The sequence below is a fragment of the Pelecanus crispus genome, chromosome 2 (assembly GCF_030463565.1).
Source record: "Pelecanus crispus isolate bPelCri1 chromosome 2, bPelCri1.pri, whole genome shotgun sequence".
Lineage (NCBI taxonomy): Eukaryota > Metazoa > Chordata > Aves > Pelecaniformes > Pelecanidae > Pelecanus > Pelecanus crispus.
In genome coordinates, this window is record NC_134644.1 from 20,752,637 (window position 1) to 20,824,725 (window position 72,089).

Consider the following 72,089-nt stretch of genomic DNA (forward strand, 5'->3'; position numbering starts at 1 on the left):
TGAATTATATAGGGATTTTTTTGCTTATTTTCAGTCTTCTGAAGGAAAACAGGCACTACCAACGAGTTGCTGGAGAGAAGACTCTTATATATTCATAGTTCTCTTGCTGATCTATAATAAATGTATTAAGCTACTTTTCTATCTTAACTAAGTCGGCATGTTATCCAGTAAATGTCTACTGTCTCTGCACAGTCTCCATTTTGACACTCTGCGTTGCTAATGAGCTGGATTTATGGAGAAATGAATCATGTAGAAGAGGTGCAGATTCATGCAAGGAAGCTATGGATGAAACAATATGTCACCATTCAAAACCTGTACTTACTAAAAAAATACTTCTTTTGTTTGTTTGTTTTTCCCTAAAGCCAAGTTTGATGTAAAAATAACAGAATAAAAGTTCCTCTTGGATCTGAAAAGAACACCTGTTTTGCTCTAAGAGCCTTGGATTCTTCTCAGGATCCAGAGTTAATCAGCAACAGAGATTTACTGGAGGAAGAGTTCATTTCAATTTCTACTATGCAAGGAACTACACAGTTTGAGGGGGTGATGTTCTGCCATTGCTGTAGTTTAGCAGTAGGTAATCAGAAACTATTTGAAATGTGTAAATTCTATGAATTACACAGCAGTTGTTCCCTGCTAGCATAAATATAAACCAAATGTAAGTTAACCTCAGTGCTCTTACTGCTCAGGGATCAAGGGCAACAGAAGGGAAGCATGGAAGTGCTGGTACCGCTGCTGCCAGCAATCTGTACTGCCTCTGCACCTGCTTGGGGAAAAACAGAAGAATCCATTTCTGCAGCAAGGTGTTTACCAGAAGCACCCCTCAGAAACAGGTCTCAGCCAAAAACTGGTCTCAAAAGCCTGGAATTATCCACTTAGAATCCCCTCAGCGACAATGGTTCTGGCACACACAGAACAGCAAAGACAGAGAAGTATGCAGCGTCAAAGCATTAGACTCTCTCATACTAAAAGCTCTAATGCAATGTGAAATCACCTTGACAGTGCCACCAGTTTTGGTCTGCTGCTTTGCTGGCTCATGTTCATTAGAAAGTTAGAAATCATGTCTGACCTTTCATCAACACAGTCCAGTTTTGTATTTCGTGATATGCAGATGTGCTATATATTAAACATTGTGTTTTTCAATGCCAAATCAAAACCAAAATTCTTTTTTATGAAAATGAACGGCGGGGTGTGTGTGTGTGTGTGTGCATGTGTGGTGTGTCAGATCCAGATGCCTTGGAAAAGACCCTGCAGTAAGCAGCAAGCTGAGCAGGGTGCTACCTAAGTTCAGCACAGTCAGTGTGAAGCTAAGTAGTTCCAGTGAACCGGAGGAACCAAGACTATGGTGTCTTCATACTAGCTTCTCTCAGAAGCACAGGCATCACAGTAAGGATGACTTACAGGTGCCTCTTTCAAATCAGGATCTACAGTCCGCATCATTGTCCTGGGATAATCATTACTTACCCTGTCTTTCAAGAAGCTGAGCATGTCTCATTTGGTTTTCATTCTGCACAGCCGCTGGCCACGATGCCTAATTCTGTGTCATTGCCCAGTGTTTACAGCCATGGAGGAATGAACCTTGTTTCAGTTCCTGTCTTTGCTTAAAACAGCTTTTCACCTTGCAGGAGAGCACCTAACCAGCTGGGTGTTGTTCTAGGTAGGGTACAATTTCTACATTTTACAGTAGACACTCAGTAAACTATACGAACATTTCGGGCAGTGGGCACTGGAGACCCAGACTCTCTTTCCCCAAAGGAAAAACCTAATTGTTACCCCTAATACTAGGCTGAAGAGGTTGCTCAACTTTTCAGTTTCTATAGCCTATTAATCCTGTGTTCTTTTCTACACGACAGCAGAGCTCCAAAGAGGCATGAAGAGTGCTTAGTGCCTACAATATACCCTGGCAATTAGGTAGCTGCAGACTGTTTTACTTATGCTTAGGAAGGCATCAAGCCTGACTCCTTCTATGTCCCGAGTGACAGATCTGCCCACTGAACTATTAGGTAAAAGGAAATATGAAGTCCTTCCCCATCTGCTCCTGAAGAGAAGGTAAGGGGTCACTTCGCTCAGGCACGGCCCAAGCCAAATGGTGTATGCTGGACATGTCCTGGGAATATTTACCCAGCTGAGCCCTGCAGAAACTTTTGAACATTTTATTTTCTGATTCAGATTTGGAATGAATGTGAGCTGGGCTGCTCTTGTCAAGGCTGGGGGAACTCTTAACCAGGGCATGGGCACAGCTACAGGTCCCTGGGAAGCATCAAATAAAAGAAGTGTGGCATCTCTTGACTGACGTGACTGCAGTTTACTTGTCACTAACTGGGATTTAAGTGTTTATATTCTACTTAGATCTCATTTCTGACACCCAAGCACATTACAATTTTGAAGTGACAGAACTTGGCTAATACAAAGCTAAAAATTGTGAAAAACATAAAACAACCTCCATCCAACATGTCTGGATCATCAAAGTCTGCATTATACAAGGATGTGTAGTATTTTTTTCATTTATTTAGCTAATCATTTTATGTAAAGGAAGCTTGTATGTCTAGAATAGAAGTTTCCCAATTTTTATTTTGAAAAACTTACATTTTGTCTTTTTTTAAAATATTGACTTCTATTAGAAACAACAGAAATGGCTTTGTTTTTCAAGGCCTTCTCAGAGTAAGTCACACTTTAACATTATGGTTCCCATACAAAATAATGAAATTCTAATGTAGGAAAACCATACAAAATGATAGCCAGTAGGAAATTAATTCTTACTTTACTTCCATTTACTGCACTTTCAAAGTTGCAGGTTTCTACATCCAGCCATTCCTGTCAGTGACAGCGTATCACTTTTCATCAGTCTACCTGCTACATAGCAATGAAAAGAAACACAACCTCGCCTTCCACTCAGTTCTCCTGGTATATTGTGTATTTTGGTTCCAGAGTTCTTTTTCATTCTGGTGTCTAGAGTACTGCTGAACATAAGGTAAAAAAATGAACATGAGGCCATATAAGTAAATTTACAACAGACAGATAAAATGTTTCCCAAAGGGCTACCAGAAAATCATGCTGCGTGTCAGAGGAGGGAGGGGGAGTAGCGGGATCATGCTCATAAACGGTAATGAATACAAAAGATTTAAATCTCCTCAAACCAAAGCAGACTATACAAGTGACTGTGCTTATACAAACATTAAAAAAACTAAAAGAACACAGACCTCAGATTTCTTTATCACATTTTGGTGGGCAGGAAGGAAATGCCTTGTTGGCATTCTGGTCTTCTGAAATTCAGTTTTGCACAACATTGTTTGCATTGGCCTAACTTCTGGACAGGACTTTTCCTCAGTTTTCTACAATAAAGTAAACTCTTTTTAGTGGTGCTCTACTTCATTACTTCATTACATTCCTGGCAGCTTCACCTGAAAGTATTTATTTTCAAGTGTTCTAGCCAGTGTTTTACCTCTTTTAGATGCACCACCACATTTTGGCAGCACCACGTTACCAAAGGCTGCAAGAAATACAAATTCCCTGTCCAAAATTGCTCCCTTCTCAGAATCTATTTTATCTTCAAGTGAAAAATGAAGAATTTAAAGGGAGATTGCAAGCAATAACTTATCAATCAACTGTCTTCTCTGTGCCAGGACAAAGAGTATTTATGTTCTTCCAGAGTATGTTGTTATCCATAATTATTAACTCTGCCAAGTTCCAAGAAATATAAATAGGATGTTTTCTACAGAGGCTGAAAGTATACTGTTATCTTAGTTCTTCTAACTGTCAGTTCTTGGGTGGTTATTTCACACAAGAAATTGTCCAGTTCTTTTCAGGTGACTTGTTATTTGACCAGATGTCATACTGTCTTGCTTCATGGACATAAAATTCCTGTAAATGTGCATGGGAGTTGAAGAAACATAAGAAAAAAAGAATATACGGTATTTTGGAAATAATATAAACCTATTTAATAAGCATTCTAATGTTAACACATACCAAATATTCTTGATCTATCAAATTTTAAACTGTAGTTTTACAGTTTAGTCTTAAAATAGCACCAAAAATTATCAAACTCTCTAAGCACTGAAGTTGGATACCTAAAATATGTTTAATTAAATGTTTAGGACAATATACCACATATGCTTCTTTTTGATAGCTGGACATGTAACCCCTTATGTTTCATAAATATTAGCACTGCAAACATCTTTAACATAGTTACTTTGGAGAAATTTGTGGAGATTATTAAATATGTTTGTACTGATCTGCCTCTGCACTTCCCTGTTTTATCAAAAAACCTGGCTCAAACATTAGATCTACAATATACTCTTGAGGAGGAAGCAGAAGCCCAGCTATTCCTTGAGGAGAGTCATCAACCAATTTAACTTCATTCCAAGCTCTGTTATACTCGCCACGAACTAAACTGCAGCCAATGCCAATTCTGTCTGCTATCACCTAAAAAGGAAAGAAAAAGGAGTTAATCACAGTTAATACATGTAGCTTGTGCAATATACAGCAAGGCCAAGAGATGCTTAAAAAGAAAACAAATACCCGAAAGGCCAACAGCGTTCTTGAAACAGACTTTGTAAATCTCTAAAGTCTTCCAAACTGCAAATCTTTATTGTTCTGCTTAGAAAGTGTAGGCCTTCAAATGTTATTTCTACCATATTCTATGCACAACATGAAAAATACTAATTTTAACTCTTTTCAGACACTGGTACATTTGTTTATCAGCCAGTCCTTCAGATCTCAAATGAAGTGCCACACCCACAGTACCCAGCGATGTTTTTTTCTAGTTGGAAGACTTATTTCTGAATAACATTTTGAAGAACTGTCTATACAAGCAATGAGGTGCAGGTACTTTGCACACATATAGCTAGTATGAATTATTAAGTGTAAAAATGTAACATTTTTACCAGTGTAAGTTTAGGACTGCTGCTTCACTCCAAAGCACACTCCTTGCTTTTCAGCCCTGCAAATGTGGGAAGCAATGAAATGCGAGGCAAGCATCTGCTAGATGAAACACCTGCGCTATCACCGACAGACCTATAATGGTTTCCAGCTACGAAACTGCTTTCTCAGAACGCGTCTGCTGTGACGGAATGAAATCCTGAAAAATTTCTAACTTGTTACAAATGGACAGGGATATCCATTGCTTAGACTGCTTTGGCTTTCAGAGAGATGATCCGTCCCTACAAAGGTTTCTTAGGACAGTGGAGGGTAAGAGAACATCAGTGCTGCTTCAGCACATTTAATTCATGCCCTCAGACCTCCACAAAATGCATCAGGAACTTTCCTTCTCCATGGATACCATAAATTTAGGATTGTGGTCTTTCTCCTGTGTACTGTTTGCTAGGTCCTTCACACTTAATGTGCTAGCCCCTTGCTTCTCTTTGCCCTTCTGTCCAAGAAGGTGAAAAGTCCAGCTACCCAACAGCCAAGGAAAAAGGATGGGACAGATAAGCAGGCTGCACCAGGACATCTTCACATGAAGACAGAAGAAGTGAATCTTCCCAGCCTAAGAAACTAGAACATAAAAGCTGTTCTATCCTGTCATAGAATACTGGATAGATACCAACTAAAAATTGTCCCAACAAGTTTACATTTGTAGCATGGAAAAAAAAAGGAAGCTGCATAATTCAATATTTTACAGTTTACAGAAAATGTAAAATGTTTTGACTCCCAATCAAATATTTTGGCTTTTTGCCATTTATCAAGTATTCTGCTGATATCACTTAAGACAATTTAATGACAACAAGAATGTTTACAGGAAGAAGCGATGCTGGCTTTCATTCACTGGGAAATCAACTTTGCCAGTGAAAAATTACTTAAGTGTATACAAAAGATTTTACATGAATATAAATATTGTATTATCCTAATGCAAGTATACTTTAGTTTATAATATCCATTTAACATCAACGATGTTATGTTGTAAAATACATGTTAATGTACCTTGAAGAGTAAAGCCCTGTGACAGAATGTCCCTTTTTTGACCTTCCCGATAGGCACAATGTTGCATTTCAGTTCAAATTCTATTTCACTTATGTGAAGTTCCCAGCCGAAGTCATGTAGTTTGTCTCTTTCAATCGGGCCACCCATCTTGTCTGCAACAAACCTGTTCCAATGTATACCGGGATCAATTATATCTATAATTCTCCTGGTATTTATCACAAAAATATAGCAAAATGAAATGTATACAAGCGGTAAGTGAATGACATATAAGACGCTAATACTTTTGCTATGTTTGCTTTAATTATTTTATTTAGTAAATCGTATTTTAAATATGCTCACTGTTAAATACAGGCAACCATAACTCAGGTCATTCACATTTGTCACAGACCTAAAACAAGGTGCAACAGCTGTCAGCAGAGATTTCGGAGAGGTCTAGTATAGGCACAAAGTCCTCAGAGAAAATCACCAATAACAGTGTAATTACTGAGGAAGTAGTTCAGAAGCTAGTGTTCATCTTTACAGCTAACAGATTATGTGAGTTAAATATTACAATCCCTAGTCCTTCCATTTGTTTCAAACAGTAATAAAGGCATGAGAATGTATATGACAAACATAAAGCCATAGGTAATGATCCCAACAAAGGAAAGCAACTATATCCAGAAAAGATATAGTTCAACTTCTACATGTGCTTTCTTATTCAGTGTTAGGTTTATGGTTGGACTTGATGACCTTAAAGGTCTTTTCCAACCTAAATTATTCTATGATTCTATGATTATACTGAAGCCAATATTTGGGGGGCATGTATTTATCCATTGAAAAGAACGGCTCAGTCAAAGAAACAGAAGATGAGAACTCACAATCTGTGAAAATGCTGCCAAAAGCATGTCTTCGGGGTGACTGTGCACCCACAGGATCGAGTCCCTACCTCCTCATACACACACCTTCACCTCCTCTATGCATGGCCCCCGTATGTTCCTCAAAGCGTCCGCCGCCACAGGCACGAGCGTTACTGAGGGTTCTCACTCTGGACAAGGTGGGTGTTGCAGAGCTGACACGGGAATCGCAAGCCGCTGCTCCAGGCAGGGAGCTAAAACCTGCACCACCTCCTCTGCAGTAACTGTGAACAGGTTCTGTCCTCACAGTACACGCAAGGCAACCTCAAAGGCTGTATTTCTCAAAACCTAGGGCCTGAGGAGGTGCTGACTGCAACACCACGGGAACAGGGGGTTACCACCGAGCAGGCTAGACGTGGTATTTTGAAATTGGGAATTACTGGATGAGCCTGAAGAAGCGGGGGGCTCCAAGCAGTCACTAGTACTGCTTGTGCCTACAGCCAGCCCTCAGTAAAGAGAGCAAAGCTTCTTGAGCTTACACGCACACCACTCTCGCGTGCGCACAAAGATGTATTGCATTTGTTTAAAAGGAGAGAGCCAGCGCTATCGCATGTTCCCTCATCTACCCTGGCTCCCTCCCTGGTGAGCACAGCAGGAACTCTGCTCAAGCTGCCAGGCTGCCGAGGGCTGCTGCAGCTGCCTCCTCCTCCCCTTTCTATTCAACACACGCTATTCAGGCAGCCACTTAAAATGGAACATACACATAAAAATCCCCACAGAAAACATTCTACTTAAATTTCCCATGATTGTTTTGCTGGGTTGTGCGTCTGCAAGTATTTCATTGGCGTGTTTGAAGAGTGGATTTGAAAGAGCATTTTATGGATTCCACCTTGAGGAAGGCAGCATGATTTATGCACAGCTGGATAGTTAAGGATGAATATCTGTCCTGTCAAATTTTGCAATCAACAGAAAAGTCATTCCTCATATCACATTAGACCACTTCATTAAAAGTGAGAGCTAGTAGAAGAAACAAATTTTGTGAGGCTCAGCGGGATCTGATGCCAAACTCTCCAGGTTCAGGAGGTAGCCAGGAAACTGCTAAGATAGTAAAGGTTAAACTAAGGAGAAGATGAAAGCAGACACACTGCTTGGAGGTGACAGTGATTGGTGCCCAGGCTGCGTAGTCAGTGTAACTAATGAATCACACATTGATAACAACAGTCTGTACACTCACCATTGCAATATTCTGGCACTATTAAATCATCAGGATGCTAATTACAGTAGCACCTAAAAACTACACTAGAAAAATGTCTCATGCTTTTGGCTCTACAGGAGAGTTTGTGTCTCAAACCAACTAGGCAAGAGAGACTGTAAGAGAAAGAACAGACATGATACATACAAGTTGCAACAGTCTCATTATTAGGCTAGGGTTTTAGCCTGTGCATTTAGGCTCTGCAGCACCTGGGTCTCCCCTGTTCCTTGATGATTTAGACGCTATATGCAGCTGATGTGTTCGTTGGAAAGGATCAGTACAGATATATAAATGTGAAAAAACCTGAAATTGTACCCTTTTGTTGCAAGTGATATTTTATTTTTAAAAAATTAAACTAATTACAACAAAATTAGAAACAAGAAGCTTAAAATCCAGAATTATGTCAAAATTCTGGATCAAAGCTGATTGGGATTCCAATGAAGGATTGGAAAAATAACAAATCTGGAAAAGTTGTCCTTGGATGAGAAAACTATTATTTTACCAATTCAACTTTTTTGCATTATTTATGGAAATACAATTCCGTACTCACTGTGCAAGAGTCACAACCTGTTCCCGGGTAGTAGTTAGTGGTAGAATTGTTTTGGAAGCATCATTAATGTAATCCAGTAAAATGAAGTCAGGTGGTGGTAGCCAATGTGAATTTTCTAGATTTATTTCATCCTGGACTTCAGATATAATCTGAGTAACTTCTTCCTTTTTTTCCTCTTCTTTTTTCCCTTTCCCTTTTCTTACATGGAAAACAATATACACTTATTTAGAATACTGGAATCTCTAAAGTCCAAATTCTAATACAGTAGTTCTCCAACAGGATATTTTAGACAAACTGATTTTGGGGGGAAGGTAGGGGAAATCTTTTGTCTTGATAATGAATAGTCCAAAATCTACAAAGCTGTAGAGAATATTTCTGGAACATGCCCTCAGGAGATGGTTAGGAACCAAATGACGCTAGCTCCATATTAATATTCCTGTAAATTCTCATTTTATGTTTGTCTGTGGCTCTGATATGCTTTTCGCATATATGGATTATCTAGGGGAGAAGACACCTACATGCAGCTACAAAATAATAACAAGTTTTTAGAGAGTATATAGGAAATATTTTTACACAGTTACAGTTTGGTTACATATGGTCATGAATTAAAAATCATGAACTCCCACGGCTGAAATCTTAACAGGACATGCCAAGCAGTGTTCTCTGTAGTTGCAAATCCATGTACTTCAAGCATTACACAAACTACAACATGATTTGTCAGACCAAGATTTTGTAAGAGATCTGGTTTTGCTGACTTTTTTCATTGTACACACTACATTTTTCACTAATGTTCAGAATCTGAAAAAAGACTGTGATCCTGAACAGGCATCATAAGCACCAAGTGGAGGTATAAATGAAAGGCTTGTTTTGCTTAGCTAGAATACTGTACATTTTGCAAGTTATGCAGCAACTATAAAATCAGTATCTTACCAGAGATATTGTTAAGATCTATACAGTCAAACAGTTTAGGATTTTTCATTTGTGGGAGCCCATGGAAGTTGTCTTTTGTAAGCATTATGTCTTTTTTCAGCTTAGGTCCTGAATAATTCTAATGTAAAATATGACAAAATTTCTTTCCTCTGTTTAACAGTTCTGGCTTATTTTTTAAAATCCATAATACTTCTGGCATTCTTGGAAGGAAAAAAAAATAAATAAAAGACCACTACTAGAGTATATGGCTCCAGGGCACACTATCATTATTGTATGCTTTTCAAATTATACTTAAAATTTATACGATGAACAGCATTCTTAAGATGGAAGGCATTGGACAAAGCAGAAGGGCATATACCATTATCAGTAGTCTAATTCAAGCAATTTGTCTTCAGAATACTTTGCAAACTTTTCTTATTGAGATTTATCATATTCACAAAAAGCCCTTTTCATAGATTTCATAAAGCACATTTTTTTAGAAGGATAACCAATTAAGATTTAATCTTCAAATTATAGAAAATTCACCACCCTCTTAAATAAACTGTTCTGGTTATTAATTACACTTAAACTTGAAAAAACCAGACAAACAGTTTTCTTTATCTAATGTGACTCTATTATAGTCATATCTATATATATAGCCAGGGGATCTTACAATGCTAGATTAAACAGCTACCTACTTCTCCATTTATACACTTATGATTATGGTTAAGAATACCCTGTTTAAAAAAAACCCCTGAATTATTGCCACCTCTCTGGTGTCTGACTGAGCAGGTTTTCAAAACAATTTCTACAAATGGTATAATTCTTGTTCCTTGACCATTTTCTCTCTTTGTCTCCTGCTCTTCCCTTCTACTCTCCCAGGACTTTCTTTTCCCTATGAGAAGTGCACCGCTAAATTATAGCGCTATAGCAGGAGAATTTGTTCCCTTTTCCTATCTACTCAAATGATTCTTGGATCACTCTTATTCTCCTTCTTGCCAGTTCACAGGAAGAAAAGACCTGAGAAGGATGGGTTTGAACAATGGTTTGTTTGGTTTTTCGCTGCTGCTTATTCCTCTGAGGTATGAATATGTTCTGTTCCTTGGTGGAATAGCTGAAATAAGGTCGTCTTCCACCCCTGTCTCTACCCTACTCCTCAACTGTTCAGTTCACTATGTCTGTCTAATATTTATCTCATAAAGAACTGTGGAGTTGCTGCCTTACACCTCAGTGCTATAAAATAATCAGTAACCATTGCAGTAGACTTCTGCTATCCTTTTCCTATCCTCTTTTTTATCCCCGTTTTATTTACCAACGGGAATTGCGACATCAGAAAAAAAAAATCACTCCCCTTTCCCAAAGCTGTCTTACTACTCGTGAGACGTACTTGCTGCAAATGCAGAAGACCATTGCAAAGGAGAACTCATGGCAGTTAATAGTCTCCAAGCTGTTTCTGATACCTGTTGCAACTTCAGTACAAAAGTCCAATGGGTCACCAGAGAGTCAGTGCAAGGAAGAAGGCACCCAATACAATATTCTACCACCAAAATACAGCCATGACACCTATTTTCTTTCCTTTTTTGCATAGCTTAATGCATTGGCTGTCTTTAGAAAAGGAATAAATGAGCATTGGGAAGGATTTCCTTAAATGCTGTACTGGGACATAGCATGGAATAAATGCACATTTATCAGTCTACATTAAATATTATCTTTTAGCCCAGTCAATGTGTATATCAGATATGCAACTGTTTGATCAAAAACAAATATATGTCAAAACTATCAACTAGGCACTTCCTCTACATCTAACTCAAACAATTCCAGCAGACAATTACAACTGCCCTTTCTCTTAGCTTTCAACTATGGTTTATATAAAGTAGTATCACTTTTTCAAAACAATGGCTTTAAACTGTGTTCAGTAGTACTTTGCAAAATAATGATGAACAGAAACATATGATCAAAGGAAAAAAATGTGTAGGAAAAAGTCTAAGCATGTTTGAGACTTGGAGTCAGATACTGACCTTCAAGTAACTCCCATATATCTCACAAATTAATAATAATAATGATGATATATGAATTGTGGATTCAAAATGCATGACAATGGGGTTATAAATCATACAACTTGATGATGACATTCAAAAGCAATTATTTCATACTTGAAGAAAGAAGTCTTTGTATCCCTGCAAGTTTACTATGGGAAATTGAGCTGAATATTTGTTTTTTCCTAAATAAAATTTTTTGCTTTCCAAAAGTGTTATGGTTGCTAACAGAGCTGTCATTTACTGTGTAATTGACATACATTACATTAAAAAGCAACTATCCAAGGGTATCCTCATCTCACACTGTAATAAACAAACATATTATCTTGTCAGAACAGGTCTCTCAGCTCTGCACAGCTGCTTGAGACTATGTAACACGGTCTATGACTCCAGAGCACCTTCTGAGATGAAGGAATCCCCCACTGGTGCAGAGCAAACGTTACTGGGGCTCAGTATCTCCCCTTGCCTCCTGCTCCCTTTGAGTAAACTGGCATGCGCATGGTAGGTCATGACCAGAGCATGCTGGGCATTGGGAGGGCCTAGTAAATGAGCAGAAGCTAGAATAGGCCTGGTAGGACACTCAGGATGCAGTATCTACTCTTCTGCATCCTGAAACAGGAACCTTCCACAATGCAATTCATACGATCCATTTCAGGTATCTACTACAAAATGATTTAAGCTGAATTCCAGAAGTGCTTGCAGTCCAAATAACTAGTTAAATGTCTGCCTTGTAAGTCAATAACTTTTGGATAGACTTGACTCAAAATTTGGGTCCTGATTTAAGTCAGAATCTCAACCCTTCATAGCCAGTAGCTATTACCATCAACAATTTGCATGTCAGTTCTAAACAAACTGATACACATATAATTCAAAGCATAATACCTTAAGCCTTTTTCTTTAGTGCTGCTTTTGCTCAGTGAAGACTGTTGTCCAGGTAACTCCTGCTTTTCCTCCATTGGAGATACCATTGAACTATGGATCACAAAGCAGGTTCCAATTTTCTCTTAATTTCATCTCTCAAGCACACGCAGGTACATACATACACAGAAATACATAAGCAGTCTAAGAAATTAACCATTATCTCTGTCAATAAAATGCCTGTACAGACAGTAGCATATCACAGTTCGTGGACGAGCTCCAAGCTAAAAATCTGAAACATAGTACCTCAGTTCCTACAACAGACACTCCATCGCTCCCTTCTTTTCAGACCCTGAAGTGCTTAGCATTTTGTAATGCCCACCACTGACTAGAACTAACAGCCCTGAGGCATGGCCAAGGCCCCCTATACCATAAAATAAGGAAAATTAAGAAGTCAGGACTGGGACCCACAGAAACCAGCATAATAAATGGTCAGCTCACTGAGTTAGCTAACAGAAAAGCCGAGGAGAGTTGTAGGTTACATCATGTTCCTATCAAGGACTAGACACCATCCCATTGACGGCAAGGAGGCTCTACTTGGACGGGTTTTGGAATCCTGAACATGCCCCTGGAATTAGGCATGTACCCCTGCCTTCTCTGAAAGGCACTGTTGTGGTTGTGGTAGTGCTGCTCTTTTACATAAAGAGTTACCGTTTCAGCTGGGAGACCATGGTTCAGTTTTCTTCCACAGGAACAAACTAAGAGTTAAGCATTTTATATTAAAAGTCGTCAAGACAAGACTAGAACTTTGGTCTCGACTCTCTCAGATAACTGCCCTAATAGCTGAAGTAGAAAGCTCTGTTCATTATGCTTCTTCCTTAGTGAACAGCTACAACAAACCAGAATGAGACTGCTAAACCCCAAATATCATGTGATCAGCTATCTGCAGGTAGGAGGGGCAGGATCAGATCCTCTTTCTGTAAAAGAAGGAAATTAATTTCCTACAACAAGGTTAGAGATTCTGACCTGTTTGGTATAAGCAGACATGCCCACCAGATCAGTTCCACAGAAAGGACTGCAGGACTGTACCTAGTGTATGGTATGGGTCAGAGGGAGCCCTGCAAGAGCCATTTTAGGTTTGTCGCTGTCAAAATTGGGACAGTTCTGAGCACATCTTTCTCACCTTTTACTCATCTATGGAATTTCACTGGAAGACATTTAATCTAGAAATAAGGATGCATGTAGGCAGTATAGGAACTTTTTGTGGGTCTAGGTTCCAAATTGAGAAAGAACTTCTACCCTAATTTCCCTGTGTCTTGGTTGTCAAGCTGTAAAATAACAGCATTTCACAGCGTCCTAGGGATACTGAAAGGAAAACCAGCCAAATAAATGGGAGATGTTCAAATACAGCATGAGGAGGGAGGACAAATAATTATTAAAATAGACAAAGGAAGATTACTGCAATTAGGAGGTGAAAGAGAGACTGAAAACATATTTAACATTGTATTTGAGCATTTTTACTCTGTTAGGAAACTTTCTATAACTATTTTCAATCAGAATTCTACTTCTAATGTTAGAGAGCAATAACAGAACACTGACAAGTAAATCTTAAGACCATACCTTGCTTTTTCTCTACTGCCTTTTCTTGAAATAGAAGGTGACAAGATAGTCTGTTCATAAGATGAATCTTCTGCCTTTTCTTCTACTGCAAGGATACTGAAATGGAACAAGATATTTCTGCATATTATTTGCAGAGATAGTATTTGCATGTTAAGCTATGAAACCAGAGTTCTGATTTTAAAGGACAGTAAATATATTCATAGGAAGTACATAAGTGGAAGAAATAACATAACCACTAATAAACCAGATACTGATTTAGGGATCAAAAATGAAGTATGGAATACCAAATGATGGACACAAGAGTAACTGGAGAGTAAGACTGCTGCCAAGGTGAAAAGGCAAGAAGCTATATCAAAGTCAAAGAAAGCAAGTCTGATAGTTAAAGACAACTCTAGGGATCAGCAAAGAGCATGGAAGTTTAATTTGTCATAGATATTCTCAGACATCCTTATGGTATCACATACAAGCTTAAAAGGGAAGCTAATGATACTGTAAACCAAACATGTGATGTGTTGACAGAGAAGAAGGTTTTGGACTTGCAAAATATTGGTAGAGCATTCTTTGATCTGTGAGACTGTTTACAGGAAATGACTCCCAGTTAAACAAGCCCAATACCAACTTCCTGCATTCAAATCTAAGATTTGTTAGGCTGGCTTCAATTTAAACAGAGAAGAAATGGACACAGGTTCTTTATCAAGCCCGAAAGCTTGATGCTTGCTTGGCTTTGTCCTGCCTCTTGGGATGTTGTGCTTAAAATTCCATGCATTTGTCTGTACAAGAAGATCATCAAATCATAGGTTTCATTGTTGCATGTTGACATTCAGCTTAGATGACATAATTATTAAGTCAGATGACAAGCTTTGTGATAACTAATAAAACACAGGGTCTCCCACCATCAGGAAGGGTGTTAAATGAATGAGTCTTAACGGCTAAGTTAAAAAAAAGCAACTTAACTGAATAAATACTTTCTGCCTAGAGGGAAAAAAAGTTATTTTCCAAATTCTTCTTTTGTAAAATACAAATCTCTTGCCTTCTAGGAAATGAAGCACTATGCTGAGATCTCTCTATTTTATATGTGTGTGTGTGTGTGTATATATATATATATACACACACGATGTAGTTTGTACTGGAAACAGTGGAAACAATGGAAAAGATGAGCTATTGCAATAAATGTTGGTAGATCAAACATGACTCACTCTTCTTGTGGTTTAGCATTAATGAAGATTATGGCCCGACGGTCAGTAAGCTCTTGCATACTCAGTTCCTCCAAAGATAAAAATTTCACTCCAGGTTTTATCTAGAAGAAAATTAGAATAAAAGATAAGGTATTCTGTTCAGTTAAAGATAAAGAGGAAAAAAATATTTAAGAGATACCTAAAGAGTAATTTAAAATTCCTAATCTTTAACAGAAGACTTACATAAGGACTTATAAAGCCATTCAAAATATATGAAATTGATTTCTTCTTAATTTGCATTTTATTCATCAGTTTTCTTAGAATAGATCATTTATAAATAATTTCACTTGTAATTATTGTTACTACTTCATTCCAACAGTGCTAGAATAAAGAAATACTCGGGCCTCTAAAGGCTTTACAATATAGGACAGAATTTTCAAAAGCAACCAAGTGCTTTAGGAGCAAGTATTCCACTGATTTTCAGTAAGACTGGTATTTCTAATTCATCTGGGAATTTTGAAGAGTCTTTCCCTGATTTAAACTCAACACAGCACTAACAAGTGATACATAGTGGAGCCATTCTTTATATATAAACAGTGCTTTGTGAGAGAAAGGGTCATGACCAAGGTGAAAACATGAACTCTCTCCTTCTTTATGTAAAACTAAGCAAACAAAAAGTCCATAGGTCATTCAGTGTCAGGTTAGTATTAAGTATACTGCAGGGAAAGAGACCAGAAGAACTAAGGTCTGAGAAAGGATCTGGAAAGGAACTAGGAGCTGCACAGCTTACACAAGATTGGGAAGGAGATCGCAACTGGGAATTAGCATGAAGATGATGAGATTTCATCCATGAAGAAATATAATCAAAAGAAATGAGTATAAAAGCTGGGAAACTTCATGACAAGAAAACAAAGTATTTTAATGTAGCCAGATTTTGGCTTTTGCTATAGTACTCTTACTTTTTCTAAATTAAGAAGAAAATTTTACTTGTTCTGAGTAATTTATTTAAAGTAGCTTACCTGACCACAGTCATAGAATCCATCACTAATGATGTTACTTGATGATAAATATCCCATCTGGCTGTACTTTCGGGAAAGATTATTATCAAGTAGCTTTTCCAGAGCAGCTTCACTGAAGTTACTTTTGCGCCCCGTTGATAGATTAATTTCTTCTAGGATGTCTAAAGCACTGTTAAACACAATACAAAGGCTAATTCATCATTAAATACCAATTAATTGTTATTATACAATTCAGAGTTAGTTTGCAGCATTGCCAAGGCCAAGACAGATTCACTTCCAAGTACTAGACTGGTGCACCCTCGGCCAGCAAGGACCTGGCTGTGCTGCACAGAATTCTTTCTCTAGGAGAGGAAAATGCCTTGCAGTGATTAAAAGCAAAAAGTAATTCCTTTAGGCAGTTAAACAGTTACATAAAGAAATGCTGACAGGATGCCACAATCTTTTATCAGAAGGATGTTAGGTACCACAGAGAACTTGAGAAAAAGAAGGATGTAAAAGCAGAGTAAAAGGAGTAATGGTGAGAGCTGACCATATGATACAGTTCAGGGAATCTCTCTCCAACTTGCAATGCAATTTGCAGGTTCCATTACACAATGTGTGAATCCTGCTTTAGGACTGTTACTGTCTTTGAGATAGTTGGCAGAAATTTGCAAAACACAGATAAGCATGGAAATGCAAGCAGTGGTGTCAGCATCACCAGGTGCAGGATTTTTGCAGCATGAGGGTAGAAACAAATAATCAGGGGGGACGTGGGAGGACAGGAATTCATTCCTTAGCTGGTTTTGGTGCTGAAACCCACATACTGATAACTTCTGACATGAGAAACTTAGCAAAAGGTCACCAAGAAGAAAAAGGAAGCTGAATCAGGAGAACATAACATATTGCAGTTTTGGAACTGTTTAGGAATGAAAACAGGAAAAAAGAGGGCGATATATTCATATGCATGTGCTTATGTGTATATTCAAATTTATATCCGTGTGTGTCTATACGCACATGCAGACATTCTTCGCATCCTAAGGAATCAATTTTTTATATCTATATAATGAACTCCACGTTTAGACTGCCCATTTCTCTCTGTGAACTACACAGGGAGCCTCAGCTGTGGACATTTACAATGTAGACTTCTGAAGGTACATCAGATGGATTCCAGAGAACAAGTTTTTCAGGCAAGGCAAATGACAACTCTTTAGAAGAGAGCAATGGGAGAAAAGGCTATTTATCACACAGCATACTGCTACAAAGTCAAGCAACCAGCAAGTAACGCAGGGAAGAATTTTAAAGGGCAAAACGAGTAAGAAAAGCCTAATGAGTACAGCAGTGTCAAAGACAGATGACATTACAGGCACAATGGCACATTATCCTCATGTGAAGGAAACAAGCCAAAAAGGGAAGAATACGGCTGCCCCAAAAATTCTGTGAAGACCCAAAAGCCAAAAAAGGACTCATACAGAAATGGAAACACTGACACTTCCAACAGAGAAGAAAAAGTAAGGGAAAAAACCAAAAGACCCACAGGCAAAGTGAGATACAACTATTCAGGGACTGAAACAAAAATAAATGTTTCATATGCTGCAAGTCAGAGAGGAAAATGTAGGCCTATTACTCAATGTGGGAAGAAAACTCATAACAGATGGCACAGAAAAGACTGAAGTGTCTGATGTCTTTTTTGCTTCAGTTTTCATAAAAAGGTTGCAGGCAGATGCCTGGCAGTAATATTAACAAGGAGGTGGAAACAGTAGGCTTAACATGTCTAGAATAAGTTTGAAGAGACAAAGTTATCAGTGCCTGAGGAGACTTACCTCATACTACTCTATGAATTGGCAAAAGCAACCTCCGAACTATTTATAATTATATTTGAAAATTCAGGGAGGACAGGCTAGGTGCCAGGAGAGTGGAGAAGGGCAAAGATAGTATCTAGATTGGATAAAGAAAGAACAAGGAAATAATAGAGATCATTTAGCCAAATTCCAGTGTCCAAAGGACACCATATCAAATCATTAAACAATCGGTTTGCAAGCAACAAGACATAAGATGGTAAGAAATAGCCATTATGCATTTGTCAAGAATAAATCATGTAAAGCCAGTCTAATCTTTTCTGTGATAGGGTAAGTGACTTAATGTATAGGCAGAAGAAGTAGATGCGAGATACAAGTTGACTTTGAGATATGTTTTGACTTTAATAAGTCTTTTCACATATTCCTACATGAATACTCAAGTCAGGGAAATATGATCTACATGAAAATAACATGAAGTAGTTGAAAAACTATGCTTAATGTATTATTATCAATAATACGCTGTCAAACTGAGAGGACACATAAATTAGAGCACTCTTAATTGTCTACTCTGTGTCTACTCTGACACTGTCACAAAGAAGGGATTAAATAAGAGCAGTGCTATATGCAAGATATAGAAAATAATTACTAAGCTTTATTTGATGGTGGTGTGACCTCAGCTGAAGTACCTCACCCAGGCTGGGAGACAACACTTCAAAATGGCATAAATAAATGAGAGAAATTCAGAGATGGGTGACAAAATGCTACAAGATTTCAAAACAAAAAGAAGTTTAACATTTTTACTTTGTCATGAAAACGAAACTGAGAGGGACATGGAACATGAAAAAATTCAGTAAGTTAAATTCAAATTGCTATAAAAAGGTGGTTATTCAATCCCACTGAAAGTAGGACAACACGTAGTTGAACTGATTTGCTGTAAGGGATATTTAGAACTCAGAAACCCCTTTTAATTGTAAGGATACTTCAGCACTGGAACAGGTTACCTCGGAAAGTTGTGAAACCCCCTCAGAATTGAGGTATTTATACTTCACAAGCAAAAATATGTCAGTGTACCTGATTCAGTCTTACAGTGGGCAGATGGATAACATCACCTTTGAGGTCCCCTCCAGACCTAAATTTCTGAGATTCTCACTCTGCAGAATCCCCTCATAAATGGACTTTAAGTATCTGTGCAGTAATCAGAGAAGTGTCCAGCAGAGGGAGCAGGGCAATTACATATATTTTAATTTAACAACAACTAAAAGCGTCACCTCGTATAAGGAGCCCTGTGCCATAATTCTTATAACCTAAAACAGCTTTTGTAATTCAGATATTAATATATGGAACTTGGAGTTTCTAAGAAGGAATAAAATAGAGTCTCTTTTACGTGACACTTCAGCACACCTGCAGTTAACCAGAGTTTGTAAACCAAATTTAGCCTGTGTGTAACAAGTACAATTTACTGTATATTGAACTTAGCCTGAAACCCTAATTTCAGTTTCATATGTATGGGGCACTGTGGTCCCCAATTTTGACTGATATAAGCACATCTTCAATATAAAGCCTAATTCAGTCACAGAAAAAATAAACGTTTTTATAATTCCAGACAGTTCTCTCCTGAGGCTTGCATTTTTTCTTAAGGCTTCTGTAACTTAGAATCAATACCATTTCATCTGTAACATCTGTGGTGCAAAAGTAGTTTCTGCTTACCAGAAAGTATAGCTTAACTTTGTTATTCTGCTATTAATATGTAAAGATCAACTTAAGAGAGTTCTCTCATCAAAATCTTCCCTCTGCCCCTGGATACTGTTTCTGCTTACCCTAGCCTGCATAGTTGAACAGCGGTTAGTTCATCACTTGCACAGACCATAACAGCCCAACAGACATTTCTTCTGACTTCTGCGTTCTTAGAATGCAGCAATTCAACGAGTGGTCCCAGTCCACCTGCATTTCTTAACTATAAAAAAAAAAAAAAGAAGACATTGCTGCTTACATATTTCATCTGTCCCAGCAAGAACACCCTGTGAAATTCACCTTCTGAAACATTCAAGCCCTGTAGACAAGCTATGCTGGGGCTGGTAGAAATGCCATTTATGAGGATTCTCTGCTTCTGTGAGCCCTGCATAGGCTGGAGCTGAAGTGAGCTTCGGAGGGGTTCACGGCACACATCCCTTCTGGCTCTGGCTTGCTTTTCAGTTATTAGATTGCAGTGTGGAAACTGAAGAGACTATGCAACCCAACACTGCCATGGAGAGTTACACAGCTTTTTCTGTGTTCTGTTGCCTCCTAGCAACTAATTTACATCACAATATATTTGAATTTGTATTGTATTGTATGTATGACAATCTTATTAACATCTTATTCTCTTGTGTGCTACAGTATCTTTCCTATACGTGCTGGAGGAAATATTGCTCATTTGGATTTTGAAGAGAAAGACATTTTAAGGACACTGAAAGAGGTAGATTAATTATCTATCCTCCTTATTCATGTCCTAATTAACAGCCTTGACCCATGAGAAATCCCCAGCTCATGATCTGTGAATGCACATAGCATCATCCTTATTTATGAAAATAATATGACCATTGATAAACAACAAAAAGTTCAACTTGCTGGATGCCACTGATCAAGGGATTAATTATATTTTGAGTTTTATTTGAATTACATTTACTCCATGTACATCCAGTATCTTATAAATCAAGATCAGACATTGCTGTTCAGGCCTCGAAAGTGGGCAATAGAACAACACTGAAGGAGAGTAAAGTGGACAGAACTTCTCATCTTCAAAATACAGCTGACAGTTTCAGCTGAGAGAAACCTTAATCTTTAATGCTCATAAACATGAGGATTAAGATATAGCCCTGGTTAGAGCTCACTGAAGCCACTGGAAAGCTGTAAAACGTTAATTTGGTACGAGCAAACACATCAGTAAAAATACAAATTTAAGAAAACCGTTTCCAAGTTCTCATGACAAATGGAGCTAAATTCAGCTCCTATAATGAAAGTGAGAAATTAGTCACTACGTAGAAACTCCGGGACTTTTAGGACGGACATACAAAATACAAAGATCCTAGGTAAGTGTAACACCAACCTCAGGATCTAGAAATGTTACAGATAACCACAACCTGGAAGAAGAGCTTTACCTCAGTTCTTGCATCAGCATCACAGCCAAACGCAGCCACAGCTAATGCTGCTTTGCTTTGCACTTGGCTGTTGGTTGAGCGCAATGGTTCTGCAAGTGCACTCATAATACCACGACTCTGGATATTTACGCGGAATGGCTCTTGCATGGCCAGATTTGTTAGCACTGTGGCAGCGTTAGCAATGGCTCCATCTCTCTGAGCGTTCAAGGTATTTACTAATGGCTCAATTCCTTCAGCCTCAGCAACAGCACTAGCAAAATGAAGGAGAAAGAAAGAAATCTTTGTTATTTTAGGACCATTTTTTCTTCTTAGTGTGTTATATTTACCAACTACATTAGTATTACATTTCAAGAATATAAAATATTGCTTACCTGCAATAAATTGCAAGACTGATGTTTATATTCTAAATTATAGTACGAAATTGAAATTAAAAATTGAACTGTGACACCGCTCTTTCTGATGCCTTAACTATATTTGACTCACAGTGTGAAGCTCAAGAGGCACAACCTAAGCAGACAAACCAAGTCACAAACTTCTGGATTCTTTAACTTATTAGGATATGGATTCTTTCTGAGGTTTTGAACAAGTGAATGAAATCTTGCGTCTTTTCAAAAATGCAGAATTTCTGTATCTTTAGTTCCAGGCAAATGACTCTGCAGAGTTTTACCACCTCTCCCCATAATCATTCTAGCACTATTTTTAATGAGGATTATAGTGCATGGAATATCACGTTGTTGTTCTTTGTGCTGTCTCTGTAAATTAGCGCGATCAGATACTTAGGTGGCATAAACATAGTACAGCAAGCTTCTGCCGCTCTTACAGAGTAGGTGTACACGGTGCAGTTCAGCGCAATGTAGAAATTATTGTGCTGGCTTTATACAAGCTGATTGAGACAGCAGGAGTACAACAGACACATCAGCATAAAGTTCAGGGCTGGCTATGACTGTGGTTTCACATCAACTAGTCTATCAGCAGTAGATCCAGTTTAAATATTCCCTCTTCTCCCAGATAATCATTGCAGCCATGGCTAAAGGGTGCTGCCCCTCAGCAGTGCTGGGACAAATGCTGGGGTGGCCAAGTTCTGAGCTAGACCTGCAAAACAACCTGTTTGCACATAACATTGGGTAAGATTGTTGGGATTTTTTTAAAGGATCATTTCATAGATTTAGCCTAGAGAACAGCCAAGAAAAAACAGTTGAAGAAGCACTACTAAGGAAATAGTAACTTCAGGCAGGAGACAGCAGAAGGCGCAGGCAGCTGCACTATTAGAGGACACATTTGCAAATGACTTAAATCTGATGTGCTGCAAAACTAATTGTCACGCAGGCCTACATCTCAGTCACAGCAGAAGGAACTGGCCTATGAACACTTTGTCTTAACACTGGTATTCTGCTTCCGGCACTCACCGGGACAGTGCCTTTTAAAAGAAAAAAAACCAAAGGCAACTTCATGTTTAATATCTGCAATAAAGAATATATTAGAAAACAGCTGGTGACATGGCTTATAATGATAGTAAACTCCAACTACAACTGATGCAGGCCCTGGCCTGACTGAGGGGAAACTACCATGCTCTAACAAATCTGAAAAGGCATACATTTCTGGGTTACCACCTCATGATGTATTCTTTGGTTTCTTTGCCATAGGCAAAAGAGACTACTGATACAAATGTAGTTTACATCCTTCAAATGCCGTAAGATATTCCATAACTTGAGATTTTTGTTGACCTTCTTGCCAAACCTTTGCTTTCTACTGAACAACAGGAACTTATTTCTTTGTCTATATCATCTTCCGTTCGTTTCAGTGGTATTTTTTCCAATGTCATTATAAACGAGCACACTATAAAAATTGAATTGTCTTCCTTCTGAGTTTGTATATATAATTTGATCTAATGATTTGAGGCATATGTCCAATTTACTATCTGCTCTTAGTAATTTTACATTGGGCTCATCTGTTTGTTAAACAAAAGTTGGCAATATTGTTAGCAATGGAAATGCGCAGATGGCAATTTGAATGTTCATTGCAACTGCTTTTTATACCCACTTTTAGTACATTTTGTCTATATCAAAAACATAACAAACTCTCCCACCTCTATACAAGCATATCTAAGCACTTCAACAACAGAAGAGCATACATTTCTTCTAAGTTTTGTGAAATTTCTGTCAACACATTAATAAGAGAAATCTGGACGTGAAAATCTTGCTTTTACTGTAACAGCATCTTACCAAAAATCTAACTAACCTTTTGGTAACTTTCACAGTTAGAAAATAAACACAAGCTTAGAAGCAGTTATGCTATCAAAGACTGCCAAGGCATTGATAAAAACAAAAAACCTCAGGAATGCTGATGGTCACACTCCTATGCAAACAGGACAGAAAGCAGGATACATGCCAACCTGTGCTATATAATTCCATTACCTGGGCAACATGACGTAGATCTTACTTTGAACTGATCTTAGTGCAAGTGTCTCTAAGCCACATTTTCAGGGAGGGGGATGCAGATACTCCTGAGCATACCTGGAATGAATCAGCAGAGGCCAACAGGACTTGACAGTCTGATTTCTGCCTCAGCTGTAAGGTGATGGCAGCTTACAGGTAGTGCTGGAACATGGGTGTGAGGAAGGCTAGCAGGCAGGCAGTAGCCCCCAGTTTGGAAAAACATGGAAAAGGCAGCAATCCAGGGAATGAAGGTGAGTAGGGTTATTAGCTTGCGTGCAGCATAAAAGCATAGGGCCAGTTTGGTGTTGGCTGATTAATCCTCCTGGAGCACCAGTAACTTTAATGCAAGTGCTTCAGTCTTTGTTCAGAAGTGAATCCCATGTTTTCATATGTCGTGCACTGCAATCCGCAGAGTGTCTTCAATTAGCTGGATTCCCCTTATCTGGGTATCCTCCCTCCCCTTTCCTCTTTGAGGAGATGAAGAAGAGCTGAAAATGTTTTGTTTGGTTGTTGTTGGGGGTTTTTTGGGCGGAGGGGAGGGGTGGTTTGGTGGGGGTTTTTTGGGGTTTTTTTTTGGGGGGGGTGGGTTGTTTGTTTTTTTTTTTACTTAGGTAAGGCCACTGTATTTCTAGGTTCTCTAGTTAATATTGTCTTTTCTTCCCCATGAAAGTTTTAACCACATTTCCAGCTTCAGGAATGTTGTAGCTCTATCCGGGCTGCTGTATATGAAGAAAACCTGGACATGTTGATTGCACATGTAAGGATCAGCTATACACCACATGTACCACAAGTTTTCCGGAAAACATCACATTCATAGCACGTGTAACAATGACATGATGTACCTGCTGGCAAAATGTGGGAGAGACTCACCGTACATGCTTGCAGCCATGCACAGTAAGGCATGTCCATAAGCTATCAGATTTACAGCATTACACAGTATATACACACATGCCTTATCCAGGAAGAAAAACCCCAAACCCAAAATCGAACAGTTTTTCTTGTAGAATGCATACACAGAAATTCCAGGATTTATGGGACAGATCCACTGCTCATGAAATGCATCACTGCATCTCACAGGTGTAGTATATCCAATACTTCTGCAGCAAGTATAGGACTTACTATTCCTATACTACACCCAATAACACATGTATTCTCCTGTAGGAAATCCTAATAAACATATAGCCCCCAACAGACCGATTCCAGGATGATACACAGAACTGAATGATGTAGCCAATCACATTATAAGCAGATTTACTGTAATTTCCATAAAGCCAGCAAGTACGCAAGTACTTAACAAAAGAGCAAGGTGACAGCTCCTTGTGTGTTCAGAGCTGACCTCAGCGAGGTACAGAGCACAGCCAATTTTCTCAAGTGCCACTCAACTTCAAAAAGGTTGAGAACCACTGATTTAGAAGATCATACATATTTATTTCCATCCTGTGTTCTACTTCTGCGCAGATCCATTTTGAATCACAGTTTCGTGAGTACAGTTTAATCAAATAGCACAATGGATCACAAGGCAAAAAGAATTCATGTTAGAAGTAACAACAGCAGGTAATGAGAGTTGAAGGTAACCAATACCTTTGAGAATAAGATTTTAAGGGGGCACGAACACTTGAGGGCAACACTGTGTCCTGATAACAGATGTGTACAGAAGCGGTTATGACGAAAGAAGGAAGAATGAGGAATCCATAGTTCAACTCACTCCTACCCCATAGCCCTCTGGAGAATACAGAAATAGCGCTCTCACCCTGGGCCACAGAGCCCCAGCTGCTAAAGAGACAGCAGTGCCTGACCTCAGAAAGGAGCCGAAAGAGTGAATATGCTTAAGTTTCTAAGGTGCTGAAATACTACAACGTTAAGATCTAAGTATGAAGGTCCTCGTTCCCTTCCATCTTGGACAGAGATATACACTGTGTAGTTTTTTTATTACAAGGAAACAAAACTTAGAGGAAGAAGCTTTTACCAGCACTGTCTTTGCCTAATGTAGATCAGCACTAGCCTCTCTCTCTGCCTCCAGAACACACTCTGCTTCAGACACATCCTACTGAGATGGTGCACTTCATCAGTGCTCCCGCTATAGGACTACATCCTCAAGGAATAAGGAAGCCTTGGTTTAGCTGAAAAAAAGTATACACTTTTTGATGTGGAAAAGGAGTAACTAATATAAATCCACATCTCTTTTTCCTCTGTGTTGTGTAAAGATTCAAAATACATCAACTTCCCTAATCATGGAGAGAAAAGATTAGGGGAAAAAAAGGATGTTGCATTTGCAATATCGCCATGTTTTTTTGTAAAGTAGAAGCTGACTATCTGAATCACCAACAAACAAACAAGAAAAACTAGACAAGATAGGTGTAGAAATTACAGAGCTCAAATTAAAGTTCGAATAATTCAAATGTTATGATTTATAAGCCCATGGTTATGATCATTAGAGTGCCTCACCCTGTTTACCCGAACCAGAATATACACGGCTCAGGTACTGTAATGACCTTAACCATGCCCTGTAGTGAAGTAGTAAAATTCTGATTACAATTGAATTAAAATTACTGTAGTCAAGAACAGCTAAAACATTTTTCTCAAATGTCATTGGAAGGGCAAACATTAAAAGGTCAGATAATAAAGATTTAATTTAAATTATTAATTTTAAATATACTTTGTAACAGCTTACTAAGAGATTTCTTGAAAATTCTCTAAAAGATCACTCAAGACTCAAAGAATAAATGCTGGGAGCTTGAGAAAAACCAAATGTTTTCTGTACTGTTTTTACTGAAAAAAAGATTAAAAGTTGACAATAAAATAATTACTAAAAGTATCACAATACAAACTTTTTTTAAACAATTACTTTGGAGATGCATATGAATTTCACTGAACTGAATATTTAGTTGCTTTAGTTGTCTGGGGTGCAATAGGAAAGCTCAGACATTGGTAGAGTGTTGTGAAAACAATCATCAGTAAAACTGGACCAAAACTCTGTAGGGTTTTTTTGTATTTTTAGGACTGTAAACTCTCTGGGGCAAGAACCACCTCTTTGTTGGCATCACATCAAGCTTAATAGCTCTGGTCCCTGACCAAGCCTCATAGCCATGGCAAGAAAGACAACGGGTTATTTACTTCCTTAGTGCATAGGGAATGGCACAGCCAGCTTTTCCTCATGAAGAGGAGGTTCAGCAGAGTGGAGAAAGCAACTATCAATGTTTAAAGAGCTGACAGAAACCACCGAGACTGCCCTCCAAACCTCTAACCTAAGCAAGCTCCCACAGTGGGGAGGTAGAGGGGAAGAGCAGTGGTGCAGCTTCACACCACTGTTTACTCTGGGTTGTGCTTAATTTACACTAGTGAGATTGACACTTCATAAAAACAGTAAAGTATGTTCGGTTTTGCTGCTTCTACCACAATTGCAGGTAAACTGATTTATATTAAATTATGTTTTTATTCATGTCTATGCTGTTTACTTCCTCCCTTCTGACTGAGGATTTAACACAATTTTTACTCAGAAAAAATTCAGATTTTTCCTCCTCACAAAGGCCATTGGACTCCTTATGGACTTCATTTTCCAAATGTATTTGCAACTGCATGTTTAATTTCTGTGCAAAATTACTGTGATTGTGTATGAGGTGCTTAGCTAGCCATTTATGCCTGTGCATATCTCATTTTCATACGTAATTGCATGTAAATTATGCATAAGAATTATGCATCTAATTACACACACATTTTTTAAAATCAACTCTATCTGTGTTAAATCGCATGACTTCTTTTTCACACAAGGCATTTTTGATCCAGATCTATTATGTAATTTCTGATTAAGAAAGAATATCATAAACAGAAGTTTGAAAAACCTCAAGAAATATATTCCCTTTTATCCCTTAAATGTATTAGTATTCTTCATTTGCTTTGTTATGCCATCAAAATAATCACATCCAATAAATGTCTTCTGCATTTACCAAAAATTTCACTTTGTGATTTAATTATTTTCAAAAGCGATTGACTGTTGTATATAGTCACTTGTGTTTTATTTAAAGACTAATATTACTTCCGTTTTCTTCACTATACAAGGGAAATTAATGCCAGTATTTTTATTCTGAGTAATGGAATCCAGCACAAGAGACTCTGATCTACAATTTGGGGCCCCTTTATGCTACAATAAAAATACTGATGATTATCAGCAAACCATATTAATTTTTCATTTCAGGAACTGAACCCCCTATTCCTATTTTTTAATGACAAGTACCTTGTTAAAACATCAACAAACCCAAAACTCAATAACCCTCATGGTCTGGAAGCAATAAAACCTTAAACTGTCTGGGTTAGCAGAGACTAATACCTGACTCATTTAGAGATACACAGAGATTTTCTAATGTCTGTCATTGAACTCATCTGGCAGAGTTACAAAGCTCTCAGTTCTAAAACTGTAGTATACCTAATTTAAAATATTACAGGGGCATTGGTAATGAACTATCCATGATATCTGATCCTTTCGATTATAATATTATCTGCAACCTTTATAAAGAATTTCTGACACTTTCACCATTAGGGGAAAGGCTTGAAATTCAGCAACAGAAAGCCTTTTTGCCCCTTAAAGATCCCATGTAGCTTCAGCCAGGATAAGCTCATGAAAAAGACACCAAACCCCTCTCTCTTTTTCCTGATCCAAGAAGCAGTGCATGCAAAAATCAATAACTCGGCACAAATGTTGAGAGTCTGGAATCCACATTGTTACAAAAGCAAAATAAAAGGGAACATTCAGGAGTTGTCAGAGCAGCCTTCATGGAGGTGTAAGGGAAGGAAAGAAAGAGCCAAAGCAGGGTCCCCACAGCAACTCATCTGAACACAGGGACTGAGGAGACAGTGGCTCCTCTTCACCTTTGGAAGCACCAGCTGAGGAAGGACAAAAAAGCTGTGCCAAGTCAGTCTCTCTACAAACAGTACTCTGTGAAACTCGACCCCGTCCTTCACTTCTGGATAAGTCTTTTCTGGACAACTGTGAACTTATCTCAAATGGCAGCAATCTGTTCTGCCTTGCTAAAGCTTCGAGCTCTTATGATGATTCCGAGTGGAGAAACTTATACTTTTATTTTTCTCTCTTAAAATTAAATCTCTAAGAAAGTACACATACACCACTACGTTAAGATAAAATTACTGAGGTTGCAAGTCAAAAGGTTTCAAGTTACTTGTGAAAGCTTATTTTTACCCCCCTGTGTGTATGACAGTCCAATTAGACAACATGCCACAGTCAGTGCACAGGTTAAATTCACAGCAGGACAGAATTAAGTTTGTATGATCAGCCATAAACCTGCAATTCCCTTATACACACTTAAAATAACTTCACACTGTACTGAAGTTAAAACATATACTTAAATAATTTGCATTTAATTTAGAAGTATGCTCCAAAGAAAACGTGCATGTGAAAGCACCAATAGATTTGCCTGAAATTTACTCAAATGTAAAACAACCCTTGCCACTTTTAATTCATAAAAAGTATAATTCATCTCAGTGCGTATCACTGAATGTCATTGTAGGGATACACACTCAAGAGAAATCATTGTACCTGTGCCACTATATAAACCGCAGTTTTCTCTCCCAGGCTTAGGAGTCTCCACCCAGGAGGAAAAAAGTCTCATCTGATCCCACAGAAATCTACCCTGGGAGGTTACAGGTGACAACACACGTGCTCCGAGTGAAATTCAGCCTCCCACAGGTAAGATAAATAGTGATCATACCGCAAGGCTTTGAAGGTAGGAGAGTACAAACAGCCCAAGAAATTTTGTTATACTTATAAGGGGTAGAACTTGTATATAGTTACCATCATCCCAATTTAGAAGTGTTCTGTTTTTTGTCTGAAACTATTTTGGATATACTTAGGTTCTCATGCACTTTAGGATGCTGTGACATGACATTTGTGTTAGAGATGAATGCTCTATATTGGTCTCTGTCTTCAATACAGCCCCTGATAGGCAGAGTTTAAGAAAAACAACAAATAAAGAGGGAAATACACAACAAATTTTTTTGTGAAAGAAGAGCTGTACTGGGAACAAAATGCAGTTACAGTGTCTGAGCCGATAGAGGGACTTTTCCATAGCCACATCTTCACAAATCTAAGAGACAACACCTACAGCTGGCTGAGTGAAATATTTTGCACCTGCCAGTGTGGGTTGATTTAGGGTACTGTCCATGGGTTGCGTATCAGTCATCTGATGTCATGTTAAAGTCATAGCGCGAACCCATTTCTGAATGACATCCCAGCATTAGGCCTTGATTCAGCTTTTCTGCCAAGGGAGAAATTTACCATAAAACATTTTGCAGTTTTTAATGGAAGTCAACAAGTAACTTGTAAGGAAAAGCTTGTAAGGTCTTGCATAATGACCGTGTTCTCTTTTTTCTTTAAAAAGCACCCTTCACACTATGGATACACAGTAAAAGAAAGTCAAAACAGGAATCTGTTCATGGCACGAGTTAACTGTGTGTATTTGTATAGGGCTCAGCAGAATGGGTGCTAATGTAAAAAATAACAACACAAGCCATAAAACCCAACAAAATCCCTTTACCGTTGCAGCACAGTAGCTCAAAAATATAATTCTGTCACTAGGGGTCAGTATTAAAACATATTACCTTTACACAATACAGCTAGTGGCATTCTATTGTTGATTCCCTCCTTCAGAAACACAAACTTATGTTAGAAAGAATTATTATTAAACCATAAAAAAGGCAAAACCTATACAATAGATTATTACCTATTTCTGCTTTTAAATGTAGCTCTCGTGTATTAGAAACTTCTGTTCCCGTTCTCATAAATTAACACATATATTCACGCAAATTTTTATCTTACATAATACCAACCCTTCAATATTGATCCATTTATGTGAATTAGGTTCTGTCTACAGTCTTGAAAGAGAAAAGCTATGATTAAGTTTCCCATTTTCTAATGGGAAAGATTACTGCCTAGTGATATTACTACCTAATGGTAATAATCATTACTTCCTAATGATAGTAACAGAATTTGAAATGTAAGAAAACCGGACATTCTTTAAATTTATTCCTTGACAGACACACCCACCTTAAAAACAATAAAAATCTGTTGTGAATACTGAAAACCTTCACTTAAGAGGGTGACAGACTCTCACCACAGGTGAGCATTACCCACACGGAATAGACTGTGCATGTATTTTGGGTCATTAGATCAGTATATGAATTTCAGTTTGGAATAGATGCAACACCCACTGAAGTCAAGGGAACAACTCGCTTTCTCCTCACTGGGCACTGCCCGTAACCAATGAGGTCCCAAACTACCTTCCTATCCCCAGCCTGCTCCCAAATCTTGAAAATCTTGATACATATGAGAAAGCACACATTGAGATGCTGTGATAATGCCTGCAACTACCTATATGGACAGAATTTTGCTAATGTAAATAGGTCCACCAGTTCCTGTGAAGAATTCAAGAATTAGAAAATTAAATAACATCAAGCTTGCTGACGATGCAATTTTGGGGATGACATTTTACTATCTTGAATCCAGACATAATACTTAGAAATATGTAACATGACACTAATTATAAACCCCAGGAGAAATATTCTGCCAGATCCTAAGTCTGTCATGTACCACAATTTCCTGCAGCCCTTAGCACAGCTGAACAAAAAACATCCCTTTCCTTCTTCCCCCAGACCAAACTCTAACTGAATGCTATAAATTTCGTACTTAAAATAAACAATTTAAGACAAATATTATTGAGGCTGTTAATTAGTTTTCATGTCCAGTACAAAGCTCTAAATTTCAGAGCATGTGTTTTTCTTTAGTGGTAACTCCATTAGGTGCCCAGAATTCAGACATTGCCAGATTTATGAAGACAGCTATTAGAAATGGCATTTGTGCTACGACAATACTGAAGAAAAGAGCTGGTCAAATTAATGTCTGACTAACTGGACACTTGAGATCTTATTTCTAGGTCTTACTTCTAACTATCATATTTATATTTAGCACGATTAGCTCATCCTAAATACATGAAAAGTGAAAATAATTATTTATACTTTAAATGGGGAAAAATAGGCAGAGGCTGAAGTAAAGCATTCGTTCTGTAGTTACATAGCACAGAGTAATTTATTTTTCTGTCCAATAGATGGCACTGCTGTTTCTTTGTGTGTAATTTTTCAATTTGTGCATAATATACATTATTGAAGCGCCTGTACATTTCCTGATGCTTGGGCACATCAAAAATAGACAGATTTCACAGATTCTTTAAAATGGCATTCTGCTGTCCACATAACTGTACACAATTTTCAATAAAGCAAGTTAGTGTTCTGGATCAAAAAATGTGAAGTGGATGCAAATATGCAGCTGAACATAATTCTCTTCTTCCCAGCAGCAGACCCACAGAAACAAATTCTGACGCATATATCAGCGATGGCTTCAGAGCCATACACATAGTAACATCCCCAAATAATTTCTTTATCGTATGTTAGAATAAGTACGTGGAATTTTAAACTGCAGTATACTTTACAATTTTATTTTTATTTAGCTTAGTTATTAACAAGTTTACAAAGAATTTATCATCAATACACAGCAGCATTAAAAATATGTCATTACTTTATGATAAAACTCTGATAAAAGCATCATCTGGGCGTGTCAGTCTGTAAACTAATGAGGCATTTGACCACTACTTTTTTCTGTGTGCTACTGAAGCATGACACAACATCAGCTCCGCAGCAAAAGCTTAAATGCTGAAATATTTTAAAAGCTATTTATAGTAATTTTTATATGTTCTGGTAGATATCATATTGAAAATCCATGTTTTCCAGTGAACCTGAAAACTCAAACTGTTGGTATGGGACTCATGTTCTCTTCTGCTCTAGATCTTTGGTTAAAATACTACAGGAGCCAGAGTAATTAATTAATTTATTTATTTTTGCCAAATCATGGTTGCTTGGGGACTTGTGTGAAATGACAAGCTGGTCTCTGTCCCGTTCATCGTGAACAGGTGTTCTAATTACAAAACCTCCACCATATTTGACACCTTTATTAGCTGTCTCGGTTAAGAAACAAAGGATTGATTGGGTAGGGGTATAGAACTAGCCTTTCATTGCTGTGGGGAAGCACCTAAAGGTCAAGGTTAATATACATTAGTGGGGGGTAGTATTGCCCATTGCCTATGCTGTTCTTGTGTTATTAATCAATGGAAGACTTCATCCTTATGAGCTAGCTATTGCGGGAGCCTTAATTACACAATTTGTTTTGACTTGTATTTTTTTCCATATTATATGAAAAGCAGACAACATTTCTTGACCAAATATTCCTAACAAGAACAACCAATCTCCAGCAGAAATAGCAATGTCTTGTACTCTGTTTACATTCTGTAATATATACTGCACAAAATTAAAGGGCAAGGTATACATCCTTCAATCAATATAATACATGCAAAAATGCTCATGACGTGAAATATGGCAGAACACATGTATACGAGTTCAACAAGACCGAATTTTTGTCTGACCAGTAAAAAGTGAAAACATTTATAGTAAATAGTCTTCCCCTTTACTGTAGCCATTTTGTTCTTGCCACATAAGGTCTACCTGCTACTACTAGCTTTATGATTTAATATTCTTGGAGGGTTTATAACAAGAATCTAATATATAACCAATAAAAGGGCACTAGTCTCATTAGTCTCATTTGGGACCAGAATATTGCCAATATAATTACACAGCAAAGTCACATCATTATAAAAGTGTATCAGCATCTTCATTATATATACACTTATTTTCAGTGGTTTACAAGACACACACACAAAATATTCCAGAATGAAATATGATTATGGTAACTCAATCTGGAATGCATTTTCTCCAAACTATTTTTTTTTCCTGTTATGCGAATGTAAAATAAATATGGGCCAGATACTCAGTCAGTGAGCTGGAACTATACCAATTTGTATCAGCTGAGGGTTCAACTCTATATATTCATTTACAGATCCTAGTCACACTTGGACCCTTCTATGAGTTATTAATGGTTTTGATTTAGAAATGAAGTTTTGAAGTAATTATATAGTTGCATGGCATTCGTCCAATATACATATTTCATGTAAATTATTGCTTCTTGATTTTCACAGAAGACCTGTGATTCGATTATCTGGTGCTTCCATATTGTACTTGGAGCCTGACTGCAAAGAGAGAGAATTACATATAAGCCACCTTTACAACTTCCTGACTCTGCCCAGCAAGAAACAAATACAGACTCCATTATAATGCAGAGGAACAGACAGCTATTTCCCTGCCTGAGGTCTCAGAGAATTGTTCTAGCAGTTGAGCTAAACAATGTCCTGACTATCTCCTTGGCAAAAAAACTTGAATGAGTTGGCATAAGCTGCTATACCAACTCAAAACTCTCCAGAGATTCCCTTTTCACAATGTGAAACCTCAAAGGCTGTGCTACAAAAAACAGCTGTAGCAGAGCTGAAAGTTTGACCCCCAGACTCCAGTACTGTGCTCTTTTTATGTGTGTATGACTCCCACTGACACCAACTGAAGAGTCATGCACACGAGGAGAGCAGAATATCAGACAAGAAAATCTACTATGTGAATCTGAGAACAGAATATTATTCTCTTGTGTCAAATTATGGCTCCATCTGGTAACATTAAATGAATACTCGTGACTATTAGAGCTGAATCAATAAATAGAAACAAATAATTTATTTGGTGAGTTATTTTACTTTTTCACTTCAAAGAACGCCTGTGAATGGATTACAACTTCCTTGAGTATATTCCAGGAAACTTTTAAGGAATTTTATTTTATGGTTTGTTAGTTACATGTGATTGCTCATATACGTCAGACTGCTCTGTTTCTCTTCCCTGAACAGAACTTTTAATAGAGTTGGGACAACAGAACTCTGCAACTGACAGTAGAATTTAGTTGATACAATTATTTTGGAACTTATAGTCAGCTAACCATCCTTTGTTAGTTATTTTGGACACTGAAGTTACACTTTTCTTTTACAGAATGAACTATGAGCATTCTCTATTAATTGGGAAACAATAAAAAAAGAAAGAGAAAGACAATGACAACATCAGAATATCTGAGTGCTATCTCCCTCAAAGACTGGGTTTAAATCAGTCAAAAAAATTGCATGAACCATGAAATTTTAAAGGATACCTTACTGATTTTTAACTTTAAAAAAATACCCCACGTCAAATGTCTTGGATTATGAGGCATATTTTCTTCATATGTTCTCTTCAAAACATGATTTACATCTCTGCTTTCATTACATCTGCTTCATACCTTTCCTTGATAAAGCAAATGTTAGTAGAGATAGTGTAACTCTTGTAACACTGATGAGAACCAACTTATTCCAGATGACTCATAAGCACCAAAAAGTGCCTTACAGTCAAATTCAAACAGGCCTGCCTTGTAGGATAAGGACAAGATGAGGCATTCTTTAAAAATCAAAATATTATCACTTGTGTTTAGATTAGTGTTTTAAATAATAATTTAATTATTGCAGACTCACCTTGCATTACTAGGACTGGCTGCTGTCAAATCAGCTAATGCTGTCACTGCAGCTTCTTTTACCTCTTCATTGTCACTGCTTAGCAACTGTATTAGCTGGGGAATCCCTTTGAAAGAAATAATTGTATACATGAACCTTTTAATAAACCATGGCAATCTGAAAAATAATAATATGTTCCTTATAAAAGGAAAAGTACAGATTCTCAGTTCATCCCTTCCCACCTTACTTACCCTGGAGTCCAAATGCACGTTTACTAGCTAAATTCTCACACATAGCAGAAATTGCTTGGGAAGCAGCAACTTTAACTCCATCATTATCAGTTTCCAAAAGGTGTATGAGACACTTCTCAACCTCTTCCTCATTTAAGATTTTTCTATTCTCAGCTTTAAACAAAAAAGAACAATAGCATTAACCTGCATTCATTTTCCAAATCATAGAATCATAGAATCATTTAGGTTGGAAAAGACCTTTAAGATCATCCAGTCCAACCATTAACCTACACTACCAAGTCCACACTAAACCAATCAAGGGTAGACTAGACTAAACCATGTCCCCAAGTGCCATGTCTACCCGTTTTTTGAACACTCTCTGGGCAGCCTGCTCCAATGCTTGACTACCCTTTCCGTGAAGAAGTTTTTCCTAATATCCAATCTAAACCTCCCCTGGCGCAGCTTAAGCCCATTTCCTCTCGTCCTATCGCTAACTACATGGGAGAAGAGACCAACACCCACCTCACTACAACCTCCTTTCAGGTAGCTGTAGAGAGCAATAAGGTCACCCCTCAGCCTCCTCTTCTCCAGGCTAAACAACCCCAGTTCCCTCAGCCTCTCCTCATAAGGCCTGTGCTCCAGACCCTTCACCAGCTTCATTGCCCTTCTCTGGACACGCTCCAGCACCTCAATGTCTTTCTTGTAGTGAGGGGCCCAAAACTGGACACAGTATTCCAGGTGCGGCCTCACCAGCGCCAAGTACAGGGGGACAATCACCTCCCTGCTCCTGCTGGCCACACTATTCCTGATACAAGCCAGGATGCTGTTGGCCTTCTTGGCTACCTGGGCACACTGCTGGCTCATGTTCAGCCAGCTGTCGACCAACACCCCCAGGTCCTTTTCAGCCAGGCAGCTTTCCAGCCACTCTTCCCCAAGCCTGTAGCGTTGCATGGGGTTGTTGTGACTGGAGTGCAGGACTGGACACTTGGCCTTGTTAAACCTCATACAGTTGGCCTCGGCCCATCGGTCCAGCCTGTCCAGGTCCCTCTGCAGGGCCATCCTACCCTCCAGCAGATCGACACTCCCACCCAGTCTGGTGTCATCTGCAAACTTACTGAGGGTGCACTCAATCCCCTCATCCAGATCATTGATAAAGATATTAAACAAAGCTGGCCCCAAAACAGAGCCCTGGGGAACACCGCTCGTGACCGGCTGCCAACTGGACTTAACTCCATTTACCACTACTCTCTGGGCTCGGCCACCCAACCAGTTTTTTACCCAGCGAAGACTACGCCCATCCAAGCCATGAGCTGCCAGCTTCCCAAGGAGAAATCAGTGAAAGGACACAAATTTGATTTCATGAAATTGTTTCCAAGATAACACTTGCTTTTGATACCATGGAAATGGACATATTTGGTAACAGAGGCACCAGCAATAAAGAAATGTGCACAAAGAACCCAATCCAAAACCCATTAGGCTTCAGTGAACTCTGAATCAAGCCCAAAAGATGACTATTAAATACAGCTTTAAACATACATAGCCCAACAGAATGCAAAGTTTGTTCTCTATAAGACTTAAAACCGCAGAATGCATACAGGGTTGATGAAAACAGCTTTTCCAATTCAACAGATCGTACTTACTCAGTATCATGCTCACTTTGGTTTATGTTAACGAAGTCCAAATGCATAAAATTGAAGAACATGTGAGTAAATGTACAACTGAATTTGGTGGAGTACCAGATAACATAATACAATAGCCAAAAAAAAAAGGCAAGAGGTGTTAAAAACTGAATTTTAAATTCTGCACAGCTTGCAGTTCTTCATTAGTGCACACTTTGCAGAGAATTTCAATTTCATATTTTAGCCTGGTGACACAGGGTTCACTGCTGACCTACACTGCAATGATCTGCAGCAGCTAAGGAAGGACATAGATGTTCCCTTCCTCTACAGAAGTAACAACATAGAGTGTCTACAAAGTATGTACAGACATCTGACAATTATACTAGTAAACTCACTCATCCCAAAATGGATGAGATCAGAAGTGCAGGTGTTTGTTAGACAGAGCCCCGAGTGAAACTTTCTCAGCCAGAAAGGCACGGGACACTATAGAAGCTCTACAGTTACAAGGGTCAATAAATGTTTAACCATATGCATAATTTAAAGTGGATTAATCACATACTTGAAGTTAATTCTACATGGTAAAATTTTTGAAGGTATCAAAGAAATTCAGGAACAAAGAAGTCAGTAGGACTTCGAAACATTTGGAAATTTTACCTGCTTTGAGGGATCATTCCCTTATTTGGAATGTTGTCTTACAAATAGAAATTTTGAAAAGGAAAGAAAAAATATCAGAAGTATTCTTTTAAATAAAACTGAATCTGCAGTGAATAAAAGTAAACAAACAGAAGAAAGTTTGATCGAAAATCTAGTTATGGCAGAAATGACTCAATGCACATACATGAGACAGTCATTTTCTCCTCTCTAGCTCAATTTTAAATACTTTTAGAATCATCAGAGACACACAATTGAAATCACAAAGCAAAAGACGCAACAAATAAAACAGGATTTTAAGCGTCAGCAGAACCTTGGCCACAACCTTGATGTGTATCAGCCAGCTCTCAAGAGAAGGCCTTAATTGGGATTACAGACCGTTTTGACAAGTAATCAAGTATGCTGCTGGCCTGTTGCTTGCCAAAGTAGTCCATAATCCCTAATAATGATCTCTAGAGGTTCTTCATGCCTCAGTAATTTGGTTCTGGTACAGCAAGTTACTTATTACTATACAGATTTTCTTAAAAATTTGTCTTGCTTTTAAAGGCAATTATGGTGATGGGTAAGCATTTAATTTTAAAGATAATTTATGCCTATGTGAAATAATAATAGTAATAATGATAATAATTCATTTGAATGAATGAAAATCATGATTTAAAATATTTTAAACAGAATAAAGACTTTCAATAATGTCAAAAACAGATTTTGGATTTGAATTTACGGTAAACAGTATACACCTATATTTAGCTAGCTAGACAGATAGATGAAAATTGTTAACATTTTAAGTTAATGGGTACCAATTCTATTTAAGAGATGATTAATTTCTGCTGATCCTCTCTCTGTTTGTATGAGTTACTTCCTTTGGCTTTTACTATAGAAAAGAAAGAATGTGCAAGTGAAAAGCATCCTTTGTACTTAAGCACTTCTCATGTCAGTGCCAACACCATATTTACAGTGATGAATTTCTTGACCCTAAAGTAATTTGAATACATTGATTTAACACAAAGTAAAATACTCAGGCACACCCAACTAAAAGAGTCTAGAGTACTAACAGTTCTGTCCAGTTTTTCATGCATTGACCCCATCATGAGACAACCTTTGTTGTTCAATATATTTTCCCATTTCCCCTTCTTACCCCAAAACCATGGTCAGAGTTCTACTAATTACCTATTCAGCTCACTGTCATCACCTTATGGAATTATTTATACCAATCTCAAATGAAAAAAAGTTAATGTTTAATATAATGACCTCTCACTGATCTTGAGTTGAGATAACCTAGATAAATAGAACCCTGTATTATGAAAAAGCAAACATTAATCAGGCTACAGAGCATGTTTAGTATGCTCCCTTTTGAAAAGATTTGCATTTAGATACAAGTAAAGAACAGGGAGAGCTTCAAACCAGAAGTTTGGCAGAGTGGGGCCAAACTTGAGTAAGCATTATCATCACTTTCTCCATACACGCTCCATAGCATTTTGTTGTTGCTGGTGTGTCTGGCAGTCAGGGGAAAGTCAGTCCCTCCTTAATCAACAATCCAGATAATCCACTCACAGATATTCAATAATTTATAGCATTAAATTATATTTTGCATTCTGAAATGACTGCATTATTTGCTGGGCAAGGAGGGAATCACATTAAAATTCACCACTGTAATTTTGAGCATACAAAATAAAACCATTGATACATTGACACATTAAATTCAAAATTATGTAACAGAACAAAACAAATTTTCAGGGGCAAAAGGATAATGATTATTTATAGAAATATGATCAATTTTAATTTACTTAAACTGAGCAGCATCCTAAAGATGGTATTTAAAATTGAATATAGTGTTTGTACCATGTAATTTATTCTGAGATTGAGAATAGCTCTTAAGGGATACATCTGTCTTATAACAACAAAAAGTTATGGAAGTCCCTTTCCAAAGGGATGAAAGGGGCATAAACCAAAATTGTTTGCTATGATCACGTCTATCAGGAAGAAACCAAAACTAAATTCCATCTGTCAACAGTAATAATTTCAAAACCAGACACTGCTGTATACTCAGCTGCCAGGATTAAAAAACCCAGATAGATATATGTTCTATCATAGCAGAAGTAAGTTTTTCATTTCAATGAAAAGCGGTAGGTTTTTTTCCTCAAGTATGCAGGAAATGTTCATAAAATCCAACCACAATTATCAAACATGAAGATTGTGGGCTACTGCATGGCTATTGCAAATTTAATGAAAAAGTCATAAAAGAACTTAGAGATGTGTTGTTATATTGGATTCCTATCAAGGCAAGCATTAGTATAGTATACATTAGTGTTGCAGTTTGGATAGGCTGTTTAGTATATTTACAACCAGGATACAAACAAACAAACAAGAACTGGTAAAATTTCTGTTTTCTTTTTGCACTTGGACTATTTCTTATAATGGCCCCAATGTCACTTTTCTTTCCACTGGAAGGGTGACTTTAGACCAGTAGCATTATGTATCTCAAATAAATTCAATACTTCTGGGGGACATGTTGAGCAGCAAGTTTAATGGGCTGTGTTTTCCACTGCACCAGTACAACACGTTGCCCTTTGTCTAACTGGTTGTCACCAATATTCTACAGCTTGGAAGCAAATATTTTAAATCTTCTTTTGATCTATTTTTCCAGCTTGCTGCATCCATACCAACTGTTATAGGCTGAAGCAGAGAGCAAACCTTTATAATGAAACCACATTGACTCCATTTGTAAAGAAGTATGACAAGAAGATGCATCTTCACTGATGGTAACATCCCGTGGTATAAGATCACAGGCAGTACTGTAAGATATTATGTGTAGCTCTTGCCACTTCTTTTAAAAATGTTGTGCTCAGACATGCTTCTACTAACAGCTGCTAAAATACTAGGCCACAAAAACTGGGAAAGGTGTGAAAGAGGAAAAGGCGGCTATGCTTATTTGAAAATAAATATGAAAAAGGAGTACAACACAGTAGAAAGTAGTAGGAGCAAATGTAAATCTGCTTAGCATACTACTTACAAGCCTGTCACAGGACTATAGAAATGATACTGACAGTCCTAAGTAGCATAATAAAATAACAATACAGGAAAATACATGAAGAAAATACTGGCATAAGAAAGTCCCTTCCTATCTTTGATACCTAAACATTAATGAAAATAATTTTCAGTGACTTGCAAAGCTTCCAATAGATAATGATAAAAGCATACAGAAACCCACAGAATACTAGGAAAGGTAGATTCCACTCTTTTCATGTATCATTTGCAATCCAAATAATTACAAATACTCAGGATGTCAAACTAAGGAAGGTGAGAAAAGAATTGGAAAGATAAGATGGGGAGAGAAGAAAAGAGGTCTGAAATATTGTAGAAAGGAGAGATTATTTTAGTTCTGTATTAAATTAGATAACATATTTGTAAAATACACATAAATTAAAGCCATGATTCAACCACGAGATGATAGAAATATGAATGAAATATTTAAGCTCTACTGTCATAGTTACTGTCATCAAAATCCCTTGACAGAATTAAAATCTTCTATAGAGAGAACTATGTTATTTCTTACATTGCATTTTGTTATATAGCACTACTAGGCATATGTTGCAACTCAGAAACCAATGTATGGAAGGAATTTCAAATGTAGATTTATTTAAAGACCATCCTTGTGGGCAAAAGTGATGAGCATGTTCTGCCTAATGCAGAATTCCCTGGTGAATTAAGGAAAAGCATATAAAAAAGAACTATAGGATGAATAATTATAAAAAGATTACAATGAAACTATTTAACTCCACTGGGAATATTAATCTGCAAGCCATCTGAAAGCTTTTTTTCATGTCCCTGTTCAAGGAATTTGTATTTGAAATTGCCTGACATTTAGACGAGCAGTTGTATGCAAAAGGAAGTAAGCTTGCGATTAAGTCTGAACTGATACCAATGAGAAATAGTGCCAGCAGAGGTAGCTTAAGATGGCAGTTACCTGGCATCACTAAACAAAAGATAAAGATCATATTTTCAGAGCTCCGTTTTCCTTTTTGAGGACAGCATTTTGCAAGAATATATTACATTTAAAAACAAACTGAGGCAAAATCTTAACATTTTCATATATATATATAGCCTAGCATCCAATTGCTGCTCTGATTGCCAAGATTCATCACCGTAATTCATTCTTGCCAGTGTTTTCCTCAGCAAGTACAAGCACTACCCTCAACCAGATAAGAGGGCCTCATTCTGGATGAAAATTTACTTCATAATCAAATTCACATGCATGGATTTTTAAAAAGTCACATACAATCATAAGCTGCTTTGGTAATTGCCTTTGCTGCATTCTTCTGAATATCAGGAACAGTAGAGACTCCTACAAATGAAAGTAGCTTTTTAAGGCCTCCTGTCTGCTGAATCAGTTGCAGAGTATCCACATCTTCCAGACAATTTCCCAACACGGCAAGAGCTTCCACATGTAGATCGCTGAACTCCTAATAAGGAAAAAACCCCAAAAAAATAACCTTCAAATCAGGATTAAAATATCTGTGGCTTTTAACTTTGTAGGATAATTGTCATGACTTTCTTTTGGGCAGTTTATACTGCAAAGTACATCTTTTCATATTCATATTTTTTGTATAATTTCTTTGATGTGCCTTAGGATACAACACAATTTATCAAAACCAGTAAAAACCCCAAAAATCTCTCATTTATATCAAAATGTGTTAGGCAGGTATTCAGAAAGGACCTGTCATCTTAAAATTTCAAAAAATTCACAAATTTCTCTATGCATTATATTTCCCATGGTGACATCTGAACTCAAAAGCACTAAAATGAGTCTCATAATAACATAAACTATGAAATTTCCAAGGTAGGAAATTATATTTAAGGCTATTGATATCAAAGTAAATTCAGAAAAAAAGATCAGTGTTTGAACTAGGAACCAGCACCGGAGTTCAGCATATAATAAAAAATTTTGGGAAAACATCATATAAAAAGCTATATGGTGAATTTTTCTGATATTTACAACAGTTTGAGAAATGGACAGTAGATGCAAAACAGTATTACTAATAGCAATAAAGCAATAGAACAAATATAAATATTTTGGTGAATCCCTTTGTTCCCTTTCTTAGTAAGCTAGGTATCCTAGCTTATCCTATTTCTATCATAGTTAGCTCTAAGTAAGGAGCTCTTTCTTCTTTTATCACTCTTCCGTAACATGAATAATATTTCTCATTAGTCATACAAATATTAGCAGCAAGAAGAAAAAACTTTTAAGGCAAGTAAACTGTACATTGGTTTCCAGTATCTTCAGAAGACAATCTAATCCTTTATTTTCTCCCAGTATTATCCTGGTTTCTCTGTCTTTGCTAATTACTTCTAAGGTTTTAAGGGCTAACAACTGAATAACTGGGTATTCAGATTTCAGTAGTTCCAGCAAGGGTGGAATTACATTCAGCGCACGAACTGCAGCACGGCTTTGAAAATCCTGCAGTAAAATATTCAACAAAGAATGTTAGTGATAGAGAATATAATGGTACATCAGTTCCTGACTTTACAGAAAGAACATCAAAAATCTGATTTCAAACATACAAAAAAGAGTCAATATTCCAGAACTTCCAGTTCTGAAGATTTCTTTCTTTTCAGCTAAGAATCAAACTGAGTATAATCAAGCCCCAGCAACCTTAAATTCTAATTTTTTTTTTTGCAGGACTGAAGTACGCACTACAGAATCTAGTCCTGTCTAAGGAAGACTATTTACTCTTGGTTTTGCCCTGTCTGTCTGAACATACGTGTTTTTTTGAGAAAGTTTTTAAAATTTAGTTTCATCATTTTTATTTACCTCGGGGGAGGGAAGAGGAAATAGTTTTCACACTTTACTGTGGTTGCCTGGTTATATCTTCCTTTGTTTTAGTAATTACAAAATGACAATTTAAAATTTCAACTTTAAACAGTGTATATGCAGCTTAATAAAAAGACAGTAGTAGATTATATTAAAATAGAAAAAGAATAAATAAATTACAATTTGCTTTTAAATAGCTTATTGCACATGTGCAGCATGCAATTATCCTTATCAATATAAGCAAGCACCAGGTGCAGTTATCCTGATATACCCTGCAACAAAGACAGCGAGATAGTAAAAAAGGAGAAAGAGTAAAATGCGATTCTGAATAGACATGCTCTGATGCCCCAAAAGAGATAGAGTTATAAACTGAATTCATTATTGAATTGATTCGCTTAAGCCATGGAAGAGAACTGCCATACAAATGCACCATTCTTTTGCTAAGCAGCATATGGATGACATTAGTGCTGAGTGTGAAAGTAGCCAATAACAAATCTATTCCTCCCAGTATGGAAAGTAGCTGTTGACAGCATTCACCTATCATTAAAAAGATGTTCAAAATTGTGACTATGAGCTTGCTGGCCAAAACAAGGCACAATGCAATTGCTAGTTCTTTAATTGACAGGATTATTCCAATCTTTTGGATAGACAGGTTATAACTCGCATTACCAAGATTAATATTTTCCAACTAAGAAAACAAATTCATATTTAATTAAAAAAATCTGAATCTGATCTCACTTACATTGCTGTACAGCATGGATAACTGCATTAAGTTCAACAGAATTAGAGTCAAATCATCTACATTTGTAACTAATGTAACAATCAAGGACTTTGGTGTAAAGTTTTCAAATACACTGATGGACACTGGAGAGTAAAGGAACCAAATATTTTAAAATTGTTAACCTCACAGAGGATGGCGCGGGTGGTGGAGAGAGTGCTTATCTGCCTCTGTAACTTAAAACAACAACAACAAACTTTACCTGCACCAGGAGGTAGATACATTCAACTGAATTCTTCTTAACATCAGGATCAGGGCTACCTAGCAGTCTGATAAGTGGTTCTAATCCACCTTGCTCAAATATTCGTACTTTAGTAGTATATTCAGCAGCCATATGTGCTAGACACAGAGTAGCAAATTCATGGATAACTACATCTTCTATGGGGAAAAAAAAGAAGTATTTTGATCAAGTTTTATTCAGCACAGTAGATGTTCACTAATCCAGTGGTTTAAAATATTATTTGAAGTCAATAAACAATAGCTGTTAATCATACCTGACATCTCCATAAACATGTTGCTCCATCTGTACAACATAAAACACTACTCAGTAACAGAGCTACTCCTATAAAAGCAATTACCTATTTAACATGTAGTATGACAAATCATAAGTTACAAGGAAGATTTCATTAAACTGTCCGATCAAATGGCAATCATAAATTATTTCTGAGTGTATTTTTGCACAAGGAATGAATACTGCAAGCTACCTTCTGGCGCCAGCTGTGATATAAGTGAATTTGTGACATCCAGTCCTCTCAGTAACTTCTTGACATCATCTACAATGAAATAAATATAAATATGAAGTCTTTCGTTTGGCAATCTTGGCTGAGTAAAGAAACATGCTGCTCCAAGGGAAATGTACTTACAGTTACTCCTTGAGTGACAAAAAGATCTGACTGAGAAGGACACACAACTGAAGTTATATCAAGATCATAATGGGCCCAGAAAACATACAGGAGATTTTCAAGTACCAGACAACATTCTTTGACATTTGATATATATGAAGTTCCTCAATAATTCATTGAAACTTTATTCAAAATACTTGCATCTAGCAGGTTCTGATTAAATATTTCAGTTTTAGTTGTCAAAGAAGTCATACCCTTACAGTTAAAATTATTTGTGGTTAAAATTATCAAACTAAAAGCAATCCTTCCGTTACTTAATTTTCAAGCCATCACTTTCTAATTTTATGCTAACACAGCCCACACTGAAAATTGGAAACATGAATTATACAGGTCTTATTAAAATCACAGTAAAGACTTTCAGAATGCATTTTTATTGTTGTCAGTGGCAAACTAGCAAAACCACAACCACTAGATAGAATAACCAAAAACCATTCTTTGGGACAGACTTCATGTGATCTTAGAGGGCTGTGTTGTTACTATCAACACTTACAGTATTGAAATGTAAGAAATAAGGTATGAGCTGAATATACTTTTAAAGAAAAAAACAATTCAGATGTGAATATAAATAGAAGATCTTCAGTCATCTGAATCCACGTTTGTGCAGCAGCGTTGGAAGGCAAGGAAGGTCTGGAGGGAATGACTATATGCTAATGCCAAGTTGAAATAAGGTAAAGAGCATAACATCCAATGCAACATGAAAAACAGGTAGCAGTTGACGAAGAGACTTAAATAGCGGTTAGGATATCACCATGGACAACAACTGGGTAGAACATGTACCAAAGTAAGACCTGATTAATTATACTAATTAGATGGTAAGTTTATAAAGCAATGTAAAAATAACAGCCACTGAAACTCAACCTTATGTCTACATACCACGCACTGCAGCTTGATCATTTGGCACTCAGCCACCCAGCATGGACGTAACACATACATTCTCACCTTGTAAAAAGGTATATGAAAATCTGCATATACTGTGGTTAAATCATTTAATAATGGTACAGCTACAGTAGATACACTACCTTGCCATGAATGCAATGTCTCTGAGAGATACTCAAGACCGCTTGAATTTCACTAGCTCAGATAGAGATAACAAAATATTTACAGCAGCACTGACCTGCCTACTTTAACCTTCTCTTCCAACTATTGTAAAAGAGAAGAGTGTCATGTCCACACTGGTGGGCATCTTATGTAGTCAGGCTTTCCCTGATAGACATAATTCCAGTATTAAACTGTTTCAATTTGGCCCCCTCAAAACAAAAATAAGGGTTGGAGGAAAATTAACTTCTCTTGTAATTTTTTTTCAGAATCAGTGGAGTTCACTCCAGCTGAATTTGTTCCTTTATGCTGGGTTGCTAATACAGGATAGTTTCACATGGGCCACCTATTGATTTGATGAGCACACTCATAGACATTGAAAAATATTAAACAATGGAGACTCTTACGATTAGAAGCCATGATGCCAAATACCATGATGGCATTTCTGCGTACAATTGGATCTTCATGTGAGATGAGTTTATACAGAAGTTCCACTGCTCCAAGACCAAGAAGTGTCACCTTGTTTTCATCACCTGAAGAGTAATTAGGTTAAAAGTTCTGTAAAAATGCATCAAGCTCACAGTTCTAATGTAACAAAGTAAACCAGCTACCAGTCTTTTACTGGACTGTAGAATGAAAGAACAAAGGCCTGGACAGGACCTTGGGAGATCATCTAACCTATACCCCAAATAAACACGTGTCAAATAGTATCAAGGATTAATAGCATCTAGGATTAATTCACATTTGTAAAGCAAAGGATGCTTCTGTCTATTGGACACCCAACTCAATCGCTGGAGACTGCAGTGGTAGTACAAAGGACAGCTTTCTATTTAGCGAATTACAGCTGAATGGTATCATTAAGAACCTCATTTTATTTTCCTTTTTTCTTGCCTCCCAATTTTATTTTCCTCAAAATAACAGTTAATTCATTTTGTGGATCTGCACTATCCCTCAACTGAAGCAACTACCTGGATTTGGATCATTAAATCCAGACTGAGATTTCTACCACCTGAGAATGGAGCACTCTGTAGCTGAATAGGCTCTGGCCATGCAAAGAACAGAAGTGTTTTGTATGATTACAGCCTTCTGTTCCTGCTCACTCAAAAACCCGAGAAACAAAATCCAAAACCTACTCCTATTCTCAGTTCCCGCAACAGCTTTGTAATTCATTTTCTAATGAACCACGCCTGTCCTTTCTGGCTGCAAGTGAGAAATGTGCGAAGAAAGTGGAGAACTATGCTCATTCTCATGCGAAAACACAATTAAAATACAAGAACTATGTTTTATTAAGGGATGGGACTTAATTTAGTAGCAACATTCAAGAAATAAATTAACTACAAAGCGAAAACAACTCCTTCTCTTGTGCCACACTGCAAAGTTACAGTCTAGTCTTCTGGAGGATTGCAGGAATGTCTACATTAGCAGTTTAAAGGATTATTCATTTAGTAGAAACAAAAAATTAAATATCTTGTCCTCTTGCAGTGTGCCGTATGTTACTGTGGACAGCAGGGAAGGAGCCACCAAGAGTTTATGGTGTGCGGTTCATAGCTGTCTCCCAACAGTCCAAATTCTCTCTTCACATATTCAAAATTTGGTTGCATGCCCCCAGCCAAGCTTGCCATATTAAGCTGAACATACACATCTTTCAGAACTCAGTGATCCCATGCCAGCTTTCAAAGCCTTCAGTTCTTTTCTCACAATTTCAACAGTGTTGATAATTACCATCAGTACAACAATCAGCATATAAAAACATAATTTTTAAAGACAACATAAATTAAATGGAAATTAATATTGAAACAGATTAATTATACCAAGAATGCTACCAGTGTATACCAATCTGAGTGGCTGGCATGGGATGAGTGGGAGACAACTAAGGAAATTATGTGCTACGTAATCTTGAGCCTTTGTTATACAGTTGTCTTCTGGGTACCCAGAACATGATGCTTAGCTATAGATAATACATGGACCTTTGGAAGATTTGGAATCTTGGAGACTTGTTAGATTCCCAACACATACAGAAATAAGCTTGATAATGGATGCTGAGCAGTCTCCAATAAATCATCTGTCACAGAAGTACTGACACAAGAGATATATGCAAAAATAACAGAAACAGGCTAAAAAGTAATTTTCATTGAAAACCGAACCTTAAAATAACTACACTAGTACAGAAGTTTCAAACTGTAACAGAAAAAAGAGAATTCTTTCCAATATGCAGGTCTGTTGCTCATAAAACAGATCTAGGTTATATCTAAACAAAGCTCTATTAAACAGAGAATATAAAATTCTACAACAAAATGATAAAAATTTCCTTCACACAAACCACAAGACCTCTTTATAACTGCAAATACAGGTTTGACAGATATTTCAGAACACCCTCAAAACCTTGACAGAGACCTTTGAGATGAAATGAAGATTTCAGGGCTAGGAAACTAAAAAATTATGAACTACAATCAAAAGCTAAGCAATGCAAAGGAAAGCTCATTGCAAAAAGACTAACCTTTTGATGCAAATTTATATAGAGCATCACATGCTTTGGCCAAAACTTCCTCTTCAGGAGAACCAAGCATTAGCACAACTGTTGCTGCTGTTTTGCTTTCAATCAATAAAGGATCAAACTACAAACAAAAAAAAGGAAAGAATAGTTTGATTTATAGTGAGTCTTCCCATCTGCTGCAGTAGACTCAAGGATTTCATTTAAAAAAAAAAAAAAAAAATCAAAATCTGGTTTGAGATCTACACTGAGCTAGAAATATTAACATGAGTTGCTATTTACTTGGAGACATTCAATTTTTTAATAACAATTTGAGACATTGAAAAATATGAAAGGATAATTGACTTCCAAATATAATCATGATTTCATCCCATATGAAGACTTTGGGAAAACCTCAACGCTTCTCTGCGCATCTAGGAAGTCTTGAAGGCAACAGACTATGTCATTCTGTTACAAATGTAAGAGCATCCTGTGGCTTTGGAACCAAACATGGGAAGAAGTTTCTTTTGAGCAGATGTGCACAGAGCCTATGAACTTAGGTGTTGTATGAAGAAGAGGATTTGCTTACCCTGTGGTGTTAACACTTCGTGGTTGCTTTAAAAAAATAAAAGGAGCCTTCCTGTGCCTGCCTCAATTCAGTTCACTAGCTTACCATGATCTTGTACTAGCTGAAGTATTTCCATGATATAATCCCTGCTCAGCCAGCTAGAAATGATACAAAGTGTTCATTTCCATTTCTGACCTCTCATACAGAAAGAAATCTTCCAACAAATCTGGCAGTTTTCACCCTCTTATAATAGACTCTTTGGGACTAACATCACTTGAGAAAGGGAGTCTTCTAAAAAAGCCTTTTGCTTTTTAACAAGACTCAAGGATTTCTGAAAATTCTACCCATTAAAAAGTTTTAAGCTTATTTGGATTTAAAATAAATTTTTAATATAGAAAAACTGTCTTCTGCCCTCACACTTGAGGCTTATATAATATCCGTGTTACATACAGAAACTACTAGATACCGGAGTCTTGCAGTCTCTCAATATCAATGTATTTATCTTTAAAATACAGCAGATTAATCATTTAAGATAGCAATAGCAATACAAATTATTTACAAACATTACAATGTGTATTTATTTATACCTTATATATTTTAAAACGTATATTATTTGTTTTCCTTCATTTAAAAACAGCTGCATCAGAGGCACGTGTTGCTGAACAATAAGGGCATGAAGATACATACAAGTCAGTTGTCAAGCAAGGAAATTACTTGGAGAAATCTTCAAAAATGTTATGAGTGTGTTAGAAGGAAAATGAACAGAGAGAAGGCTTTTTTCCTTCTCCCTCCTCTGACTTGTTAAAAAATAAGGCAAAATATGATACTAGTACCCAGACTTCTAAGTTCATATTTTTGGTAGGTTTTTAAATCTAAGTAATTTCATTATCTTCCATGAGGCATATCACACAATTTAACAGTTTGCAAGATCAAGACCCAAGTTTCACTAACAGTTAAGAGGTTGCCTGGCTAATGTGTTTAACTGGTCTCCCCAGCTTCAAGCAGGTCTGAAAACCTCAAGATACTGTCCAACTTTATGCTTGCTGTGACAAGCTGGAGGCATCCGACAAAAGTCATGGAACAACGCACCTTTTTAAATAAAATATAATCAGCTTACTGTACTATAAGCCATTTTAGAATCATAGAATCATAGAATCATCTAGGTTGGAAAAGACCTTTAAGATCATCCAGTCCAACCATTAACCTACACTACCAAGCCCACTCTAGACTAATCAAGGGTAGACCAGACTAAACCATATCCCGAAGTGCCACATCTACCCGTTTTTTAAACGCCTCCAGGGATGGTGACTCCACCACCTCTCTGGGTAGCCTGTTCCAATGCCTGACCACCCTTTCCGTAAAGAAATTTTTCCTAATTTCCAGTCTAAACCTCCCCTGGCGCAGCTTAAGCCCATTTCCTCTTGTCCTATCGCTAGCTACTTGGGAGAAGAGACCAACACCCACCTCACTACAACCTCCTTTCAGGTAGTTGTAGAGAGCGAGAAGGTCTCCCCTCAGCCTCCTCTTCTCCAGGCTAAACAACCCCAGTTCCCTCAGCCGCTCCTCATAAGACTTGTTCTCCAGACCCTTCACCAGCTTCGTTGCCCGCCTCTGAACACGCTCCAGCACCTCAATGTCTTTCTTGTAGTGAGGGGCCCAAAACTGGACACAGTATTCCAGGTGCGGCCTCACCAGCGCTGAGTACAGGGGGACAATCACCTCCCTGCTCCTGCTGGCCACAGCATTCCTGATACAAGCCAGGATGCTGTTGGCCTTCTTGGCCACCTGGGCACACTGCTGGCTCATGTTCAGCCGGCTATCTACTAACACCCCCAGGTCCTTTTCGGCCAGGCAGCTTTCCAGCCACTCCTCCCCAAGCCTGTAGCGTTGCATGGGGTTGTTGTGACCGAAGTGCAGGACCCGGCACTTGGCCTTGTTGAACCTCATACAGTTGGCCACGGCCCATCGATCCAGTCTGTCCAGGTCCCTCTGCGGGGCCATCCTACCCTCGAGCAGATCGACACTCCCACCCAATTTGGTGTCGTCTGCAAACTTACTGAGGGTGCACTCGATCCCCTCATCCAGATCATTGATAAAGATATTGAACAAGACTGGCCCTAAAACAGAGCCCTGGGGAACACCGCTCGTGACCGGCCACCAACTGGACTTAACACCATTTATCACTACTCTCTGGGCTCGGCCACCCAACCAGTTCTTTACCCAGCGAAGAGTATGCCTGTCTAAGCCGTGAGCTGCCAGCTTCCCAAGGAGGATATTATGCGAGACGGTGTCAAAAGCTTTGCTAAAGTCGAGGTAGATGACATCCACAGCCCTTCCATCATCTACCAGGCGGGTCACCAGGTCATAGAAGGAGATCAGGTTGGTCAAGCAGGACCTGCCTTTTGTGAACCCATGCTGGCTGGGCCTGATCCCCTGGTTGACCTGTACTTGCCTGTGGAGTTCGCTCAAGATGAACCTCTCCATAATCTTCCCCGGCACCGAGGTCAGGCTGACAGGCCTGTAGTTCCCCGGGTCCTCCTTCCGGCCCTTCTTGTAGATGGGCGTCACATTGGCAAGCCTCCAGTCATCAGGGACCTCCCCTGTTAACCAGGACTGTTGATAGATGATGGAAAGTGGCTTGGCAAGCTCCTCTGCCAGCTCCCTCAGTACTCTTGGGTGGATCCCATCCGGCCCCATAGACTTGTGAGCGTCCAGGTGGCATAGCAGGTCATTAACTGCTTCCTCCTGGACTATGAGGGCTCCATTCTGGTCCCCATCCCTATCCTCTTGCTCAAGGGCCTGAGTACCCTGGGGATGACCGGTCTGGCTGTTGAACACGGAGGCAAAGAAGGCGTTAAGTACTTCAGCCTTTTCCTTGTCCTCGGTGACAATGTTCCCCCCCACATCCAGCAAAGAATGGAGATCCTCCTTGGCTCTCCTTTTATTGCTGATGTACTTATAAAAGCATTTTTTATTGTCTTTTACAGCACTGGCCAGATTGAGTTCTAGCTGGGCTTTTGCCTTTCTAATTTCCTCCCTGCAGGACCTAACAAGATCCCTGTACTCCTCCTGAGCTGCCCGCCCCTTCTGCCAAAGGCGGTAGACTCTCCTTTTTTCCCTGAGTCCCCGCAAAAGCTCCCTATTCAGCCAGGCCGGTCGATTTCCCCTCCGGTTGGTCTTACGACACACGGGGACAGCCCGCTCCTGCGCCCTTAAGACTTCCTTCTTGAAGAGGGCCCAGCCTTCCTGGACCCCTTTGCCCTTCAGGACCGCCTCCCAAGGGACTTTCCCAACCAGGGTCCTGAAGAGGGCAAAGTCTGCCCTCCGGAAGTCCATGGTAATAGTTTTGGTGCCCCTCCGCTTAGCATCACCCAAAATTGAGAACTTTATCATGTCGTGGTCGCTAAGCCCGAGACGGCCTCCGACCTCGACATTTCCCACAAGCCCTTCTCTGTTGGTAAACAGCAGGTCAAGCGGGGCACCTCCCCTGGTAGGCTCGCTTACCAGCTGCATTAGAAAGTTATCCCCCACATGCTCTAGGAACTTCCAAGACTGCTGCCTCTCTGCTGTGTGGTATTTCCAGCAGATGTCTGGCAAGTTGAAGTCCCCCATGAGAACAAGGGCTAGCGATTGCGACACTTCTGCCAGCCGCTTATAGAATGCCTCATCTACCTCTACCTCCTGGTTGGGTGGTCTATAGCAGACTCCCAACAGGACATCCGCCTTTCCATTATTTTGCTTAATAATGACTCAGCAACAAGAATTAAACCAAATAGTGGCACAGTGGTCCAAGTTAAATCTTAACGATGGCCCTAAAATGATGGAATTCTTTATGGGAATTTTATTTTTAGATTGTAAGGAGGCAAAAAGTTCAGCTTCTCACAACAACATTCAGTCTACGCATTCTATACAGTTCATTCATTCTACCCATATGAGAGGCATATAGGAGGATTAAGAGATGACTGGAAGTCCCTTTAGCCACCTTCACACTTCTCTACTTCTGTACATTTGTGTCCTTGCATGGACAGAACATGATCCTCCAGGTAAGTGCTATGATTTAAGCACAGACATCTGAGTCTGGGCAAATACTTGGTGATGGGATAAAACTGTAATTTTTTAGGAAAGGCTGTTAGTCCTCCAGAGAAAAAGAAACACAAAGATTGATCTCAGATGATGTTTAATAAGAAATGAAGTATGAAATAAGAGTTTTAAATCTCAGTTATTAATTTACATTGATCTAATACCAAAGATGTTATTATGTTGCTCCATTTTCATAGCTGCTCGTGTTCAAAAGTAATCATACAAACTACAACTCAATGACAATTCCTAGAATTTAATGACAGTTTGGCATATGAGCAGAGTGAAATTGGTCTAATCCCTACCCATTTGTATAGACATTAGATTCACTACTACTGTCTGAAATATTCAATAGGTACTTCCCTATTAGAAGCAGTTTTGTACTGAAAACACTGAAAAAGTCACTGAAATCAATGTACGTTTAAGAAGTCAGAGGCCTGAGCAGGTCAGTGATTTGCTGGGAAGTAACATTGTTTGTCAAAACTATGATAGAGCTGGATGTGACTTTTGCTTATCATAATGCCAGCATAGCTAGAGTTCCCCTCCCCTTTTTAAAAAAAAAAAAAAAAAAAAAAAAATCAAGGTTTGCTCCTAAATATTCATACATCATTGCAGACTCTTCCCTTAATGCCACATACAGGACAGATTACATGCTAGACTAATACGCCTGAAGTTACAAACAACCTTGAAATAAACAATTAAACACAGAAATTTAACATTTCCAACATTCAGTTTGTATTAAGAAAAAAGCATGTTAAATGAAAAAGCAAGCTATAATTTAAAAACTCCTATATGTCTTTGATCATGATTTTTGTGTACATGTGACTTCAAAGCCATTAGAAACTGCAAAGTATTTGGGTTTTTTTTTGGCTTCCATCAACTTAACTGAGTTGAAATTGAACGTAATACAAAATATGTTTCCAGTGAGACCAAAGACCCATCCAGCCCAGCATCCTGTCTCCAACAAAGGCCAGTAACAGGTGTGGGCAAGCAGACTATTAAACTTTGCTTATATTCCCTCCCAGACTCCAGCGCTCTGCAGCCTAGAGAACTGGTGAGCTAGTGATTTCATCCCTGTGTTCAAAAAGTCCAAGAAAAATTTTCCACTAGTTGATTTGGTAAATAATTTTTGAAACCATCTGTATTTTAGCCACCCTTAATATTCTGAGACACCAGCGTCACAGTTTAACAGTCATATAAATAGTTGTTCCTTTTCTTTGTTTTAAACCCACCACCTGATAATTTTATTTGTCTTCCACAGCTCATTCAGCATAAGAAAGAGTGAAATAAATGACACCCATTTGCCTTCTCTGTATATTTGTTTTGTAAGTTTCTATGATATTCCTCTTCAGTCATTTCCTTTTGGGGATGAAGAAACCTACTCTCCTTGATCTTTCCTAATATAGAAGCTGCTCTGTCTATTCTTGTTATCTGTCTTAGTACTTTTCTATAGTTCGACTGTACCATTTTTGAGATAGAAACACCAGAACTGTTAATGGCATTCAACATGTGCATGTATAATGCATTTGCTAGTGACACAGTGTTTGGCTTTTATTTCTGGAATTTGAAATGTTGTCTTTATTCACTTTTGCCTACTTAGTAACTGGCTGTCATTTTCATGAACGTATCTACATTAATTCTGATAGACTGGATGACACAGTTTGCAGAATAAAATCCCATGACATTCCACTGGCAACCTCTCTCCATTATAAAACCTGAACAGTAATTTGTTTTCTCACCTTTGCTTTCTATTTTATAACCAGACATTATTGTCAGGAGAGAAATTTCTTTTTACCTGTTAGTGTTTATGTAAGTGAAGAGCCTGGTCTAAAACCTTTTGAAAAAGCTAAATAACTGTATCAACCAGATCACCATTACCCACTTGCTCACTGGCTGCTCTAAAGAATTCAAACAGATTTCAGAGATCAAACTTTCCTCTACACAAGCAACGCTGATTCTTCCTCATTACTATCATATTTATCCATGCTTTTTTTTGGGGGGGTTGGGTTTTTTTGTGTGTGTAATTATTTCTACCAGTTAACACAGCATGGAAGACAAACTTTCTGGCCTGTAATTATTCATGTGTTTCTTTTTGAAAATGAAATTTTCTACCCTCCATTCCTCTAGTACAAAGGGTACACATTAAATACCATAAGCAGCAGTATCACAATTTTAGATTTTAGTTATTCTTCACTCAGAACAAGACCTGGGCAAGTACTATTTATTCATATTTGGGCAATTTCTTCACATTTGTTTTAGTGATTTGCTACATAGCTTTGTCTTCTGACACAAAAATAAGTCATTTTGCTTTTCTTTTATGACTTTAATCACCTAATAGTGTCCGTTTAAGAAGCTTCTTGCTTCTAGTCAATTTGGAAAAGCTTTGTTGCTAGTTTTTGTATCCTTACTAGTTCTCTCCCAAAATATTTTGGTTCATTGTGACATTGTGCTTTTACTTTTTGTTTGTGAGTACAAGATTTTTTTTGTTTTGCTGTTTAGATGCAAATCCTACCTTTTGAAGGATGTATTTATCTGCTATTATTCCATTGTTTAATCATGCTGTCATTTAAAAAAAAATCCTTTAAATTTGAATTAACTGACTACAGGTCTGCTTTATCCTTCCACCTTTCATAGACTATTTAGAAGCATTAGTGATATCTTTGATATTCTCAACCCCTTTTCCTTTACCTGGAAAAACAGAGTTAATATATACCTGGTCATGTTAATTGTTTCAGTTCTGTCATTGTCTGATCTCCTATACTAACAATATAAAGCCAAGATATTCCACTGAATCACAAACAGTTGATGTTGGAAGGCACCTCTAGAGATGATCTGGTCCAACTGCCCTGTTCAGAATAGGGTCAACTAGAGCTCAGGGCCAGTGCACAGTCTGATTTTGAGTATCTCCAAGGATGGAAACTCCATAACCTCTCTGGTCAACCTGTGCCACGTTACATCATTCTTACAGTAAAAGAGGATTTTTTTTTCTTATGTTTAAATGGAACCTCCTGGGGTTTAGTTTGTGCCCATTGCCTCTCATCCTTTCAGTGAGCACCACCAAGAAGAGCCTAGCCTGACTTCTTTACTCCCTCCTGTCAGGTATTTATACACACTAACAAGACCCCCTCCAAGCCTTCTCTCAAGACTGAACAGTCCCAACTCTCAGTCTCTCCTCATATGACAAATGCTCCAAGCCTTTGCAGACTTGTTCCAGTAAGTCCACATCTCTCTTCTGCTGGGGAACCCAGAAATGGACACAGCAGTCCAGGTGTGGTCTCACTCACCAATGATGAGTGGAAGACAATAGTCCCCTCCCTCAAGTTGCTGGCAACACTCTGCCTAATGCACCCCAGGATTTTGTTAGCTTTCTTTGCCCCAAGCACATATTGCTGGTGCATGTCCATGAGAATCACCAGGCCCTTTCCTGTAAAGCTGCCTTCCAGCTGGTCATCATCCAGGCTGTACTGGTTACTCCTCCCCCAGGTGCAGGACTTGCCATTTCCCTTTATTCAACTTAATTAAATTCCTGTTTTCCCATTTCTCTAGTTTGTTGAGGTCCCTCTGAATGGCTGCACAACCATCTGGTCTATCAATCACTCCTCTCAATTTCATATCTTCTGCAAACTTGCTGAGAGTGCACTCTGTCCCATCATTCAGGTCACTAATGAAGAGGTTAAACAGTGCTGGCCCAGGGATCAGCCCGTGGGACACAACACTAGTGCCTGACTAGCTGGACCTCATGCTGCTGAACACAACCCTTTGAGTCTGGCAGTTCAGCTAGTTTTCAATTCATTTACACTGTCTATTTATCTTGTCTATACTTAATCAGTTTGTCTATGAGGATGTTATGAGAGACAGTGTTGAAAGCCTTACTAAAGTCAAGTCAAACTAATATTTAGGCATTAGTTGCTCAAAACATGGTGTTTCTGTGGAGACTGAATTTCAGGAGCTGACAGTGCCACTTCATATATTCCACCTTTTTAACAGAAGTGTTGTGAATGAAGCCATTTTCAAGAATACTCAGGTATCTCAAGCTGTGCCAGGGGAGATTTAGATTGGATATTAGGAAAAATTTCTTCATGGAAAGGGTTGTCAAGCATTGGAACAGGCTGCCCAGCGAGGTGGTGGAGTCACCATCCCTGGAAGTGTTCAAAAAACGGGTAGACGTAGCACTTCGGGACATAGTTTAGTGGACATGGTGGTGTTGGGTTGATGGTTGGACTGATGATCTTAGAGGTCCTTTCCAACCTTAATGATTCCTAGTTTTTACTTTCATTAAAAAATAATCCAGCCACCAAGCCAGGAAACATGAAATTGCTACTCTACCCTTAATTGGTTTAGTGGTGGACTTAGTGTTAGGTTAATGGTTGGACTGGATGATCTTAAAGGTGTTTTCCAACCTAAACGATTCTATGATCTATAGCTCAGCATATCTATGCCTCAGCATTTTCTCTAGCAGTAATCTTAGGCTTCCCTTTTAAGGTCTATGCCCTAGCTGATGATCAAATAGTAATATTGTCTAGACCAAACTTAATGAAGATATCATATGAAAAGTTGCTATCAATCTATGTCAAAACTAGCGTATTTTATCTGCCTGAATTACTGTCTAAGGTCATGCATATGGAGATAGAGACTCAAAGCAATATTTTTCCTGGAGAAGGCCAATTCTCAGAACAGATAATAGTAACAGACAAGTTATGAAAGGCAGGGAAAACGGAGTCCTCAGGAATACTTTCTGAAACATATAAGCAGTGGCTAGGCTAAGAGGTGTGTTTTCCACCTGTTCCTAGAAATCTATACAAATTAGTGGTCATCTGCAGTACCATATATTCTCAGAGCATTCCACATGCATGAAGGCCCTCTTTTATAAGCCTGTCCACATTATCTCAAGGCTTTTCTTGGACTTGACATTTTCATAAGCAGATTATCAATCAGAAGTCTGCATCTCATTTCCTGCCATCTGAAATATCCAGGTGAAATTTGAAGTTTTGAGATTTGATTTTACATGATCACTATTAACAATATTCTCATAGCTAGAAGATTTTCTTGGTTGCTGGTTACAACTAATCAATGATCTATTTTCATATTAATACTGATTTGCAATGCAACATTCAAGTTTTTTTCTCCTGATAGGACTGCTAGAAGAGATATGCTAGCCTGAAATACAATAAGGGTAAAAACTAAGCCAAAAAACTGCAGATGCCATCTGGAGTTCACTCTTTCCAATTCTTTCCTTTTTAATAGTTTTACTGACCTTTTCTGTAAGGTTAATTTTTTCAATTGTTGAATATCTTTTATAACACTGTTCACAGTTTATTGTAGTAGTTAGTAGGCTGTACCATACTTTTCTCCAGAAACTCTAATGATGTCTTTTGGATCTAGAAATTGTGGTGCTTGTTCTACTGACTTCCTAGATATTTACCGAAAAAGTCAACTTTTATTACTTTGGAGCGGGTTAGCTCATCTGTATGCCTTAAATCTACTGTCATGCCTTTCAATTTTTTTTTCTTAGACTGCAAAGATACTTAGTTTTAATTTTTCAGGCCTGTTTTAATTAGTCCTATCCACACACACTGTCTCCTCCTGGTTTTCTAGGTTATTCCATACAGAAATGGCTTTAGATCAATTTATCCTCTCATGTTGAAGTTTTATATCAAGTCTCCTTTCATAAGGATTTATTATTGATTGGAGCTTATGAATTACGTTTGCAATATTCATCTTTCCACAGAACAGTTGGGCAAAACCTGATATCAATTGCTATACTTCAGTGACATCATGGCTTTTAGATATTACTCTCTCAGTCAAAATTATTTATGCTTATTTAATATTGAAATTGTGACGCAGTTTTTGCTGATCAACTTTTCTATGACCTTTGAAAAAGCTCTTGCAGTACCATCACTCTTTACAGACAATCCCATTGTTTTTTTCTAAAACAGTGTACTGAACTTTGCATTTAGTTTCATGCTCCTCTGTGGGACTCATTGAGGTCCTGATTTTCATTAACTTAGTTATTATCTGGCACAGAATTTATATTATACTCTTTTCCATGTTTCTGTTATTTCCTCTACTTCTTTCTGAATAAACCAATTAAACTCTAAAAATACCTATATTTTGAATCTCTATCTTTTTGGGGTCTCTTTGTACCTTGTGAATTTATAGAAACTCTTGAAAAGTGTGCTAGTCAGACCCTTAATTTCCATCTTTTGAAAAAAAGTTGCATTACCACCATATTTGGCTTCAGCTCTTGCACCTCTCACTGTGGCACTCCCAATGATACCAGAAAAACCTGAACTGCTGCTAAAGACTGTATATCTTTGCAAAAGATCCAGAATATGTAGTACTGTCCTTCAAAATATCTGTTAAATTTTGTATTCAGTAAAAAACTCTGCAGATCCATCTAGGCTCTTAACTCTTTCATCCTTAAAGAAAGGTAATGTCTCCACAGTTGAAAAGACAGGCAGATTTCAGGTCGCTCTTCTCCTTTCTCCTTTGATTTTTACAAATGGAAAGCTAATACTGTTCTTCAAATAAAAAGAAGCCTGGATTGTTTCATGCATTACTATTTGCAAAGCCTGCCAAAGACAACAATCTCCACAAAGAGCTACACATGCCCAGTCACTCTGGTTTGTATGCTGTCCAAGAAAAGCAGAAACAGAATCATCTTTAAAAGACATTTTTAGAATATGTGGGTAAGCTAGGAGAGTAAGGAACTATGTAAGGATGGTAGAGCTGGGCCTATAATTGTGTGATGTTTATTTTATAGCACATAGCAGTTTATAAACTTACCACATCCTTGGGTGGAGGCTCTACTTCCTTCTTTACTTTTTTACCCATTCTAAAAACAAAAACAACAAAAAAATAAAAGCAGACAAACAAACTCCCTTCTGTGTTTTAGCAATGAGTTTACCAGTGATTTAGGAAAGCTTGTAAGACAGACTTTCTCATTCATTTGACCCACCTAATCAGTTTGAAGATTTCTTTGACATAGTAATTTCTATGCAGAAAGTCGTCCCTTAGAAACAAAACAAACTAACACTTGAACACATTTGGTAAAATACATCTGTCAATACATAACTAAAAAGAAAGATCTGAGACATCACAGGCTCAAGTCCTAATGTGGTACGAAGACATAGCACATGCTTTTCTGTAAGTTAGTTTTATCTGCATCTATAAATCATATGTGAACTTGAAGGTCCTATTAGGGTATTTCCCCGTGTTTATCTATACATTCTATGTTGGCAAATATTCTATACAACTGCAGAATGTACAAATAAGTTCTACCTTGAAAATGTCACTCAAATTCAATTTGAATTCTCTGTTCATATTTCACAGAAGACAAAAACCAGGTCTGCAGGTATTAAGAAACAGTTCTGCACAGTACAAATTTCACTGATTTAAAAAAAGTTACATCTACTTACACCAAGTCCAGCTTCTGTCTTCTGCTTTTTTGTATTAGCACATGTGCACATGAACAAGGAAGACCTTCTCAGCTGCAACTAATAGTAGCTTCTGAAGCATATGGATGTAATACCTCATGTGGACCTAATTTCATGTGGCTTGCAAAACTTCAGCACAGCCTTCCAGTTAAGCTACAGGCAAAAGTAAAGAGCAACATGACCCACTAGCACTAGCTATGCGTAGAACATAACCCATGTTATGCCAAACTTAGTTTTTTTTTAACACTGTGTAAAAGTGAAATGTGCACTGTTAATACCCCTTAGTAACTCCTTGGTTAGTTCTCAAAGGGAAACCACACCTTCACCCTCAACCAGGACTATCCTGACAGCCTCCCTGTGGTGTAAGAGATTATTTTCTACTGCAATATCAGCTGTAGCCTGGCTGGTTACAGCAGTCAGGGCTATTGTTTGTTGTGTTCAACAAAAAATTGGAGCTCTTGAATCCTCTGATTTTTTTCAGGTATTGTTCCTCTACTGGCCTCTCAAATAAATTATAACACAGCAGTAGTGAAACCAGTTGATAAGCACATCCTAAAAATGGATCTGAAATTTCGAACTTCATAGTCAGGTCACCAAGAAGGCCAACAGTATCCTGGCTTGTATCAGGAATAGTGTGGCCAGCAGGAGCAGGGAGGTGATTGTCCCCCTGTACTCGGCGCTGGAGGGGCTGCACCTGGAATACTGTGTCCAGTTTTGGGCCCCTCACTACAAGAAAGACATTGAGGTGCTGGAGCATGTCCAGAGAAGGGCAACAAGGCTGGTGAAGGGTCTGGAGCACAGGCCTTATGAGGAGCAGCTGAGAGAACTGGGGTTGTTTAGCCTGGAGAAGAGGAGGCTGAGGGGAGACCTTATGGCTCTCTACAACTACCTGAAAGGAGGTTGTAGTGAGGTGGGTGTTGGTCTCTTCTCCCAAGTAACAAGCGATAGGATGAGAGGAAATGGGCTCAAGCTGCGCCAGGGGAGGTTTAGATTGGATATTAGGAAAAATTTCTTCACGGAAAGGGTTGTCAAGCATTGGAACAGGCTGTCCAGAGAGGTGGTGGAGTCACCATCCCTGGAAGTGTTCAAAAAACAGGTAGATGTGGCACTTGGGGACATGGTTTAGTCTAGTCTACCCTTGATTGGTTTAGTGTGGACTTGGTAGTGTAGGTTAATGGTTGGACTGGATGATCTTAAAGGTCTTTTCCAACCTAAACGATTCTATGATTCTATAATAATAGTTTTGAGAAGGCGGCCCATACAAAGATTCTTCACGTCCGATCTTCTTTACTCTTGTGCATATATACATACACACATATGAACACATACACACACACCAGAATTCAGTGTTTCAGAAAGTGCAGCTTTGGCTAGGGACAAATTAACTTATATAAGAGAAAGCATAAGGACAAATTACTGACAGTATATTCAACAAAAATGATGGACATGCTACCTTCTGATTTATGCAGTTACTGTAGAAAGTAAGCATCATGCACACATACAAGAATTAGATTTACAAGGACATTCAGGAAATCTGGGTTATTTAAATTGTGTTAAATCCTGGTATGGAGATATGGGCACTTATTTAGAATTATTCAGTTCAGCTCAATTCATTTCAGATATAAATTAAGCTAAGGTCATAAAAAGCAATTTTAATTCTGAATGAGTTTAATTAGGTTTAAACCAAACAATTTTAAAAGTTAATTAATGTAAAAGTATCTATGATATTGTACAATTAATGTTCACAGATTCAAGTAATTACACATATTCCGAGACTGTGAATAACTAAAGCCTCTAATTGTAAATATTTCTTCACACTGTATAAATACATCCAACTTCTGAGAATATTTTCAAGAAAGTTATACATTTTTCTATATGTTCAGAAATATTTGGTTTCTTGGTAATACTAAAAAAGCAGTATGATCTGTAGCAACAAGCACAGAGAACAGGGCAACTGCTTTATTGTGGATTATGCCCCTCAGTCTGTTCCTTTGCTGCAGTTTCTATTCTGGATTTCAGTGCATTCTGCCATCAAATGGTGGCATTAGCCTTGTTCCCATAAAGCTCTCTGTATTCAGCAGTCATTCTCTGACTTGAGGCAATGATGCACATGGAATTCTTTGGCTTACTGATAACTGAAAATGTGTCTTCTGCATTGAATTTTAATTATCACAGACAATCAATGTGTACAGGTATTGAAAGGCTACCAACCCATAAAAGAACTTCTTATTCAAATCCCTTTCTCTCCATGATAACTGCATGTTGTCTTTTTCTCAGTAGGTTTACAGTATGCATACCTTTGATTCTCAGTTTACTATTCTAAATATTTAGAATTCAGAACAAATTTGTAGTAGGATTTTGATTTATAAATGTGATTAAATGCTGGGTTTATGTTACCTGAAAAATTTCTTTTAAAAACTAAAACTCTATTCACTAGTAATTAACTGTAATTGATGAAATCTTAAAGACAAAATGAAGAATATTCTCATTTGAGTAATATTCTCTACTTCACATTGTGTATGTTTCTAGAATCACAGGAATATACTTTTTCCACATATGTTTTTTTGAGATTAAAGGGTTGATTGTTTTAAATTATGTAGAGCTAGAGGTAATAAAGGACTTTGACATAACAGATGAAGCCAACGCATAGTCAAGCAATCTATGAAGTTATCATTCTATGCTACTTCCTGTCCTTCACCTGGAATTTACTGCCTTCAGCAACAGACAAATTAGCCTGCTTTACTTTGCTCCTACCCAGTTTCAGTGCAGTGGTCTAACAAAGTGTTATCTCTCAGCCAGCAGGACAACCATTACATCTAACTAAATCCTCACTCCAAAACTACAGTCCCCACTCTCCCTCAGCTCTGGCTATTCTTGGTGCCTAAGCTCAGCAGGCACTTCCCTGTTTCACTGTGAATTTCACTAGGGCCTCCAGCTTTCCCATAGGACCAGAACTACCCCAGTATGAATATCTTAAGCTGAACCAGTATCCAGAAACCATGAGTAGTGTCCACTAAACTAACTTAGACATCAGTACTTAAGTTAGTAGCTCTCCCTGACAATCGATGGAGATGTAGTCAAGATATTCAATAGCTCTTAAGGCAGATTCATCCTAAAGTAGGTATCTAAAATTGAATTGCACCTTAAAAATAACTACTTTTTCCTCAGACCAAAAACAGAGTCTAGAGGTGCTAGCTGATGTGTTGACATTTACACTGACATCTGAAGTTAGTGAGATAAACTTATTACTCTGTTTCTCCACATGAATCCACATGCCAGGCTAGGCCTGTCAGATACTATCACAGTAGACTGAACATTAACAGAACTAGGCATATGACAAAACACAGCCACCTTGTCTTTTTAAAAGTGGCTGAAGGAATAGGCCCATCTTCAGTAACACTTCTGTGACTAGAACATTTTGCCCATTAGTGGAAAATGATTTTGAGGAAGGTCACAAATGTGGACTTTTTAGTTCAAAAGTGGAACCCTCTAATCTCTTAGCTATTATATCATGAACTGGCATCTCCGCCACATCAAATAAAATAAGGGAAATTTATTTAGTTTTTGAAAGATTTGTTGCAGAGCCTGCCCAGAGGAGCAGATTCCAAGTACTAGATCATAAGATAATGATGGCCATGATCTCTGTACTTACTTCATTTTATTGGCTTGCTCAGCGTGAATAGTTTCTTAGACTGCAAATCCGAGATATCCACTTATTTCTAGTCACTATTTTTTTTTTTTAAATACTAGATGATGGATAGCAAGTGAGCTTTAACAACAACAAAAAAAGTCTATAAATCATACTTTGAAATATGAGGAAAGTCTCATGGTGCTTTTTCTGTCCAAAATACTGAAATCTTATAAACACTTCCTTTCCAGTATGGAGTGTATATCTATACTCTCAGAGTCCTGTTGCATACACTTAAAGACAATAATATTTCGTGGGTTTAAGTTGGACAATACATTTAGAAAACATTACCTGTTCCATTTGCATCTTCTGTTTTCTAAAACCTTAAATAACTGACACAACAACCTAAGACCCTGCACATACTGCATGTTAGCAAGACAGGAGACAAAGAACAGGAATAAGTCAAAGACACAGCCAGCCTTGGAACTTACCTTTTAGTCAAGGAATCAAAGGTATCTTCTGAGAGCAATTACTCCTATGGAAAAGCAGTGCAAAGAGAAGCATTTAAGAGCATTTAAGCATCTTCTAACCAGTTATGTATTGCATGATCCACTTTGCAAATTAACTGTCCCATGCTTTGAGAGAGTCTGAAGCTGTGTTACTACAACCTGGCCATGATTTTCAGGTTCTTTCCAAAAATGATGCACAAGTGAGATTCTTTTTGCCTTCCAAGTGGTAATTATGTAATCTCAATTTAGTCTAGCTAGTTTAAGTGAAGTCTTGCTGTTTCTTCTTGTCTCACAGAAAATAGAATCTTTTTTTTCTGTGCTAACAGTGAAAATTGCCTATAAATTGGTCATCTTCATTGATTAGTTCAATTCATTTCTGTATGGACACTCTAGTTCTGCTGCCTTCCAATGCAATCAAAAGGAAGATACTAAAATTATAATCACAGCATTAGCTGACAATCTCACTCCTTTCTTCAGTCCATAAACTACTATGTCTTTTGTATGACAGCTTAAATATCCTCCTCCTCATTCTCAGGTAGCTTTGTCATAATTAAGACAACAACGTGGAATAATCCTGAAACTCCCTTCTTTCTCCCAAATTATTCTTCTGGCTTTCTTCTGTCTTACTCCTTAAACATGGATCACCAGACTCCCCTTGCCCAGTGTTATAATGCCAGTGCAAGCATTAACACATTATAAAAAAACTTGGCTTCATAGAAGAAGGGAGTTAAAAAGAGATACCAGGTCCAATTTAATATTCAGTTCCTGAAGATACATGCTGTATGAAAATAATACATTACATGAGACACCAATTCAGTCAAGACCTTTGAATATGCCCACTGTTTTATCTGTGCCCACGTGTATATTAGGCAAAAAATGATCGGGATTAAGTCAGTAATTAGCTACCACGCAACAAATGTTAACTAACCAAACTTAACTAGAATCTGTTCCTAGATACAAGATAGTATTTTCTATTTTGACTCAGCTGGACAAAGTTAATCCTGCTGGAAAAAAAAAAAAAAAAACAACTAAATATACTCTGATCATTCTGACAGTTCATTTAAAGATTCCTTTTTTTCAAACGGCCTATGCGTTTATAAATTATATATGCACAAAGCAAAAGAATCACCAAAAAAAAAAAAAATACTGCGAGGTGCAGAGTGGAGTACTCTGCAGACATACCCTTAGAACCAAAATTAGTTTGTAGTTAGATGCCAGGTTGAGGAAATAGCTACGAGAGAGAAAGGGTGGGGATTTTAGGTGAACAAAAAAGTAACACAATTATTTTTTTAAAATCTCAAAACTTTTAAGATACATTGATACTTTTTATTTGCATTCTGGTATCGCATTAATGTTCAGCTGAGTGTTACTTTCAAAAGCCCAGGGGTAGATGCATAGATTTTTAACAAAAGCCAAGATTCTCAGTTATTTGATTCCACAACCTGATGCTGTGAAAATATGTAAGATTTGCAATAAAATTTTGACTCACGTATAGCCTCTGATTGACAGCAGTGCCTTTTTTCATATGCCCAAGGACCATACTTCGCTGTTTTCTGAAGCTGAACAGTTTGGTACACCTAGCAAGAGGTGTACTAAGTCAGGAGTGTTTCAGTCATGTTAAGATCCGAAGCTGTAGAGGCAGAATATATTTTCTAATTTGTACAGTGTAAAAGATGGTGTATGAATGTTAATAAAATGAAGTAATGGGAATTAAAGAACATGATAGCATTCTTTCCAAATCACAGAACAACTAAGCAGCCTCAGCACAAAAAAACCTCCTCCAATGAATAAGAACAGTCTTCCACAGCAGATCAGTATTCTGCCTCTAGAGTGGCAAGAGCCAAATGCTTCTCATAAATGCATGAAACCAATCCCAAAAGTCAGATTTACTCCATCTGTTACAGGTTTTTTTATTTCCCTGAAGTACGAAGGTTTAGATCTCCTGAAGTTTTTACATTCTTCCTAACAATAGTAGCTATTTTTACTGTCCACATAAATGCTTAATCCTTTTACTCTTAATTCTTAGTCTGACATGCTACAGCACAGGTCCAATTGTCAAGTGTACCGTATAAGGAACTACTCCTTAGATCTAAAAAAATATGCAAACTGTTTAAATGTGTTATTCAGTTCAACACAACATCCCCTTGTTCTTGTACTACAACTTTAGTTAAAAGATGCCCTGACTTGATCTTTTCTACTTTCTTTTATAACTCCCTGTACATTCTGATTTATCACCTTTCTAAGCTGCCTTAATTAATTTTTCCATATAGCTTTTCCAGACATATATGTTTCTTGTCTCAGAGTCCCTCTGCGACTGTTAAATCTTTCTCAGATATGATGAACCTAACCTGAAATACCATAATCGATTCTAGAACACTACTGATTTATTTCAGTGACATTGTAACTTTTTGGGCATTAATTCTTACATAATTTGTTCACTGAAGATTTTCACTAAGCTATCCACATATGGTAAACCGGTCATTTCCCCAGCTGATCACAATTAATTTAGGTTCACTACTGAAGAGTATATTGTTCCAAATATTCCTGACAGTGTAAATTACATTGCTTTCATCAACGATTAATTTTATCTGTCACGGTGTTACCAGTTCACCTAACTGGAGAAGAGCTCTTGAAGGTTCTAGCAGTCTTCTTTAGTCTTAACATAAATTATATTATCTCACCAGAAAATTTCGATTTCTCTATGTTATTGCTCATTTCCAAATTATAATGAACATATTAAATAACATCAGACCGAGGATCTATCCTTGGAGAATCCAAGCTGTGACAACCTGAATGAAGGAGATTTTTAGAAATTATGTGTGTGATTTTAAATGCCTCGCTGAGACACATAGTGAAATCCCTCATCCCATGACAAAGGGACTAAAGAAAAATTGACTTAATCTAAAACAAATGGGAGAGAGTAGTTACCCAACCACTGTCTGAGCAACAATAGCAGGGCACTTTTCATACAGAAGTCAAAGATGATACGCCTTAGGAGGAAAAACATTTTAAAGACTAGTGAAAAATTAAAGACACTCCTAAGTTTTTACCAGCTGTCCCTATCTACATGCCTTAAAATGAATACCTCCTTCTGCCACTTTCACAGCGACACCAGGCTGAAAGGGACATTCTGAATGATCAGGGTCATTCCTCTCCCCTGTCACAGCCACCACATCACGTTAATCCCACCAGATACCTATCACGCTGTATCTTAAAAACCATTAGGTATTTCGTTCCCACTTCTCTCATTAAAAAGCTGTTCCACAAGCCAATTGTTCAAACAGCCAGGGACCTTTTTTAATTTCTAGTCTATATTTATTCATGACCAGTTTACTGTATTCGTGTCATGTTTGAACGTTTGTCAATTACTTTCTTTGCTGGCATGTATCAAAATATATTATTTATACTAAATATTTATACCATTCAATATATATTTACTATATTCTATACATACTATATACTATCTTCTATATACACTATATATATTTTCATATATAGAATCAGAATATATTTGAAGATAATAAACATATCTCCACTCAGTTTTCATTTTGTTAGGTTAAAGAACACTTCTAATTTCCTCCAAAAACTGATTCTTCATTCCCCACATTGCTGTCATAAGCCTTTTCTAAGTCAGACCACAGCTGAACACAGCATCCCAGATGAAGCCTCTCCTGTCTTGTACAAAATTGTACTCATACTTCTTTGTCGACACTGGAAATACCTCAGCTGAGTTACTATCACATTCATGACTTATGGTTATGTCAAACTGCAAGGGTAGCCCTATCATTTAATTTTAACTGCTTGTTTACCAGGCTTTAACATGTTAACAGTAAAAAAAAAAAAATTAAAAAAGGAAAAAAAAAAAAGAGAGAGAGAGACAAGACACTTGTTACAGTTTAGGACAAAAATACAAGTAGCAGGTTTGCAAACAAAAGTAGGAACTATAGGATAAGCCCACCTTGGCATTCATCGTGTTAGCAGAATGTTAGGTAATCAGAAAATGGCAGCATGATAAAAATCACAAAAATGAAATAAAACAAAAAGAAATATTGCTTCCATCAACAAAGGTGAGAAAGTGAGCTTGCTCACAGTCAATGAACAACAGAAAGCAGACGTGTTTGTCTTGCATAGGTTAAAATAATACAATATCAGACTACCTTATATGGATAATTTCAGATTAGCAGTAAGATTATAAAAGAAGAGTTCTGTTCTACAGATGATGCTCCTCTGCCAGCAAATCCATACTTTATTTTGAAATTCCTTTCTGCAGATGCCCCAAACCCTGTGAGACGTCAATAAATTAGGTGAGATTTCCTCCCTAATAGCCTAATCACCTGTTAGAATTCTTTAGGATAAAACTTCTGTATTTAAAATATTATTCTTTTTCTTTTTTTTTTTTCCCCCTTAACTATTATCCATACAATTTCAGGTCTCACACCTTTCCAGTTACTCTCACACATGAATTCTACATATCTTATCTGTAGTGCACCGTTCTTTCTTTGCTCATATGACCTATCCAAATTTTTAAATAAAATTCTTTTTCTCTGCCATATAAGCTTCCTTAGGGCAGGTCCACTGCAGTTTCTTGCTTCCCAGTTCACAGCTAAAAATATTGGTCACAGTTACCCTCTGCTGAACTAGTCCACCTGTGTCTCTCCCTACTTTTGCTGACACCAATTCCTAAACTCCCACTTTCTAGTAGTGTCAGCAGCCCCTAAGTGCAGGATTCGCTCTGCCTGGTGTTCAATTTTATTTATGTTCATTCTGATATACTTCAGCTGTTATCAAATCTTACAATTTGATTAGCAATCTTGCAGTTGTCACTGCTTTTCTTAAAGGCGTAGACGCCGTTATCAAGCAGACACTAAGTCTCTAGCGTTTTTTTCGTTGTGGTTGGAGGACACGTCAACGTATGTCTTTAAAACTAATAATAATACGGAAGAACGATTCTTTCCTAACTCCGACCCGCGCCTTTCGGAAGCCCCCGGGCAGGCGGCCCCGCGGCCGCTGACAAAGCGCCTGGGGAGGCGAGGCGAGGCGAGGCGAGGCGAGGCAGGGGCCGGGCCGGGCCGGGCCGGGCCGGGCCAGGCGGCTCCACCGGCCGCCCCCCGCCCGAGGCCGCACCGGCACCGGCACCGGCACCGCCTCCCTCCCGCGGCGCTGGCAGCGTGCGGGCTCTGGCCGGCGGCCCGCCAGCTGCACAGAACGGGTTCTTTCTGCTTACTGGGAGCTGACAGCGCCCGCGCCCCGCGCCCCCCGCCCTGGCGGTACCTCCCCCCTGCGCCCGCCTCCCCTCCGGCGCCGCTGCGGCTCTCCGCCACCGGCTCGCCGCGGAGGGGGGCCCCCCCCCGACCCACCGCCCCCTTCCCCGGGCCCGCCGCCGGCCACCCTTGAGCGCCGGGCCGGGGGCAGCCCCCACTCACCCGCCGCGGCCGGGCACGACGCACCACCCGGGAGCGATCGCGCAGCAGCGGCCCGCGCCCTTGTTTCCCCAGTTGCTAGGAGACGCCTGCGGCGCATGCGCGGGGCAGCGGGCGGGAAGGTGGGGCCGGCGGCGGGGCCCGCCTGAGGGGAGCCTGAGGGGGGCCGGAGCCCGCCGCCGCCGCTCCTCCCCTCTCCCCGCTGTCCCTGGCGAGCGGCTTCAAGCGTGCTCGTTTAATGCGAATCTCCAGAGTCCTTGGAGAGTGATTTCACTGTGACGCGTGCGCTGATGCATTTCTTCGCAATTTATCCCAGCTCCAACGTGCTGGTAATGCATCTTTGAAGGAAGTGCTAAGTCATTAATACTGATAGGCTGGGCTAGTGATGAAAAAATAAATTAGTTATGTCTCAAAACTAAAGGAAAAGCCTACTTTCTCACCCAACGAACACTGAGTATTTCTGAAAATTAATAGACATGTACAGTCTGTCTAAAAATGAAAAGTTGCCATGTTCACGCCTTCCTTTTGCTTTTTTTCCTCTTGTTCCTGTTTCACGATCTACTTTCAGTGCAGTCACGGAAAAAGAAAGTTGAAAGAGCCATCGGTTCTTGGGAGCAAGCAGACAAAACAGCCACGGGACTTAGAGCGAGGCGCTGGCAGTCCTCGCTCAGCGCATCTCCTGCGGTGGCCCCGCCGGTAAGATCGGCGCAGAGCTTTGCCAGAGGGCCAAAAGAGTTGTCTCCTTTCTGTTAACAGCTCTGGGTTGATGATGGAGAAAGCCATGCTGTACGGATAATTGTGCTATTCTCAGAATAATAATTCATCGTAGTATTCTCTTTTGCCAGCCAGGGCTATTTTGGAAGGAATACTAAGCTAAATTCTGAAATCAAATAACATTTTCTAGCTTGAAATGCAGCTTAATTACTATCAGTAACTGCACAAGTAACAGGAAACAGGCAAATGTAATCACGTTGGAGGCCTCAAAGTCAGGTAATAATAGGTAAAGAAATTACAGCTGCTATCAACTCTCTCCTGTGTTTCCTTTTTATCACAAATCTTACTGCTTTTTCCCCAGATTTCTTATAATGTTACACTGCAAGTATAAATTTAGTTCTGTTTTTATAAGCTGTATCAATCTGTTGAGATCATAGCACAAACAGATCCTGGCCTTACACTATGACAGATGTGTACCGTCATAACAGAAGAGTTGGGGGGTCATTTTTAGGTGTAAGCAAGCCGCATATGTGAAGGTGTCTCATTCCGCTTTCAACATCACCACTCCCACGGAAAATTTATAGAGATTTATAATCACCTTCTCTGGAAAGCAACTGCGCTGACAAGTCAAGAACCATTTATACTGTCCTGTATCTCAGCTGACAGGAGAAATCCCAGTGAACTTCTAAGGCCAGTTTCTGACGGACAGACACTCCATGAAGTCTGCCCAACCTCTCAGGCTTACAATGGTTAGTAGAGGTTCTCACTGGCAGGGAAAAAAGGGAAAGATTTTGCAGTAGCTTGGTAAAGGCAAGTCATCTGCTTCGCATACTCCTTTGTGGATTTTTATTTCTCTAAACAGACACAGGCACCGCAGTGGCGGGCAGGTGATAGAAATATAAGAAGAGATGAACGTAAACAGTGAAGGCAAAGACTTGGTTTTAACTCTGTGCTGGGTCTGGCTGGGATGGAGTTAGATTTCTTCATAGCGGCTTGCATGTTGCTGTGTTGTAGATTTGTGACCCAAACAGTGTTGATAACACAGCAATGTTTTAGCTATTGCTAAGCAGTGCTTACACAATGTCAAGGCCACCTCTGTTTCTCACGTTGCCCTGCCAGCGAGTAGCCTGGGGGTATGCAAGAGGCTGGGAGGGGACACAGCTGGGAGAGCTGACCCCAGCTGACCAAAGGGATATTTTATGCTGTATAATATCAGGCTCAGTAATAAAGCTGGGGGGTGGTCTTTCCAAGGGAGCTGTTGCTTGG

General features: G+C 38.3%; 1 protein-coding gene across 1 annotated transcript; it reads right to left on the bottom strand.

Moving 5' to 3' along the window:
• Window positions 1-4,209: 4,209 nt before the first annotated feature.
• Window positions 4,210-60,652, bottom strand: ARMC3 (armadillo repeat containing 3). The gene is made up of 19 exons (XM_075728147.1): window positions 60,648-60,652; window positions 59,903-59,951; window positions 48,499-48,616; window positions 46,409-46,534; window positions 44,769-44,837; window positions 44,267-44,442; window positions 42,738-42,932; window positions 41,754-41,937; window positions 35,229-35,381; window positions 34,999-35,104; window positions 21,081-21,330; window positions 19,761-19,897; window positions 16,169-16,337; window positions 15,171-15,271; window positions 13,975-14,070; window positions 12,379-12,468; window positions 8,552-8,749; window positions 5,917-6,079; window positions 4,210-4,419 (listed from the first exon to the last, which is right to left on the bottom strand). The coding sequence occupies exons 1-19, from the start codon at window positions 60,650-60,652 to the stop codon at window positions 4,210-4,212; spliced, it is 2,595 nt and encodes an 864-aa protein (XP_075584262.1).
• Window positions 60,653-72,089: the final 11,437 nt, after the last annotated feature.

Coding starts and splice junctions, on each gene's coding strand:
- ARMC3 (XM_075728147.1), bottom strand. Junction 21,331..34,998: donor GCCAGTCCTAGTAATGCAAG/GTGAGTCTGCAA, acceptor TCATTTTGCTAG/TGCTGTTGCTGAGGCTGAAG. Junction 14,071..15,170: donor AATGCTAAACCACAAGAAGA/GTGAGTCATGTT, acceptor GTTCCATTTCAG/TATCCTTGCAGTAGAAGAAA.